The following is a 71387-nucleotide window of genomic DNA, read 5'->3' on the forward strand; positions in this document are numbered from 1 at the left end:
AAAACGGGACAGATGAAGACGTGGCTCTCAGATGTATCCAAAAGGATGACAAGGGATCAGATACCAGAGACGCCAATTTATTAAAACATCTCAGGGAGCTGAACAGAACAACCTGATTAAGTTAATCGATCACTTTGAATATAATGACAGCTTCTGTTTAGTGTTTGAAGCATATTACATGAATATATTTGGTTTATTTCAAATGAGAGAGGGGGAACCACTAGATGTCAGTCAAGTCCAGGTGGTTTGCCCACGACCTGCTGGTGGATCTGAGTGAACTCAAAAAAGGGAAGAGGACAAATCAAAATACACCTGATTTCATTGTTACACAGACTTTGGATACAGAGGTTGATTCTGATGAGGAAACTTCAAACTTAGCATTCAAAGATAGAAAGCATTCAATAAAACTGCCTTTAGTTTGAGGATGTCACCATCTGTCAAGGCTGGGGAAAGAGTAGTAAGACATAATTAGGATGCAGTTTAAGTTTTAATAACTTTTATTTCTATCTAATACATTTCTATATTTCATGTTTTCTACGTTTTGTTTGCAATATACCTTCTAAAATATAAAGCTGATAAATGTTTGTGGCGCTCCAAAAAATAAATGCTTTGATAAAATACATAATTAGTGTAATAATAAACATACATTATTGGTCAAAAATATCTGTAGAAATGAGAAAAGGATCGTTTGGCGTCCAGTCCGGCGAGTAACCACTCGTGATGACTACCAGCGCTGAGCTGTTGGCGCCAATTCAGAGCTACGTAAATTACGTGACCATGTGGTGCTTTGTTTGGCTGTTTAGCTAATCAGGCAGCGTCACGTGCGTCTTCAGCGTTTGTGAGATCATACAGGTGACTCCAGTTCCTTTACAAACCTTAAGGAATCACGTGGTAATCTCAGATTGTTTCATGGATTATTTTTTACCTTAAACAACGGAATGACTGCTGGTTCCATGTACACGTTACTATAGAGCATTATTACCTTGTAGATTATTAGAATAAACAAAATAAATTTAGCTTTTTATATTAGATCTTATAACTTCCTCGTGAGCATAAAGTGGGTGTAAAAATCAAAGCGGGTTGTTTAGGCTAATAAAATGTGCATTTGTTTATTCAACATAAGCCTGACAAAGCAGGTATGAAAATGTCAGTTATTGTTATTTTAATTATTCTGATTTTGTTAACAAGTCCCTTGGTCAGACATTTATTTACTGTAGAGTTTACTACTGATAACCTCAAATAGGCCCGGAGTGGCTAATCGGGGTCTGGACCGCAAGGCCCGGTGTTGTTTTTGTTTGTTTGTGTGTTTGTTTGTTTGTTTGTTTGTTTTGGACCGGTGCTCAGTCATCATGTCACTGGACTGATCCCTAAGACTGCCTACCTGCTGAAAGGGCCTCTCATGTCAGGTACAAAAACAAAAACATATTTTTTATAACTCGTCAGTTCTTGTCTTCTTCTCTTTTTCTGTTGGGGTTAGGGTTCAGTCATGGCTTTGATCAGACCGCGCTGTCCCCGGGCTGCCTCTGCCTTTTTTCTGCAGGCGCTTCCAGACGGAACACTTCAGGTGACTCTGGGTGGGAGAAGCAGGACTCAGGAGGAAAACTCTAGAAACAGACGCCACTAAATGTGCAAAACGGGCATTTTTCACTAAAACGTGCTATTTCCGGAGTCAGCAGCAAGACCCAGCAGCATCAGCAGGTAGGATCACTCACTCACTGAGGGAATATTATGAGAATGAATAATGGAGAGGATGACAAAGACCTGCTCTATTAAAGCGGTCCAGATGTTGGCTCTGCCCGGTTCGGTCCGGACCTCACGGTAAAGCCAGGGGTGCAGACTCTCCCACCAGATCCACGGTGCAATTCAACCTGACAATAGTTATCTTTATTTTCATTTACATGAATGATCATGAGGAATCATCTGGACAAATGTGAAAGAAAAAAATCTGTAGAGAAGGAAAATGGAAAGTGTAGGAGTAAACGAGGATGTACTTCTTTAGTAAATGCTCACTGATGAGTTTTCGTGTTTGGGAAATTACAAGTGAGGTCACTCACAAGTTGTGTTTTCATAAAATAGTGTTTCCATCTGAAAATAAGTCAGGGTTTTATTTTAACTTTATTTCTCAGTGTTGCAGCTGGATGCTCTTCTGCGCACCTCTAACAGGCTGCCAGACATTTGAGATTATTTTCTAGTTATTCAATTAAATGATGATTGTATAATGAATATTTTTCTAAAGCAAAGTTTTAATAAGTTATTAAATCAGACACATCAATGCCATAGACACAATCTCTGTCACACCGCTGCATCTTTCGGATCATTACTTCATCCATTTCAGCACGACTCTACAAGGGAGGTCCACTGCTTCCTCCCCAATGGTCTCATTCCGCCACAACCTCCGCAATCTGGCACCCAACTACTTCTCCTCTCTTGTTGCCTCCACTCTTCCATCTCCCAGCACATTCTCTGCTTATGAAATGAATGAAGCCACCTAGTCACTCTGCTCCACACTCTGCTCTTGTCTTAACAACTTGTGCCCTTTAGCCACTAGACCTGCTAGATCCTCTCAGTCGCACTCTTGGCTAAATGATACCCTCCGTTCTCTACGCACCAATCTTAGAGCTGCGGAACGGAAATGGCGCAAAACAAAAGATCCTGGTCATCAATTGAAATTTCAGGAATTATTGTCCTCATTCTCTGCCAGCATCACTAATGCAAAGAAAGCTTTCTACACTGACAAAATTCTCAGCTCTACTGACTCAGAAAATTTTTCAACAATCAAAACTCTGCTCAACCCTCCATCTCCACCTCCTACCAACATTCTATCAGCTGACACCGTTGCCTCATTCTTCACTGACAAAGTGGCAGCTATAAGCAAACAGTTTACTCAACTGGACACTCCTGAACATTCGCAACCACAAACTCCTTCTAGCCCAACCATCTCAGGCCCTACTGCTTCATTTTCCTTTTTCCCCTCTCACTGAGAACTGTAAGTCCAAGCTTCTCACGTGCAGCCGCCCTACTACATGCCCAATTGACCCCATTCCGACTAAGCTGCTCCAAGCTATTGCTCCTACAGTAGCCGCAGCAGTCACACATGTGATCAATGCATCACTGACATCCGGTACATTTCCCACCTCTCTCAAGCATGCTCAGGTTAAACCGCTGCTAAAAAAACATCTCTTCCTCCAAATCATGTGGAGAACTACCAACCTATCTCTCTCCTCCCTTTTCTGTCCAAAATCATTGAAAGGGTGGCTTTCAAGCAGATCACAGAATACCTCTCACAAAACTGTCTGCTTGACCCTTACCAGTCTGGGTTCAAACAGGGCCACTCCACTGAAACCGCTCTGTTAGCAGTGACTGAATCCTTAAAAGAAGCTAGAGGGACAGGTAAATCCTCAGTGCTTTTCCTGCTCGACTTATTGGCTGCATTTGACACTGTCAACCATGGCTTCCTTTTGTCCACACTCTCTAGCATGGGCATCACAGAGTAAGCACACGCCTGGTTTGAATCGTACCTCACATGACGATCATTCAGTGTATCTTGGCTTGGACAATCCTCTACCATGCACCATCTTGCCACAGGAGCCCCCCAGAGCTCTGTACTAGGACCTCTTCTCTTTGCCACATACACCACCTCACTGGGTGAGATCATTCGATCACATGGCTTCTCCTACCACTGCTATGCAGATGACACCCAGGTCTATCTGTCTTTTCCACCTGACGACCACACTGTCTCTGCATGAGTATCAAACTGTCTCTCTGACATAACAAAATGGATGAAATCCCACCATCTCCAACTCAACCTCTCTAAAACTGAACTACTTGTCATCCCAGCAAAACCATCCATACAGCATAATATCGCATCCAAAATGACTTCCTATTAGAGCCCTGCATGGGCCTAAAATCTGAGCCCGTGTACGGCCCGGCCCGAGGGGGTGGAGCCCCAGCCCAACCCGGCCCGAGAAGGTTTTCAGGATTCTCTGGGCCGACCCGAGCCCGACTTTTTTTAACCAACTAAATGAAAACAAAGTGCGTCAATCCTGACCTTTGTGTTTAAAGACGTGCAGGATCCAATCAATTTGTTTTTCCCTCATTTACCGTCACAGAGATGATGGCGCACTGGCTCTGGTGGTAATCAAGTTAAATTTGATCTCTTTCCAACAATTTTCACAAGAAAACAAAACAGTTAAAAGCAGGGCTTGTGTTGTGTTGACCGGACAGTTCCCGTATTTGACCATTTATTTTGACGGAGAAAGAATAGGAAGAATTACCCCGACGCATGCAGACGAACTGACATTTCATTCTACGCACATCGCAGATGTTGCTAAATCACCCAAGAAAAGATTCCCATCTGAACATCTGAGCTGGACACTGCTCAGCGCAGCTCGCTGTCAGCGCATATGTGCACAGCGAGCTGAAGTTGTGGAGATTGTCTTGGCGCGCGTCGCAGAACCAGAGCGCATGCGGGAATGTTCCTCCCACTGAAGCGAGTATTTTCCAAACCCTGTCTCTCAGAGAGACTTGTCACTTAGAAAATGTTCCCTGATTATGAAACTTTGGCTGAATAGTGCTTGTTCCTGTCTCCAATGTGGCGACGCATCCAGGAGCCGTCTGAGGAGAAGCCCAGAATCTCACATCCTCTTCAGCTCAGGAAGCGCCTCTGACTACGCACAAGCGTGACCCATCAACCCGGTCTCACAGTAAGACTGGGTTGGGCCTGTTCAGGTTTACGCAGACAATCTTTACATAGAATTGACTTACAGATATAAAATTAATTCAGTAAAATATAAAGCATTTATTTAAATATCCATTCATTATTTTACAAGCACAGAGAGCCGCATCAGATTCAGATCAGCGGGAAGATTCCTCCGACTGAATTCAGTCGGAGGAATCTTCCCGCATGCGCTCTGGTTCTGCGACATGCTCCAATCCCCTCTCCATATCTTCAGCTCGCTGTATACCTTATGTAGTACATGCTGACAGCGAGCTGCGCTGAGCAGTGTCCAGCTCAGATGTTCAGATGGGAATCTTTTCTTGAGCGATTTAGCTACATCTGCGATGTGCGTAGAATAAAATGTCAGTTCGTCTGCATGCGTCGGGGTAATTTTTTCTATTCTTTCTCCGTCAAAATAAACGGTCAAATATGGGAACTGTCCGGTCAACACAAGCCCTGCTTTTACCTGTTCTGTTTTCTTGTGAAAATAGATAAAATTAAACTTGATTAACACCAGAGCCAGGTGCACTGCGCCGTTATCTCCATTACTGTAAATGAGGGAAAAACGAATTGATCGGATCCTTTTCTGACCTTCCCCACCTACAAAGTTTAATTACAACAATCAAACGTGACAGAGCCTGGATTTGTATTCTGAACAGTCTAAACATGTTTTAAAAAGAATCGTATGACAAAAGTGGCACCTGCTCAGTAAAACCACCAACAGGGTGAAAATATCAAAAAATTGAAGGCAGAGACGGGCTACAGCTTCTGGATCCACTTTATATAAATCGTTTTATTGATTATCTTCTTATGAAAGATAACTTTGACGCACACGAGCGACCGGTACCGGCTGCTGTCACCTGTTGTGAGCAGCGCTCTGCTGTCTGAGGGTAGGCCCCACCCACAACGCCGCGGCTGCTGTGGCTTCCAGTGTTTTCTTTACTGAGGGAAATGGGTAATAATGGCTCTTTGATGGGAACAGGTTGCCGACCCCTGGTTTAAGTGTTTCAATTTTTTTGAATTGGATTAAAAATAAAGGCGCCCGGCCCGGCCCGTGTCCGAGGTAATCACGCAGTTGTTGGCCCGAAGCCCGGCCCGACGGCCCTCGGGCCGGGCCGACCCAAGGGCCTAGGGCTTCAGTGCAGGGCTCTACTTCCTATCTCTGGCTCCTTCAAAAGCAGTTCGAAATCTGGGTGTTGTGATTGATGAACACCTGACCTTTAAAGATCATGTTGCCTCTATTGCTCGTACATGCCGCTTTGCGCTGTATAATATATGGAAGATCAGACCATACCTAACACAACATGCCACCCAGCTCCTGGTGCAATCTACTGTCATCTCCCGCCTCGATTATTGCAATGCTCTTCTAACTGGTCTTCCAGGCTGTACTGTGAGACCTCTTCAAATGGTCCAGAACGCAGTGGCGCGTCTGGTCTTCAATCAGCCAAAAAGAGCACACGTCACCCCTCTGTTCATTGAGCTCCACTGGCTGCCGCTAGCAGCACGCATCAAATTCAAATTGCTAACACTAGCATACAAAGTCCGAGATGGTACGGCTCCCATCTACCTGAATCCTCTTGCAAAGGCTTACGTCTCGGCCCGGCCGCTCCGGTCATCAAAAGATCGTCGGCTAGCAGTGCCTACACCACACTCAGGACAATCCAGACTCTTCTCATGCATCGTTCCACAAATGTGGAATGACCTACCAAGCTCTACCAGAACAGGAGCTTCCTTTTCAATTTTCAAGAAACTCCTGAAGACTCTGCTCTTCAGAGAGTATCTAACTAGCACCTTGCCTGCACCCGTCCCCCCTCTCTACCATCCACTAGTTCCCTCCTCTCCATGACTGATGTCAATGTTGTTGTTGTTATTATTGTTGTTAGCCTCAAGGGCAATATGCCGATTATCACTTGTAAGTCGCTTTGGACCAAAGCGTCTGCTTAATACATAAACATAAACAAACATAAACATCAACAGGTGGTCATATAATAATCAGACTGTTACCAGTCAGTCATTTTTACCTAAAGCTTTTCTGTTTTATTTATAAACAAATCCCAATTCTTCTGTTTAAAGTAGTATTTTCTTTATTTTTGGAGTAAAATATTCATTTCATTTCTCAAAAATTAACATTTAGAGGTAAAATCTGTTCTTATGGTTTAAGATTACCCCACATGGCTTCCAGTATCAAATTTAATGCAATGGGGTTTAAGGTCCACAGGATGGTGTTAAATCACTTTCAACTGAACCATGATCAAATCCTAAATAATCTATTTTACCTGGCCTCCATAAATAACATTTGCAGATCTTCTGACTGAACACATTTGCTCTAATGCCATTTGAAATAACTTACTGGCTAACAGATTAAGCTAAATTAGCAATTTGTGACATTTGCAAACAATGAAAAAGAGAAGATCTGAACAGGCTTGAGTTTCAGGTGAGTTCCCCCTGGCAGCCATAGCTAAGAGACGATTCAGATCATCTTAAAGCTGAGTCTTACTGCTGAAAATGATGTGTCAGCTCGAGTCCACATGTTGGATTTAGTTCAGGGTTACTGTTTTCAAATGATATTACCTGCAAACATGATGCCTCAACTTCAGTTTTAATCCACAGAGTTTCAGCCTTGCAAACACAAAATTAGTGAATCGTGTGTTTTATAATAGATTATATTCGTGGGATGTCTTTGAGAACCAGAGAAGTCCTTGAAAGGCCTCTAACAGTTTTGAAAAGACTCTGATTCAAGGCCACAGTTTCACTCAGCCTCCAGCTGGGTATTGTGTGGCTTTTAGGCATAATTGCTCCACAATTTGAGCTCGTTTTTGGTCCTTTAACAATTGTTTCTGTGTGATTTTGATAATTTTTCAGCTTATTTTGAACTAAGTTGGGTTCATTTAGTGACAACTTTTTTGATTTATGCATATCTGCGTGCATCTGTGTCCCATATTTAGTCTGTTTTGTCATTTATCATCTGTTTTAAAAAAAGATAATCACAATTTATTGTTTCCCTATGATTCTGCATGCAGCATTTGCTAATTTAGGCTATGCAACATAATTGTTTTATATTTTCAAACGTTTTAATTTATTTTATGTCTCATCATGAATAATTGTTGCACCTCTTTGGATGCAGACTTCTTTTTATGTTGAGGCCTTTGTCTCACATTTATGGTTTGTATTTCTTCAGAATTGTCTCATTTTGGTCATCTACACTCTCCAGATAAGTCACACCAACGCTTTTTATGCCGACTTCAGACTGGTCCATAATAGCAGTAAGCTATTAGTGTCCCTATTAACATTTGGACTGTCTCATTTTTCTAACCAAACGTATTCGCTCTGGTCCTGCATTTTGCAAAAATAATAAAAAGCAGAGGTGGAAAGTAACGAATTAGCAGGGGGGTACACTTTAGATAATGAGGACAAACAGCCATTTTTACTGCAGTTTTGCTCAAACATCAGTTCAGTCCCTGTGATCCACTCGCTCTTTACCTCCTGTCTCCCTCCTCTCCTGTGGGTTGGAACCCGCACCTTCGCGCATCGGTGTGACGTCATCAGAATTCTGCTCAGTTCGGTAACCAGACTCGGTTCCGTGTTTGAAATGTTTTTCCCTACCATTCCGCACAGCAAGGGCAAAATAACGTTTAGCGCTCACAGGACTGGACTGGGACAAATATTCAGCCCGGGCATTTTGACTGGAGACCGGCCCATCACCTGGTTTTTTTTTGTTTTGAAAACGGATGTAGCCACCTAGCTTCAACCCAACCGGAGCTAACTGTGGAACACCCATTGACCTGAACCTCACACAAAGTTTAGGTGGAGGTTTTCGGTACTTTTTCGTGAAAAGTACCTTGATTAAAAAAGTATTAAATCGGTAAGTTTATAATTTATTTCCGTAATGAAAACATATTTTGCTTTGAGCAAGTTTTCAGTACCGTATTTTCCGGGCTATAAGTCGCTCCTGAGTCGCACCAGCCATTAAATGTATAATGAAGAAGAAAAAATATATTAAAGTCGTATTTTGGGGGGACATTTTATTATTTTTCTTACAAAATCTGAGACCAAGCGTTTCACATTGCAAGACAAGCACTGAATGAACAATGCGGGCGCAGCAGCGCGCCATGGTCTCCAGCAGAGGAGAGGATGGCGGTGTTTCAAACCCTCCCGGCGGGCGAGGAGAGCTCATTCCTGGGCTGGAGCCGGTGTTGTGTCAGAACAGCATACCTGTCAGAGGAGCATACTTGCAGATAATGCGCATGTGCGCGCATGCGCATTACTCGACAACTCCGGTACGTTCTACAGAGGCGTCAGATGAGCATACGGACTAGAAAAGATCGGCGAAAAAGTGAAACTACGACTAAAATGTAAGTAATTCATTTATATTCTTTAATGTTAACACATTATTTGATATATTTTGTACTTTAGTCACAGTTTTCAGTGTGCAGTGAATTTTTTTGACTGCCAATTTCTGCACGTAATTTAATCGCTGATGAAACAACTAAGCTTTGATGCCTGAACGTCATGTAACGGCTATGAAACATATTAATAGTAACAAGAAGTAAAAAAAAAAAACAATACAAGACCAACAATTATACAGTCCGTGAGGAAATTAAAGTCAGCATTTTAAAGACGAAAGGGGCTATTTTAATAGATTCATATAATATGAACATGTTTCTAATTCCGTGTTCCTCCTGAAAAAGTTTTGTTTTTGACTAGAAATATGATTAAATAACATGTCTGACTACTATGTTAGTGAGTTTTTTATACTTTATTTCTGCTTGCTTAAACTATTTTGCTACTTGTTTAAAAACGCAGGAATGTGATTCAAAACTACAAACCAGGAAGCAGAAAAATATCTAGATATAAACCAACACATAAAAAGATTTGTCTCTGTTAAAGTGAAACATGTTAAAAACCATATTTCTTTTATGTATCTACCCGTAAATCATAATTTTGTAAGGAAGCACACAGATAAGAATGGTATAAGTATGGAAATACCTCACAGACAGAGAGGAAAGCTCTACAAAGAGTCATAAAGTCTGCAGAGAGGATCATAGGAATAACACTTCCTTCCATGGACTATGTGCACATACAACACTGAATTCCAATGTGCAGGGACTGTTGATCCGTGTGCAAATGGCAAATAAATATCTTCAGTCTTGAGATAAGAAACATTTTAGAAGTAAAAAATTGTTTGAATGCTGCCTCGTCATATTTATAATAATTTACTTCCTCAACATGCGGTTGTTTTCAGTGTATATGAACATAATTGACTGTATAATTATTTTTTTAAATCAGAAGTTTTAATTTTCAAATTACTTCCTTGTTTTCATTTTTTACAGTAAAATGGAAGGCAGATGGGATGAGATATTTAATCTCCTTACCAAGGGTTCCTATCCGCTGCACTACACCAAAGGACAAAGGCAAAGCCTAAGGAAATATGCCTCTAAATTCAGCATTCATGGTAAGTTGTTAAGATTTAAGCATACATCACATTTTCTGATAATACGCCATATGACTAATGTGTAAATTCTTTCAATAAAGCTGGGGGTCTATTCTTTGGACCCTTGCCTAGGCGAAAAGCCATTAAATCAAAAGAGGAGGCTTGGACCAACTTTAGGGAAATCCATTCTTCAAAAATGGGAGGACACAGTGGCATTGTGAAAACTCGCAAATCATTGTGTTCGAAATTTTATTGGCATGGTATGACTGCAGACATTGAGAAATGGTATGTTACCTCATTGTTAGCAATCTCTAATATACAATATTTATAAATTTCATAAAACAAAATACATTTTCTAGCTGTCTGAATGTGACCATTGCCAAAGAGTTGGACCTCCACTGAAGGTAGTCGAAACACTGGATTGCATCAAGGTGACTGTCCATTGTAATTCTGTTACTTTATTACTTCTATGTTACTTCTGTTCATAAACATTTAATCTATCACCAACAGGTATCTGGTGTGTGGGAGCTGGTCGGAATGGATCTGACAGGTCCGCTTCCCCAGACCCCTTCTGGCTACAAGTACATATTGACAGCCACGGATTATTTTTCAAAGTGAGTGGAGGCTTTCCCTCTGAAAACCAAGTCTGCAGAGGAAGTCTCCCAAAATTTATGCACGATTTTTTATCGGCATGGCTGTCCTCTGCGCATTCTTACAGACCAAGGGCGAGAGTTTGTGAATCAAGTAAGTTATGTTTAATATAAATTTTTAATTGGCCTAACAGTCAAATCTGTAAAATAACTAATTATAATGTGCCTCATTGTTTTTTTTTAGATCAACAGCAAACTATGTGAGCTCCTTTCAGTTGAGAGGAGTGTGACAGCAGCATATCACCCGCAGACTAATGGATTGGATGAAAAAACAAATGACAACATTAAACGGTGAGAAAACAATTACAGCAGTGTCTTGTTTTAACTTCTTTTGACAATTGCTTTGAAGCAAGGTTGAGAAACGAGGGCCCGGGCGGTATTCGATCCCGAGTCTCCCGGGTGAGAGTCATGCATGCTAACCAGTCAGCCAAACGGATCTCCCTTTGGCTGACTGGTTAGCATGCATGACTCTCACCCGGGAGACTCGGGATCGAATCCCGCCCGGGCCCTTGTTTCACCACCTTGCCACAGCTTAACATGTCCTGTATTTGTACTTTGTAAAGTTAGGTCTCAGACTTCACTGAGTTAAAATAATTTGCATGTATTCATTCATCTATGGCTTTGTGACTAGAAAATGAGAATAAATATTTTAAAGATGTATTGAAATTCAAGTATTTCTTATTGAAGCATGAAACTCTTTTTTTCTAGGGCCCTCAGAAAAGTTGTTAATGAAAGGCAGGATGATTGGGATCTGTATCTAGATGCCACTTTGTTTTCACTGAGGTCCAAAATGCACACCACAACAAAATTCTCACCATTCTACCTAATGTATGGAAGAGAGGCAAGGTTCCCATGTGAACTTCCTGTTGAAATGCCGGTAAGAGTCTGCCTGTCATGAGTTATGTTGGAATCTTCCTTTGTACTAACATATTAATATACATGCTGATTTTGTAAATACTTGTAATCGTTTTCAGACATAGAATCTTTTAACAGTAATGTTTTTATAACAGTGTCTAAATGCGTAACATTTGTATTGCAAAAACATGATCTGTTTTTGCAATGTAGCTGTCATCTATTATCCTTCCAATGGAATACAGCGAATATGTAAATGAGTAAGAAAAAGTACAAAAGGACCGAGATGAGAAGGTAAAAGAAAATGTGGAAGTGGCTCAACAGAAAATGAAGGAAGCATATGCAAATAGGGCAAACAAAAAATACAAACATTTTACATTCAAAGAAGGGGATGAGGTGCTGTTGTACAATGTAAGAAAAAGAAGTAGAAAAGGAGCCAGGATGGAGCGTGACTATTCTGGCCCATACACAATCCAGCAACTCTTGGGCAAGACTGCTATGCTGACAACTATGACAGGGAAACACTTGAAAACAAAGCACAGCATCACTCACCTAAAGCCCTACAAAAGAGGCAATGTGAGACACAAGGAAGCTGGGCCAGATGAACCACCAACAAAAATTCAAAAACTTGAATCAAGTGAGAATCAAGAGAGGGAGTCAGTTATTAAGTACGTGGGCAAAACACATCTGGTGGGGAAAACTCAAAATCAGCACTCCGACAAGGTGATTCCTCCCTTTTCCAAGTTGTCTCCCTCGCCCCCTCCCAAGACATCTCCCTCACCCCCTCTGAGCATGTCTCCCTCGCCCCCTCCTGAGACATCACCCTCACCCCCTTTAAACATGTCTCCCTCGTTCTCTCCCTGGAGGGTTCCTTCACCCCCTCCCGTGACATCTCCCTCACCCCCTCTGAGCATGTCTCCCTCGCCCCCTCCCAGGATGTCTCCCTCATACCCTTACACAATATCTCCCTCGCCCCCTCCTGAGCCATCACCCTCACCCCCTTCAAACATGTCTCCCTCGTTCTCTCCCTGGAGGGTTCCTTCACCCCCTCCCGTGACATCTCCCTCACCCCCTCTGAGCATGTCTCCCTCGCCCCCTCCCAGGATGTCTCCCTCACACCCTTACACAATATCTCCCTCGCCCCCTCCTGAGCCATCACCCTCACCCCCTTCAAACATGTCTCCCTCGTTCTCTCCCTGGAGGGTTCCTTCACCCCCTCCCAAGACATCTCCCTCACCCCCTCTGAGCATGTCTCCCTCGCCCCCTCCCAGGATGTCTCCCTCACACCCTCACATAATATCTCCCTCGCCCCCTCCTGAGACATCACCCTCACCCCCTTCAAACATGTCTCCCTCGTTCTCTCCCTGGAGGGTTCCTTCACCCCCTCCCAAGACATCTCCCTCACCCCCTCTGAGCATGTCTCCCTCGCCCCATTCCAAGACAACTCCCTCACCACCTCTTTGCACATCTCCCTCACCCCGTCCCAAGACTCCGCCCTCACTCCCTTTCAAGACATCTCCTTCGCCCCCTCCCATGATGTCCCAGAAAACATTGCAGCGGCAAGGTGCAGTAGTACCGCAAACCAAAAAAAGTTTTTGGCCCTGTTGGCCATTGGTTCAGACCGGTTGGTCAGTTATTTGCATGTTCGTTCACTGCATGTTTGTTTACTGCCTGCTACTGCTCACAAATTCCCTTTGTTCCTAAAAAATGTGTGTGTGAATGTATATATATATATATGTATGTATATATATACATATATATATATATATATATATATATACGTACATATACATACATATATATATATATATTTACCTTTTTTTTTTTTTTTGCAGTACTTAAACTTTGGTCTTTGAAAGACTCTGGCCAAATAGAAGCCCTGGTTGGTCCATACAAACTGTATGATACATCTTTTCGTACACTATGTGGACATGGGTGGCTGTCAGATGAAGTAAGACTACTTTCTCTTGGAAATACACATTTTTCCAATGCTGTGGATCTAGAAAATAATTTAAAGCTGCTATTTTTTTAAAAGATCCTAGATGCTTATCTCCACCTCATTGTGGAAAAAGGCAAGGTATAGATATTTTGTTCATAAAATATATATCCATTATTTGCATTTTGTAATGATTAAATCATACACAATTATGTTTTATTTCAGATACCAATATACCGCATGGATGCAGTAATTGGATCATCTTTATTTCATCTAGGGCAGCACAGGGTTTTTCAAAAAGTAAGTATTTGCTATGCTATACTCCTGTCTAAGTAAAAATTAATCAAAACTAACAATGTTTTTTGTCATTTATAAAGATGGCGTTCCCAGAAGCCTCGATTTGGTTGTGCCCTGTAAATGTCGGTGGTCATTGGATTTTAGTGGTATGTTATCTTTGTTCCCAGAACTACATCAATCAATATTCATGTGGATACTTTTAAAAAGTAACAGATGTCATACTTAATGAACAGCTTGTCAGGATGGATCACAAGGAGGTTATTGTGATTGACCCCCTTGGCCATGAGAGGATTTACCAAAGAAGAATTCTCCGTAATTGGAGGTAGTGTGAATCGGGTCACCATAAGTCGGTTCCTAAGTTGCTTTTATTGTGCTAACAATGTCACTAATTCAAGTTTTTATGCTACTACATAGGAATTTCTTGAGAGCCAAAGATGCCAGACAGGGCAACTGGAAGGTCAAAACTCTGCCGCATGGCCTGCAGCCCGATGCCAGCAGTTGCGGGGTCTTGATTTTGAGGGTACCAAGAATACAAATGCAATAATTTTTGTAAATAAGATTTGAAATTTAAGATACAATTTTTGTGTAGTTTGCAGAAAGCTTCTTGCAGGTGGGAGATCTGCAGTCTGTTAGCACTGCACCTGCTCAAATGTTCCAGGACAGGATGGACATTGCAACAAAACTGCTGCAATGCAAAGGTGAAAAATACATATAGCATACATTTTCTGTCATTTACACATTCTTATTTTTTAATATTGTCTCTTTAACCCTCTGGGATTAAGCTAAGATGTTTGGACATGGTGTATGGCAGACAAGACTTAGTTTGTGCATGCACAAAGGATACATTTTGAGATGTAATAGAATATTGTATTACAGGTATGGTATATGGATGTGTTAAATGAGGACATGGTAAGTGTCACGATTACTACACATTATTCAAAACGAGCAATTTTTTTAGTTAAAATTCAAGCTAGACAGTTGGGTTGAAGCAGAACAGTTTGGCACTTTTAAATCATGAAGCCCTGGTAATGGGGGGAAAACCCTAGCCTACCAGAGGCATGAACAACTTGCCCTTCATGTAGTCAGTGAAAACAGACATGAAGACTCAGCACAGTCATGGGTGACCTGGAAGCAGTGGCAGCAAGAAGGAGCATGTGCCAAGGGGCAAACACAATACCCTTTGCTGATAATTAGACAATTCATTGAAATCAGGTGTGGGTGAGACCATCCTGCTACATTTACCTAGCTATATTTAGTCTGATTGTGTTCAAAGAAATTCTCATTTGTCTATCTTTATATTACAGATAAGGTGGAAGACTACTGTGTTTCATGCAACATGTTGCACTATGACACATGCAAGGACGTCATTGAAATGGTAAAAACACAGCCATAGAATTTTATACTTCCAATGCTTTAAACATGAACTTATAACTAATTTTTTTCCATTCTGCCTCATAGATACAGTGCGACTTCTGTCCAAGATGGACTCACAAAGAGTGTGCCACCCATTTTGTTGACCTTTTCAAATGTAAAAAGTGTGAATTGCAATAAGTGTGTGTGTGTGTGTGTGTGTGTGTGTGTGTGTTTTACTTGGAAATAAAGTTTGTATTCCCTTTCTTATAACTTAAGTTCTTCATGTTCAGTTTTTTATTCAAATGGAGACTGCTCTTTATAACAGGAATCAGTGAATCAACTATTCTGCTTTCTTTTGCCATTGCACCAACTTGGTGAGCTTCATTGGAAAAAAAATGTACTGATGAATGTGTATCGCAAATTTATTTTCACCTAATTCTAAAAAAAATGCATTGAGCATCGAGGATGTCATACTGTTGTCAAAAACAAAAGGTATGACATCTGACTGAACAACCCACCCATCAGGGTGCCATACCGTTGTCAAAAACAGAAAGTATGACGATCCGACTGTTAAACCACCCATCAGGATGTCATACCGTTGTCAAAAACAGAAAGTATGACGATCTGACAGGTAAAACCACCCATCAGGATGTCATACCGTTGTCAAAAACAGAAAGTATGACGATCCGACTGTTAAACCACCCATCAGGATGCCATACCTTTGTCAAAAACAGAAAGTATGACGATCTGACAGGTAAAACCACCCATCAGGATGCCATACCTTTGTCAAAAACAGAAAGTATGACGATCTGACAGGTAAAACCACCCATCAGGATGTCATACCGTTGTCAAAAACAGAAAGTATGACGATCTGACAGGTAAAACCACCCATCAGGATGTCATACCGTTGTCAAAAACAGAAAGTATGACGATCTGACAGGTAAAACCACCCATCAGGATGTCATACCGTTGTCAAAAACAGAAAGTATGACGATCTGACAGGTAAAACCACCCATCAGGATGTCATACCTTTGTCAAAAACAGAAAGTATGACGATCTGACTGTTAAACCACCCATCAGGATGCCATACCGTTGTCAAAAACAGAAAGTATGACGATCTGACAGGTAAAACCACCCATCAGGATGTCATACCGTTGTCAAAAACAGAAAGTATGACGATCCGACTGTTAAACCACCCATCAGGATGCCATACCGTTGTCAAAAACAGAAAGTATGACGATCTGACAGGTAAAACCACCCATCAGGATGTCATACCAATGTTAAAAAAAAAAGGTATGACGATCTGACAGGTAAAACCACCCATCAGGATGTCATACCGTTGTCAAAAACAGAAAGTATGATGATCCGACGAGTAAAACCACCCATCAGGATGTCATACCGTTGTAAAAAAAAAAAAGGTATGACGATCTGACAGGTAAAACCACCCATCAGGATGTCATACCGTTGTAAAAAAAAAAAAGGTATGACGATCTGACAGGTAAAATCCACCCATCAGGATGTCATACCGTTGTAAAAAAAAAAAAGGTATGACGATCTGACAGGTAAAACCACCCATCAGGATGTCATACCGTTGTAAAAAAAAAAAAGGTATGACGATCTGACAGGTAAAACCACCCATCAGGATGTCATACCGTTGTAAAAAAAAAAAGGTATGACGATCTGACAGGTAAAACCACCCATCAGGATGTCATACCGTTGTCAAAAAAAAAAAAAGGTATGACGATCTGACAGAGTATGCCTGTCTGACTGACAACATCTGTCAGACAGGCATACTGTGTAATCCGGGTATGCCAGTCTGACAAGGTATGGCGACTGGACAGAACACCGGCCCTCAGCACCCCGCCACAGGCTCCAGCAGATGCTGGCGGTGTTTGAAACCCTCCCAGCGGGACAGGGGAACTCATTCTTGGTCGGAGTTGGCCCGCAGCAGCGCGGTGTAGCCTACATATTTTGTTATATAAGTCGCTCCGGAAGTAGCAGGACCGGCCAGACTATGAAAAAAAGTGCGATTTATAGTCCGGAAAATACGGTAGTTATTAGTATTTGAGATAAGTTAGCAGGCTAAATACATTTCATATATTTCCAAAACGTAATACTTGTTTGTTTCTTGTACAGCCAAGTAGCCTTTATTCTGGACTCAGTACAATTCACCAAAAGTAAAGAGACATTATACAGATGAAGTAAGCACAAGATAACTTACTGGAAGACATGGAATTATTATCATGAGAACCAGAACAAGACAGCCTGATAACAGTCATGTGAAAATAACAGTTAAAAAGTATGTATGTGTAATAGAAATAAAAATATATTAGAATCAGTGTAACTCACTGTGATCCAAACAATAAAACAGCCATAGCTGATTAGCAATCATGATATGAGGTCTGGGAGCTTTTAAGTTTCATTCTTTTATTACATTTTTTTCTTAGATCTGTTAAAAGGTCACCATGGCAGCCTGTGTCTCCAACATCAGCTACACAACGCAGCAAGTGGACTGAGGTGGAAAGACCTTCTCCCCTTCTTTTTCAACTCCATACATGGAAGAGCAGCTCCTGATCTGCAGTGTGAATCTGGTGAACATGAAGAAGGACCTGCACCGGCTTCACCTTCTACACCCTCATATCACACTGTTGAGAACTGTTCTTCCTTCACAACCCAATGTTCCACTCACTCTGCAGCTCTCTGGCCCCTTTTATTATTTTAAGTATTTTTTAAATGTCCCGACACTTTGTGTCCTGTTATTTTATAAAATGTGATGTAAAAAAATAAATGTTTTTGCTCAATTACTGGAATTTCTTTGGTTAAGACAAAAAAGGAAGAATCATTTATGCCAAGTTGTTTCTACAACAGGCCTGTTTTAAGTCCAGTTTCTTAGCAGCCAATAGAAATGTGTTCTTTACCAACTTTACTTGGTTTAAAAATCTTACTAAAATAAACAGAGTGCCGTATTGCAAAACCAAATCATACATACAACACCTCAACCATTACACTTAAACACACACAACACAGGATACAGATGTTACCCTGCAGCTCCACAAGTCAAATTTAATCTGCACTGGTTACTTCATTTTAATGTTACTACTCACTTTTTAGATATATTTATATTTAGTCATCTATACTTACTTATCTATTTAGTAAGCTTTTACTTTTAGCATGACTCTAATATTTTGCTTTTACTATATTATACATTCTTCTTTTTTCTATTGTATTATGCTGCTGAGAGACCGCTGCTCGTCAAACACATTTCATTGCAATGTTGACCCTGTGCTAGCTTGCATATGACAAATAAAACTAAACTTTACTTGTAAATATTAGCTTTGTAGATACTTTTTACAGATAGATATCTTAGATAGGTTTCTTCAGGGTTGGCCGGATAACTGCTGCTTTCAAAGCAGCTGGGACCACACCTGTGCTGAGGCTCCCATTGATAATCTGACCAAGTGATGGGCCAAGGCACGGAAAGGCAGCCTTCCAGAGACGAGGCGGCAGAACGTCAAGTGGAGAGCCAGATGGCTTCTGCCTCGCAAAAAGCTTATTCAGCTCAGAGTATGAAACAGTATTGAGGGAGCTCAGGGTGGGTGGTGATGGAGGAGATGGAACAGGGTCAACAGAGTTACCAGAAATAGCTGCTCTATGCCTGACACTTTATCAACAAAGAATCTATGAAAAGCTTCAGAGTTTCCAGCAGCTGTAGGAGACATTAAGCTAGGCTCCTGATACACCAGAACAGAGTTTAGTGTTTTGTAGAGGATCTTAGGATTATTGGAGTTTGTTTCAATGATGTCTGCAAAATAGGCCGTTCTGGCAGCCCTCACAGCATCCTGATAAGCAACCAGAGATGCTCTGAACAACTCACATGAGACCTGTAGGCCATCCTTTTTCCACTTTCTCTCAGAGGATCTACACGCCCGCCTGCAAGCCCGTGTGACATCAGAGAGCCAAGGCTCCCTCCTCGGCTGAGACTTGCAAAGTTTGAGAGGGGCAACCACGTCCAGGACCTGATTACAAAGTAAATCAAAGTGTTGTGAATAGTGTTCAGTGTTAGATGGATCAGGGTTAAAGGTCTCTAACCGTACAGACATACAGTCCACAAACTTTGAAATAGTTTCAGACTTTATTACTTTTAGACTTTTATATTAACAGACTTAAGAGCCTTGGTGTTTTTTGATGAGGAGATCGTCCTTATATATTGTTCAAGTTCCATTTTTAATACAAGAAGTTCAGGTTTTCTGCCAAGGACTTTGCTTTTGTTAATGTGAAATATAGCCAAAAATAAAAACCTATTTACGAAGAAGAAAGCATCGTTGTCCTTCTTATTAAAATTATGAATACCAAAAATAACATCTTTGTAGTATAGTTGAAAGTTAGGGAGAACAGAGTCATTAATAAACTTGTGGAAGTCCTTCCAGAATTTACTTGTAAATTTACATGACCAGAACAAATGAGAAGCTGTTTCAAGTTGCTCTTGACAAAAGGTACAATTTACATTTATATCAGCTATAAATTTAGACAAATATTGTTTGGTAGGGTAAAACTTGTGAATCAATTAAATGTAAACTCTTTAACTTTGTTCGTTAAAAGAAATTTTTGTGGTAAGGTCCAAACTTTTTTCCATTCAATATCTGTTACAAAATTAGCCCAATAAGATATGGTTGATGGAACAGAAATCATTGTATCCTGAAAGAGAGTTCTTATTTTGTTATTCACCGACTTATGCGAGGAAAAACAAACGTTGCCAAGAGAAGAATGTAACACATCCGGGCGACTGACTGATGGTGGAGCGCTGTGTGAGCATCTGAACAACATGGACAGACCAGATGGGATGGCATCAAACACTATTGAGAGTTCTCTAGGCGTTATTGGTATATTGTATTTCCTAAGGAATTCAGAGTAATTGTATAAAAGCCCTTTTTCATCAAATAACTGGCCAACCAAGATGATTCCATTATTAAACCAGTTATTTAAAAAATAGTTTTATTTTTATAAATAATATTGCAGTTATTCCAAATAAAACAGTTTTGCGGGGAGAAGTTGTGTTTGTAAATCAGTGCCCATGCCAAAAGAATTTGTTGATGGAAGTGAGAAAGTTTTAGTGGTATTTTGGGAATACTGTAATTGCAGAGCAGTAGGAAGTTAAGGCCACCTAAATTAGAAGATATATGATGTGAGATAAAATTCCAGATAGAAGTGGGATTTTTTAAATACTTTTAAATCCAGTTTATTTTAAAGGTGTTGTTAAGAGCACCGAAATCAATAAAGTTTAAACCTCCTTATCATATGGATTTACGTAAGTAGTGGGTTTTATTTTTTCATAAGACATTGTATAACAATTTGTTAATTAATTTACAAGTTGTATTGTCAAAGTGTAGTGACTGTGCAGCATAGGTTAGACGGGAGATACCCTCAGCTTTTGAAAGCAGAACCCTTCCTTTTAACGATAGGTCCCGTTGAAGCCAACAGTTAAAGATTTTTTAGGTTTTGTCTATAATAGGAGTAAAGTTCTTGGAGCATCTGGATTGCTCATTTTTTATTATTTGAATTCCAAGGTATCTTACAGAGTTTTTTACAGGTATTCCATGGATTGAAGTTGCAGAACAATTTTTGACTGGTAGCAGTTCACATTTATGTAAGTTGAGTGAAAGTCCGGAGGCTTTAGAGAATGACTGTATAATGTCGATGACCACTGAAACTTGCGAGACATCTCTTAGAAAGAGAGCTGTATCATCTGCTAACTGACTTATTAGTATTTCTTTATTAGCTATGATCAGACCTTTTAAAGAACTGAGTTTAATGTGTGAATTAAGGAGTTGCACAGAAAGAAGGAATAAATACACAGAGAGGGGGCAGCCCTGCCTCACTCCACGCTTTAGAGAGAATCTTGGGGAAGTACCGGTGGGAAGCTTTATGGAGCTGTTACTATTAGAATACAGAGTACGAACAGCATTACAGAAGGATTGGCCAAACCCAAATTTGCTCAGGGCAGTAAAAATAAACTCGTGCTCTAAGGAATCGAACGCCTTGTAAAAATCTAAAAAAAGAATAAGACTATCATCCTGTACAAGTTCTGGGTAATCCATAATGTCTAAAATGAACCTTATGTTGTTGGAGATATGACGATTCTGCATGAATCCAGACTTACTCTCGTCGATAACTTTATTTAACACAGGCTTTACTCTATTAGCCAGAACTTGTGCTAGTATCTTATAATCGTTATTTAGTAAAGAGATTGGTCGCCAGTTGTCTAAGAACAAAGGATCCTTCCTCGGTTTGGGAATAAGCGTGATCAATCTTTGACATAAAGTGGGAGGGAGTGCACCTCTGTCCATGCTTTCCTTAAAGGCTCCTAAAAGAAACGGGGCTAAACTGTCAGAGAACTGTTTGTAAAACTCTGCAGTAAGACCATCAGTTCCCGGTGATTTGTTCACCTTTAGATGTTTTATAGCCTCTGCAACCTCCATCAAAGAAATTGATCTGTCACAAAGCTGACTTTCCTCCTTACTCAGCTGAGTAGTAATACCAATGGAATTTTAAAAAGTAAGAGTAGCTTGAGGGCAATAACTAGAGGAATAAAGTTTGCAATAAAAATTTGAACAATATTTTGCTATTGCATCCTTATCATTTGAAATTGTTCCATTAATATTCAGTTGTAGGACAGAGTTGGTGTTGGACTGATGTTTTTCAAGTCGGAAAAAATAGGCCGAATTCTGGTCTCCTTCTTCGAGCCACTTTCTGCGAGACCGAATAAACGCTCCTTCAGCTTTGCATTTGTAAATCTCGTCCAATCTATGCTGCAGGTCAACCAGTTCTATCTTATCAGATTCATTCAGTGCGTCTGTTGGTTTGGAAGTAAGGCATGTAATCTTCTGTATTACTTGTGCCTCATCAAATCTTCTTTTTTTTGACAACTCACTGCTGTATTTTCTAAAGAATTTTCCAATTTCATATTTCAAAAGTTCCCAGTTGCTACAAAATGTATGATCTGTGAGAGCTTTATCCCAATAAAGTTTAATTAATCTATGAACTTCGTAAATTACTTCTTTATGCTCCAGGATAGTACTGTTTAGCTTCCAGTATGAAGTATTAGTGGCAAGGGAGGATGACAATGGGATTGATAAACTAACAATTTTGTGGTCTGAGAGTGGTGTAGGATAAATATCAGTTTTAACTTTTTCTAAATGTTTTGTAACAAGCCAATAATCAATGCGTGAGCTCCTGGTTTGAGTCTTGTTACATAATGTATAAGCTATTTGGGATGGATGTGAATCCCTCCAAGAATCCACTAAGTTAAATCTTTGTGCAAACATTCTTATAAATGAGTCAGTCTGAACTTCTAAGGGCCACCGATCCAAACTATTGCTAAACACTGTGTTAAAGTATCCACCAAGAATTATAAAAGAATTGGGATATTTAGATAACCAGCGTAGTAAGTGCTCCTCCAGCCTGTCAAAATATAGTTTGTTCTCCCTCTGACAGTTAAAACCATACACATTGATTAAAATATAGATAGAATTTGCAGCCTCAATTATTAGAAAAATGTAGTGACCATTTTTATCAATATCAGAATTCAGAATTTTACCATTAAATCTTCCTTTAAGTATACAAACACCAGCAGCCCGTTCTGTACCATGGGACATCCACAGATCATCTCCCCATTGTGATCTCCAAAATGTTTTTTCTGGTTCTGTTGAATGAGACTCTTGTATAAAACAGAAATCTGAGTTGAACTGCTTGCAAAACAAAAAGATAGCCTTACGTTTAACACTGTTTCTTAGACCTCTTGCATTTAAAGAAATAACAGACAAAGACATAAGGACAATAACAAAAAATAAGAGTGACAAATAAGATAAGGCTTAGACCAAGTAAGTGAAGAAAAGTTGAACTGGAAACCTGGTCACTTAAGAGAGTCCTATATAAGATGAGAACTGTAACCTTTGAATAAGTAAATTGTGAACTTGAGTAATAACAATAGGAATACAATAGCCTAAGAAAACAGAACCAATGTAGTAGACAGAGAATGCTTCACATATGAGCACTTAAGGAGGAATCATATTAGTGATTATCTTGCTCCATTCAAAAAACTAATTATTTGAAAACGGATAAAATAAAAAAGAATCTTGTTCAGCTTGCTCATAACAGTTACCGTAGAAATGTTGCAGCAAAACTCAATACCAATCAATCTAAAACATATGAAAGGTATCGGTTTAACCCTGATCGTTTTATAAATTCTATAAGAAAAGAGAATAGCAAAGAAACCAAGTTAACCTTCTGTTTTTTTTTTTGTTTTTGTTTTTGTTTTTTATCTCAAATACCTTAGGTCAAATTATAGGGGTGGAAAGATCTCTTTTCCCTCCACAAACGCACGTCCTCCAACGAAGAACGCCAGCTTGTTTGCTTTGCGCGCGGCTTCAACAGCTGGCCAAAGTTTGTTTCTCCGAGCACGATCGTCAGGAGACAGATCTTCAGCTAGCTTCAGGTTATTATTTTTCAGGAAGGCAGACTTCTTGGCAGCGCGCCAGACAGCATCGCGGTAGATCCTGGATGTAAACTGGATGATGACTCCTCTGGGTTGGTTGTTATTGTTGGATTTCTTGGGGCCGATGCGGTGGACGGTATCAACGACGTCGGGGAATTTCACTTGCTCCTCCGGCAGGACTGTTCTGCAGACTTTGATGACCTCCTGTCGGACGTCCTGCTTCTCTCTCTCGGGCAGACTGTAGAGCTTCAAATTCCAGCGGCGTGAGTAGTTCTCCAGGTGGGAGATGCGCTTTTCCTGTGTTTCCGCATTTGCTTTATATTGTTCAAGCTGTGATTCGACATCAGCAATTCTGCCCTCCATATCATTTAGCTCAACGCAGACAGCATCAAACGACTCCTTCACCGCCGTGATGTGTTTGGTGTTCTCTTGGACAGCTTTTTTCATCTCGGAGATGACTACAGAGTTGCCACTCACCATTTTTTCAAGAGTGTCCGACCTCGAGTTAATCAGCATGATGAGTGATGAGAGCTGGGAGAGAACCGTAGGTGTCTCCATATCCGCAACATTTCTTAGCTTACCAGCGGGAAAGGCACATGGAGTGATAGGAAGAGGGGGAAACTTCCTCCATCCGGTTAGGTTGAAGAGGATCGGAAACTGCCTCCAAATAATCATGCATTGAGTCGATGAGAGTATTTTTAGTGTCGGCGGGCTTCTCAAAAGTAAGAAGAGGCTGGGTAGCTTGGCTAACATTAGCGGATTTGCTAACGGAACTGCTGTTAGCTAGCAGCTTTTTAGTTTCGGTCTTTCTCTTCTCAGGTTTACTCATTTTGGTTGAAAAAATACTTAAACTCGGAGTAAAGTATGATTATTGCATAGGCGCAACAAAAGTCTTTGTCCACCTGGGACTTAATTTTGGGGGGGGGACGGGTGGGACATGTCCCCCCCACTTTTTCAAAAGGCAGTTTCGGTCCCCTTCACTTTTTTCCGTCCAAAAACAATGTTACGCTCCATTAAATGGATTTGGTTGAGCACTAGGACCGAAACGGAAACCGGTTTCCTATTAGACCCACCCACAAGCTAATCTATTGGCTCTGCTGATACTTGCTAACGTATTATTGGCTGTTGCTGCTGTCACTCCAAGTAGTAAACAGAACGTGCTCACGTTGTTTTGCTAGTTTGGAGCCGCTAGGGAACACCGGTACTGAGTCACATCGTCAACTAGACGCTGTGTAATATCAGAGCTCAGCTCAGCTTCCATTACACAACATTTGAATAAGTGTTCATTTGTGAGTGTTTGGTAGTTATGCACAGCCAGGCGGCAGCATGTCAAGAAACAAAAGTGGATATAAGAGACTTCTTTCAAAGTCAAAACGTAAGTTGGAACATGTGACACCCCTGCATTAAGCTCAGACTCACCTCCTCCTTCACAAACATACTCAAAACTAACTTTTACAAACTCATCTCCTCCACATAACTGACTCCTCAGACACAATTTATTCGTATTATTATAATTATTATGTTTTTATTATTACTATTATCATCATAATTATTATTACTAGTAGTAGTAGTAGTAGAAGTGTAACTTCAAAACTTTTATCATTTAACTTTATTGTAAACTTATCTATTGCAATGCATATTTTCACATTAAAAAGCTCTGAAAAATGAACAGTATCATCGTCAACAGATTTTTTTAAGCTTAATGTCAAAGATGTACACTTTTCATTAGATTTATCTTATTTTTTCCATTTATTTTTTGTGTGTTGAAATGCAACAACTGTTTAAACACTTTTAAGGGAAAAAACATATTTAATATGTTTTTATACACTCAAATTGGTAATGAATAATTTACACATTATATTAATAATAATTGTGAATCATACTAGAACCATCCTGTAAATATTTCTGTTTGTTCCATTCCAAAATCTCCCACTGTTTATAGTTCATGCATCTTTTTTTCAGGTGACCGACAGAGATGCAGGAGGAGAGACCGGTGAAGGTACAGCAGGAGAGGCTGTAGGAGATGGAGGACGAGAGCCTGGAGGAGATGGAGCAGAGGCTGGAGGCTCACAGGTGAGGTTGAAATAATGAAGATACGATAGACATAAAATTGATCATTGTGACAAATGTTAGGGTGATGATCATGTGTAAAACATTAGTTCAGCATGTCCTCTAACACAGCAAATGAAATAATGGCCAGATCTCAGGAGGGACCGTTTATGTATAAATACTTTTTATACTTTTGACTAGGCCTGGGAAAGTAACAAATTTTGCTGGATGATATTTTGTCCAAAAAAATTGTTGATGATAAACGATATCATTGTCAACATTATCTAGACCAAAATAACCACTAATATAATGTTAATATATCATAATAATGCAAGTACACCCTTTAAAATGCAACAAATAAACCTTCATTTAACATTGAAATGTCCAGAACCAGAACTTCTAAATGAATAAAAATAACAAACAAAAATTAAATAAAAAAAAGAATCTCACTCCCTGTTAGAAAATGTTGCACCAAAAACAATAAAAAAAGACCCAAAACAATAAATACAATGGCCTATCCATTGTCAACAGCCAAAACTGCACTTCAATAATGATAATAAATATTAATGATAATAGAGTTGTACATTTTTTAACTTTGATATATATATATATATATATATATATATATATATATATATATATATATATATATATATAGAGGATGGAAAAATTATTGAGATGGGCATGTGACGTGTCAAAGGGTCTTTACATAACACCCCCACCCCAAATCCGCACAAGCCTGGTGTGTCCCCCCCACTTCTGAAATCAAAATTTCGTCCCTGTTGTCCACTGTGTGTAATATATTAAAGTAAAGCTAGGTTCGCAGAGCTCAACGATAAGTGACTGCTCAGAGCGCCATCTTGGCAACCGTCGCTCAAAAACAGGCAGATTCCACCTCTATTTACAAACTCCTGGGGATGCAACAAGTGGGCGTGGTGCGTCGACTACCGGATCTGACGTTGACGAATTTTTAGAATCGAGCCGTCGACGTCATCGATGGGTCGCCACAGCTCTACTAAAAAGTTACTTAGTAAAAAGTAAAAAAGACCACTTGATAAAGGTAACACCCCAACAATTTCTAACACTTGGTAGAAGCCTGACATTAAAACAGAGAGAACTATTAATCTATAATGAATATTAATATAAAAAAGACAGTTATGGAAATTTTCATTAACTGTTTTATTACCACACCAACTAGGAAATATTTTTACAATACATTTAAAAAAGAAAGGAGACAGAGAAAGGTGAGATAAAATAACTTAATTGACCATTTGAGGTCTTTTTAGAGATCGTACTGGTGCAGTATCTAGAAAATGTGGGGAAAATGCTGACATCATATACAGTATTTACTTCTGTAACTATTTGTTATATGTTAATACGAGTTGCAGTATTTATAGCTATCCTGTTAGGGTGTGTAATTGTTGGACGGAATCTTTAACAAAACAAAAAAATAATAATTTTTTTGTGATTGTGTGCATTTAGAATATCTATATGAAAGTCTCCACAAACACTAACTTGTGATTATTTGTATTTAATTCTACTGTACATTTCTGAAAAATTTGTTCTGAAAAATAATTCATTATTAATAATTAATTATGAAATATTTTGTTTACAAATTAAATTCTTACCTTCTTAACTAAATATTTAACATCCAAACTAAATATTTAACTTTTTAACTAAATACTTTGATTACAAACTAAATATTTACCTTCTTAAATATATATTTAGCATCCAAAAGAAATATTTAACTATTTAACTAAATATTTTGTTTACAAACCAAAAATGTATCTTCTTACCAAAATATTTCACTTTTTAACTAAATATTTCACTTGCAAACTAAGTATACATGTTTTTATAAATGTTAAATGTTTTACCAAATAGTTTGAAGATGAAACATTTCTTAATCAATAAACAATTACTTTGAAATATTAATTCCCTTTTAATTTCTCATATGACAGGCTAAATAACCAACATTATTGTTAATTTTAACTGTGTAACTTTACAAACAGCATCTCATGGAGGACAATATAAATAGAACTTTGAAGTTCTATGTATGTCCAATTTATAGTCAAGTCAAATAAGTGTTTATTTGAATAGTCGTAAATCACATCATTGGGAGAATATTTTCACAATTATTTCATTTTAAGTAGTACTGCTAAAATGCAGAGACATATTTATTACTATTTTACTAGTCTATTAATAGTTTTTTCAGTACTTTCTGCATAACCGGCCCTTTAAGAGCATTCATGATCTTTATGTGGCCAAAAATGAAAATGAATTTGACATCCCTGATTTAAGTTCTACACATTTAAAATGAAAATAAGAAATAAAAGTATTTCTGTCTCCCCCCTCTGCCTTATACCTGCCCCCAGGCAAAACTGTTAGAGCCTCCCCTGCACAGTCACCAGCCTTCTATCAGCTACGTATAAAAGAATCCTGGTGACATTTGTTCATAACTTTTCTTCAAGTCATTCATGTAATCTAAAATGTGAACAGTTTCTCCAGTAACTGTTCAGCTGCTCGGATGATTGAGTCTGGACATCTCCTTTTTCTTCTCGATGTTTCTTTCTCATCAGATCCAAACTGACATCATGACCAGCAGCTTTTACAGCAAACATCGGCTAATAAACGGATCCACTGATGATCAAATGCACCTGAGTGTAGATGTCACCCGCTGCCTTTGTTGCCAATAAAACAAAAAGAAGAAAAACATGGTGGGGAATGAGGAGACGGCCGGCCGAGCAGCATAAATAAAGACACCACAGCGTTGTCTCTTTTTTGTTTCAGTCTAGCTAAACTACAGGACAAATCACGTTCTGTTTCAACTCATACGGACGGTTCGGTTTTTTTACGGGAAGGTTGGCAACCCTAAAAATTAACTGTCAGTAACATCATAGCACCCGGCCAACAGTAGAAACTCCGTATAATAAACAGTAAGATGAGTTATTGTAACTGACTTTAAAAAGTTAGCAAGCAGGACGATGACAATAAACTACACCAGAACTTGGTTTATATTTGACCCAGATAACTTCTTACCTGAAATTCGGTTCTGCCACTTGGACAGGCAGCCGGCTCGGGTTTCTCCTCCTCCTCCCTCTTTTCTTCTCCAACTTGTCGCTGGGCTGAGGCTCCATCACTTCCTAAATTGATTTTACTTGAACCTTCACTACCAAACATCTGTGAGATTTTAACACATTTGCCAGCATCAGCCTGAAGGGCCAGTTTCTTTTTTAGTCAAATTTTCTCCGCTCCTCCTTTCTGTTTTTTGTTCTCCATTTTGTTAAGCTCGTCTGTCTGTTTACTGAGATTCACAAACATTTGGTGGGTGCATCAGACCTCTGGCTATTGGTCCAGCCCAGAGTGTATTATGACCAGTTGGCATATCCACCAACATTTACAAGGCGCCGCGTGCCACGGACAAGTTGTCCGCAACAACTAGAGGCCAGAAAAAGAAAAAAAAACAGACACCGGCCCATAAAAGATGAAAGGGTCCTGGGATCCTGGTTTCCTCAGCGGGAGCAGCCCGTGTGGCGCTCAGCCAACTGTATCCACAGGTGGGTGGGAGGTCATGGGAAAGCACAGAGCACATTGAGATCTTGCATTTTGATGACCTCGCTATGCAGAGACCACAATCTGAAGGCGGGGGGGGGGGGGGGGGGGGGTTCACAGCATCTGTCTGCATTCCTTCCATCATGGGGGTTTATGTTTATGTATTTAGCAGACGCTTTTGTCCAAAGCGACTTACAAGTGATGGGGTTGTAGCATACAGCTCCAAGGCTGCTTTGGCGTCAGATTGGATAACAGGACTTTGTTTGGGTCAGGCAGAGATAATTTTCCACTCCGCCTTAAAGTCTGTATTGATCATTCAAGTCCTCCAGTGAAGCCAATTCAGGTATTAAACATCTCCACACCGTCCAGTGACCCTCTCCGAGATGACATCCATGTTGCGCACTAATACCGGCAACGCAGCAAGGACATTGTCCAGCTTACGGTTCACCTCGAGTAACGTCCCAGTCTGTGAGGCATCCGCCTGGACGGTGCTTGCCATGGGTGCGGGTCGCACTCCAATCGCTCCCGACTTCCCAAATTTCCAGAAAACCAGATATCCTCCCACTCCAATCAGAAGAAATCCAGTAATCATCAGGCCAAATATCAACATATCTTCGACGTCCTCAATGGACAGCTGAGAGAGACAAACGATCCTCCAGACCTTCCAGGAATCGAGCGCATATCCCGCTGCGTGTGTCCCTTGAGGGCAGGTGGGAGTCCCCTCCTCCATTCTCATCGTGGAAAAGATCTTATCAATCGCGTTGAATGACCAATTGATTAAATCCATTTCCAAAAAATAGGGATTCCCAGAAGAAATGCAGAGAAGCGCTGTGTAGGCAGACGGGACAAAGAGCCTTGGGGAAAAAGATAAGGGAGCAAAAAGGCAAGCGACTGTACTCTGCGAGTGCCAGAAGAGAAATGATACCAATTATTCTTGGTGACCTCAATAATCATGTCGACTGCAAATAAAAACTAGGAAATAACACAAAGGACTTGCAGGAGCCAATTTAGACTTGGGACTACATTTCGACAAAGCACCACTGTAACCACTGCTGAAGGGCGCATGGATATAACACAGCGGTCAAGAATTACGTGTGATTTGCACAGTATTCCTTTTCGTAGTTTATTATACAGGTGTAATACAAGAAAAAGCCTTATTTATGTAGCAAAGGGATGTGAAAACAAGCCAAAGACATAGAGCTGCAGCATATTTCACGTTATTCCCACAGATGTTTGTTTACGGAAGCCGGAGGTTTTTTGAACCACTGTGTTATATCCATACGCCATGCAGCGGCGGTTTACAGTGGTGCTTTGTCGTAATGTAGTTCCAAGTCTAAATCGGCTCCTGCAAATCCTTTATGTTACTTTTTACTTGATATTTTCCGTCGGCACGATTATTGAGCTCACCAAGAACGATTTGTATTGACTATTTTTAATCACTTTTGCACACAAAATGCTAGTATCTGCCCTTCACTGTTTATGCTAAGCCAAAGCAGACGTACTGCTGCCAGATCAGGAGAATTTCTGTGCTGGTTACTAAATGCTTTTTCTCACTTTTCTAACTGTGGGGAAAATGGAAGTAGACCAAATTTCACTTAGGGGTGGAATATCCCTTTTAAAAGCATGATAATTTCTCCAAAATACAGTACATTCAGAAAATATTCAGAGAACATCACTTTTCTCTCATTTTGTTATTTTACAGCCTTATACCAAAATAGACTAAATTCCACACACAACACCCATAATGATGATTTGAATATATTTTTATTTATTAAAAATAAAGATCACTGAGAAATAGGGGTTGTACGAACTAGTCGACTAGTCGACTTCACGGCTCTGTAGTGACTTTTTATGCCTGTCATCAACTAGTCGCTGTCACGTGATAATGACTGACAAGATGCAGTCCTCGGAAAAGACAGCGGGTGATGAGCCCCTGCGCGTCTGGATCGAGGCGGAGGCGACGCGCTGTGCGGTACTGACACCGGCGGTAAAACGGACATTTAACCAAACTGTGACCTTTTCCCTCTTGCAATTTAACCTTCCCCTCACCCCCATCCTAATCTTAACCAGTTTGTGCATGCAAAGCTCTGATCACTGACGTGCGCTCCAGACATTGCGTCCTGAGCACCGCCAAATCAGGTGTCACCACCTCAAAAACAAATTAAACACGCGATCGTTCATGTCGGCTCATTTCCTTTCATGTTTTCTGTCTGTTATTTGTGCCTGATGCATTTCGCTGCTGCGGAGCGAGGCGCATCACCTGTTGTCCTCCGGTGACGCACCCCCAAGATTCCACTATCTCCACTCCGCTCCGCTCCGCTCCGGCATGAACTCTGCAGCAAAAACGGTCCCGTTGTAGTCGGCCGGCGGGCAGCGGCACTCCGCTGTTTTTGTGGTCGGTAGATCTTTTAGAACTGCAGTTCAAAGGTAACTCATAAGGTGAATATATATGAAGGCAGGTTGCAGTTTTTCTATAGGACTGAGAGGAGATGCAGGAAGATAATAAACAGGCAGGACAGAAAAATAGTCAAATAAAAACAAGCTAGTTTTTGTACCTGGTGGTTGCAACAAACAGACACCACTGAAGGTAATCAGAAGTGAGGAACAGAAAATGAAATAATTATTTTAATGTTTAGAGCAGCAGGAAAGGCTGCAGGCGCATCAGTGAGTTTGCGGCTGCTGCGCAGGGGGAGGAGGGAGAGGACTGAAGTAGGATGCAGAAACTACCGTTGTTAAAAGAGATGTGTTAACTTAGAAAATGTGGGCGCAATTTTAATTGTCAAAAACTCCAGCGAACCTACCGACCGAACCCCCCCCCACCCCCACCCCCACCCCGCCGCTTCCGGCGTATGACGTCATCAACGACTAGTCGAAGTCGACTCGACTTTCATTACTTGACTGTCGACTTTAAAAAAAAAAGTCGTGCAGGCCCTACTGAGAAATAACATGTACATTAATATTCACAGCCTTTGCCATCAAGCTCTATATGTTGCCTAGTTGCATCCTGTCTGCCACTCAGACTCCCATCACCCTCTGTGGCCAAAATACTGCACTTGCAACTTTAGAGTGTTGGGCCACTCCCCGCTGGACTTAGAAAAAGGAGCTGACATACCTGGCGCTGCAGTCTGCTTCCAGCTTCTTGCATGTTTTAGATCATGAACACAGCTGATTTGTTTTATTTAGTGATGAATCACTCCTGTAGACACTAATGAAAAGACTTTTCAGCTGTTAGATTAAGGTGTTAAAATAAAAATACGAACGCACAGCGAGGAGATAAGTTTTACTTTTGGTTTCACTAACGGACAGTAAGGGGTGCTAAAACAAGCCTAAACTACCAAGTGTTCCTTCAACTGGAGTCATCCTGTGGTAAATTCAGTTGATTGTGTCACACCCTGTCCTGTCTCCCCTTATGGTTTAGTCTTGTGTCTCTGTTAATTGCTCCCACCTGCCTCTCGTTTTCCAATCACCCAAGTTCCCAACCCTCTTGTATTTAACCCCCTTCAGTTCTTTGTCTAGTGTTGAATCATTGTTTCTAGTGATGGGTCCAGCAACACCGACACACCGGCGCATGTGTCAAGCTCATGGAGCGAAACCTGTGTCGATCAGTGTCGATGCGTGTGTTGCTTTAAGAAAAAGTCACGTGACCAACACTGCTGCTGTGTCGCTCATTGCCGAGGCGCCAAACTGTGTTTATAAGGTGTCGACTCTGCATCTGTCAACGGGATGAGTCGCCGCGAAAAAATTACCATTTCAAAGATAAAACAAGACATCCCTCTTTACATCAAGAAAATGGAGCCAGAGAGGAAAAGAAAAGTTTCTGCTGTGTGGGATCATTTTTATCTTTTAACAGCAAATAAGGTACGTGTTTGTCTTTCCTTGTTTCTGCGCATCTGTCAGAGTTGAAAACAGCAATGTGACTGACTCTCAGTGTAAATTATTTATTTAATTTAATTAGGTTAAATGTCGGATCTGCTCAGCCGAGTTGTCTTATACAAATAAGAGCACTTCCTCAATGCTGAGACATTACAGAGTCAAGCATGAAAACGAAGAGGAAGCAAATACACCAAGAACGAACACAGGTAGACCTATATAGACACTGGGCATGCTTTGTCACAGTTGTTTTACTAATATATGTTTTATTATTTTGAAATCTAGAATCTAGGAAGATTGCTCTGGACCAAGCAGTCCTGAATTTTATTATAAAGGACTGCCAACCCCTGAGTATTGAGGAGAGTGAGGGGTTCAGGGGGTTGATTCAGGCCCTTGATCCATCTTACGTTTTGCCAACCAGAAAGGTTTGTATACACAATGTCTCAGATAGCTGCTGTTACTCATGTAATATATACAGTGCTTAACAAATGTATTAGACCATCGTCTGATTTAAGGTTTATGACACAGCAAACAAAAATAAACACTTGTGATTCAAATATCATGCATGCTTGAATAATTTCTGTCCGGTGTGTCAGCTCACATTTGGGTATAAAACTGGATTCAGTTTTAAATTCCTACCTTCTATTCAACAGGGCAAAACACAGAGAACTTCATAGCTGGATGTTTTTCTTGCTTTAATGACAGGTGGTCTAATTAATGTGTTAAGTACTAGACTAATTTGATTTTGATTCATTTTCAGACGGTTAAGGAAATGATGGCCAAAAAGCATGCGGAGGAACTCGAACGAGTAAAAAGGGAAGTACAGCAAGCTGTGGCAGTGAGTATAACAGCTGACATGTGGACCTCCTTGAACATGGAGGCTTACTTAGCTCTTACCTGTCACTACATCAATGATAATATGCAGTTGTGTACATCTGTGTTGGGAGTCAAACACTTTCCACAAAGTCACACTGCTGACAATCTGGCCCAAGTCAAAAGGGGCATGATGGACGACTGGGCCATAACAAATAAGGTAAGGTGTCTTGTGACCGACGCAGCACCAAACATGATAGCAGCAACAGGAACTCTTCAAATTCGACATTCAATCTGCATTGCACACAAACTAAATTTAATAGTCAAAAAATCCTGTGATCAGATCCCTGAACTTTCATCCATAAGACACAAATCTAGGCAAATTGTATCATTCTTCAGATCCAGCACCACAGCAAAAGAGAAGCTAGCTCAAGTGCAGCAACAGATGGGACGGCCCACCTTGAAACTTGTCACTGAGGTACCAACACGTTGGAACAGCACATATCAGATGCTGTCACGGCTACATGATGAGAAAGAAGCAGTGTGGGTATCTCTTGCCTCTCTCCAAACAGATTTAACTCCACTCACAGCTGATGAGTTCAACATCTTAAGGGAAGCACTTCTTGTGCTGGCCCCTTTCCATCAGGCCACAGTGGAGTTGTCTGAGGAGAGGAGAGTTTCAGGATCAAAGGTCATCCCGATGATGAAAATGCTAAATTGTGCACTTGAGCGGAACTCTTTACATCTACACACACAAGCAGCCACACATCTCCATGACCAACTTAGACGTTGCGTCACAGACACTGCTTCCAATCTGGAGTCATTAAGTGTGTTGACCCTATCAACACTTTTAGACCCCAGATTTAAAACACTTGGATTTCGTAGTTCCTCCAAGTGTAGTGAGGCTGTCAATCGCCTGAAAATGGAGTGTGCTGCAGTAATTGGTCACACAACATCTGAGCCACAGCCTGGACCTTCATTAGAGCAGTTACCCACTTCAGGCAAGTTGTTCAGTATTATCAGTTTATTTTCACATTTGTTTTTTTGCTAACAAAAACTAAAACTTCTATGTATTTTTTATTATTTCAGATAATCTGTGGCAGCAGCTTGATCAAGAGGTTGGCAGACAAACCACCAATGCAACAGCTGACTCGATCATTGAGGTCCAGCGCTACTTAGCAGAGGGAAACATTTCAAGACAAGAAGATCCATTAACATACTGGGGGAACCGGAAGACATCCTACCCACACCTTTTCCACCTGGCTTTACAGTTTTTGTGTACCCCAGCTTCTTCTGTGCCCTGTGAACGTGTGTTTTCGAAAGCTGGTGAAATAGTGTCCAAAAAACGTAATAGACTAAATGCCAACACATTGGATAAACTTATTTTTCTTAATAAAAATTTATAAAAATAAAAAAAACTTGAGTCAATGACACTGAAATGGGTAATATCACATTCACAGCACTGTCACTTTAATTGTCACTTGGTATCATTCACAGAATATTTTGAGGTGTATAGATTTTAAATTTAGAAGTTTAAAATAATAACTTATGAAGTAGGCCTACAATAGCTCACAGTGTATACAAGTATGATTAGGTCATTGAATCAGCGTCTGTTGTGTCTCCAGTATGTTGCCTGCAATGATATTTAAAGTCCAGTAGGTGTCATTATAGAGCAAAACAGCAGCACTGTGTCGACACAGTTTCAATACTATTTGGGGAATGTGCTGAAAGGCTTCATGAGGCTTCATCTACCCATCACTAATTGTTTCTGTCAGACGCGTGCCGGTGAGTGAAGCGGAGGCAGGATCCACACGCGGGTGCAAAGGCAGGCAGGCAGACAAGCAGGAATGGTTTAAAGGCTTTAATACGAAGCACGCTGACACAGAAACAATGATCCAACACGAGACAAAGAACTGAAGGGGTTTAAATACAAGAGGGTTGGGAACTTGGGTGATTGGAAAACGAGAGGCAGGTGGGAGCAATCAACAGAGACACAAGACTAAACCATAAGGGGAGACAGGACAGGGTGTGACAGATTTGACATGACGATCCTTGACAGTACATGTCAGAGCATAAAACAATCAAAAACTCTAATAAATACGGCCATGTTTGCCGTTACTAGGTTGGTAGCAGGTGCTTTGATTATTAAAGAGGTTAGAAACACTTATAAATACTTTTATGGAGACGCAGAAAAAGAGGATTTATCCTCTTTAGAACAACCGGAGTCTGATTTTAATAGCCTTGGACCCGGAAAATCAACATGTCTTTATCTTGATCCACTGATTTCCCTCTTTTCCTGTTCACTCTCTTTCTTAACATTTTTTTAATCACAATTGCCTGTTTTTACTCATTTTAAATGTGTATTTTAAACATTTTCTAAATGCTTTTTTTATATTTTTACATTATTTGCTTTTGTGAAGCGCCTCATGATTTTTATCTTGAGAGGCACTATAGAAATGATACTTTCTTCTTCTTCTTCTTTACAGAGACATCGACCCATCGGTTACAGACGATGAAGGGACGAATCGTCTCTCTCTGAAAGCAGACAGAACTGATGTTGAACATTCTTACGGAGAAACAGAAGACAGTTTATCCACTTTGCGAAAACCAAAATATGAAAGCAGCAATGGTTTTGGCCTGGAGATAGCAACTAGTCTACTCAGAGACGTTGAACAATCGGTTTTCCATGAAGAGGATTCTGGATCCCAAACAAGTCTCTCTGTGGCCCATGAAGACGCAGAACCACTGACTGAAAAATCTTTTTTTTCTTTTTTCTTTTGCCGTGTCCTGCTGGCTGTGAAGCAAACAGAATTGATGTCTGAATGCTGCTAACAAGCCTTACAGATTTACTCTCAGGTGGAGCATCTTTCTGATTTTATGTCACATGAAGTAACTACGTCAGATTTGGATGTGTTTGACTCAATGGGGGGAGGACGCTGGTCTGTCTCTGACTACAGAGAGGAATATTTGGGAGAATCAGGCTGGTCTTTCCACAATTATGGAGGAGAACTTTGGGGAGAATGATGAAATATCACTTTCTTTAGAAGAAAAGGAGGAAGTGTCTCCTATTGATGAAGAATTAGAGGAAATAGACAGTGACACATCTGTTTTTTCAGAGGAAGAACTGAGTCAGGGTGACACATGTGCGCTCCAGAGGGCCCTCAGTCGACGCGCAGGTGCGGTCATAGAGAACGGGGTCGGCCGGTGGTGGTGCAGGGGGCGTTCGGCCCCCCCGTCGGTGGGTGACTCGCCGGCCTCGGCTGGGGGTCACCGGCACCGGCTGTAGTGGAGTGGGGTCGGTGATGTCGTCGGCCCCCCCTTCGGCGGGTGGCATCTTCACCGCAAGGTACTGGGCTTCGGCTGGAGTCTCAGCGCCACCATCAACTCCCCCTTCGGCAGGTGGTGTTCCCACTCCAGGGTGCGGAGTCTCAAGCCTGATTCATGCTTCTCCGTCAGCTCCGCAAGGGACAGACGCGCACGGATTGACGGAAGCATTTTGCCCTCATACTTCTTCGTCTCCTGGAGAGTGTTGCAAAGCAATTGCCCGGCAGGACAACAGAGGGCGTAGCGCTGTTCTGTGGTATCCTGTCATGTATCCGGTCCAAGATAGTGTGTTTATATTGTGTTTTTTTTGTATATAAGAGACTTTTTAAAACAGACAAATTTGTCTCTCATCCTCCACCACCTCTTCATGCGCTCACCACCTCTAAACCCACGTTTCCTGTCATTTCCGTCCACAAATAAAACGCTTGCTGCATATCTTTTCACTCCTCCAGTCACGGGGGAATTAAACGTTCATGTTTTTAGTTTTTTCGCGCGGTATTCTTTAAGCTTCTCCGTGTCTGCCGCTAGTTATCCTCGGCTCTGTTTATGTTTTTGAGGGCGCAATGGCGGCAGTGTAGACGGCAGCGGCGTCCTGACCAATCACAAGCTTGCGTTGTCCGTCTCGACTGACGGATGTTTAGAAAAGAGAGCTCGACTCCATCCGTCCTTGCGGAGCTCTCCGGCAGGCCCGCAAGGACGTTGCGTGTCTCCGCACTGACGCAGACGGAGAAGCATGAATCAGGCTTCAGGTGCAGTGCCACTGCAACTGTCAACCTCCCCTAGGGCAGGTGGTTTTCCCACCCCCGGGTGAAATAATCCTGCTGCAGAGACGACACAGACTCTGTGGGTGTCATTGACCTTGGAGGTACTGGACAGACTGGTCACCCTGGCGCCGCCGTTGTAGTTAACTAACACCCAAAGAGGGAATGACATGCAGCAACAGGCCACGCGTGCATGGCTCAGTCTACTCGAAAGGCACATCCTCAGACTGAGCAGCAGCAACAGTCCATGCACGACCTGAAGGTCGCATTAGGCTCAGCTCCTTGCCTGGCACTTCCTGATTGTGACAACGAGTTCCACCTTGAGGTTGGGTTCTCATCTAACTGCTTCAGTGCCGGTCTTTATCAAGTATATGACTGTGACAGGCGTGTCGTAGCATATGCTACTGTGCTGTGGTCTATCGTCCACCTGGTCCAAACAGTTCTTTCCTTCAGGAGTTTAGTAACTTTCTATCCTCCACTGTGAAGCTGTCCAGACTGGTGATTGTTGGTGACTTTAACATCCACGTTGATGATCCCTCTGATCGCTTTGCCATGAATTTCTCCAGCATTATGGACTCCTTCAGCTTTACCCAGCATGTTTCTGGCCCCACACACACCAGGGGGCACACTCTGGACCTTGTTTTTACTTCTGATCACCATTGTATTTTCTTTAACTTGTCAGTTTCTGCGTCCCCACCTCCTGCTTGCTGTATGGTTAGTTCTCGTTTTCTTAATGAGAGCATAGCTAGAAATTTTTCTGCTGCTTTTGATCCACCCTGTTCCTCTGATAACGACCCAGATTCCTTAACTTCTCAGTTCAACGAGCACTGCCTCTCCATTCTGAACAACATCTGTCCTGTCAGAACCGGATCAGTTCCTGCAGTGAACCCTACTCCCTGGTTTAATGACAGCCTAAAGCGCCAATGCAGAAAAACTGAGCGCTTGTGGAAGAAAACCCATCTCCACGTCCATCTGCTGCCCCTAAAGGATCTTCTGACATCCTTTAACTCTGCAGTCAGAGATGCTAGGGTTTCCTATTTTTCCAACCTGGTGTCCCAGAGCAAAGGGAACCCCAAGGTGCTGTTTAACACCATCAGCAGCATCGTCTCTCCTGCCTCTCCTACAGCCTCCATCCACTCTGTTACAGACTGTGAGAACTTTCTGTCTTTCTTTGTGGACAAAGTCAATAAGGTTAGTTCTAGCATCTCTCCTTCAGCCTTATCGCTTCCTCTCCCGACTCCAACCAGGCCCATCATCCTAGATAGCTATGCTCCTGTTTCTTTGCCTGAGTTAACCAAACTAGTTAACTCTATGAAGACCTCTGCATTCCCCCTCGACATCTTATCCTCATCTTTGTTTAAAAATGCTTTTCATTCCATCGGTCCCAGCGTGCTGTATAATTAATGCTTCTCTGGTTTCTGGTCAGGTCCCTGCTTACTTTAAGAACGCTGTAATCCACCCGCTTCTTAAAAAACCGAGTCTTGACCCCTCTCTCCATAGCAGCTTCAGACCCATCTCTAAACTTCCGTTCATCTCCAAGATCTTGGAAAAGGTTGTGGCTAAACAACTCACAGCTGCTCTTGATGAACAGAACATCTATGATAGTTTCCAGTCAGGTTTTCGTAGAGCTCATTCTACTGAAACAGCTCTTCTTAGGGTCTCTAATGACCTTCTGACTCAGTGATGCAGGGGACTGTTCTGTTCTGGTCCTGCTGGACCTGACTGCAGCTTTTGACACTGTTAACCATCACCTGCTATTGGAGAGGCTGAGACTGGGCAGTTCTATCAGGAACTGCTCTGGAGTGGTTCTCCTCCTATCTTTCTGAGCGTTCCTTTTCTATGGCCGTCTCCAAGTTTAGGTCCTCCACCACCTCTCTTACCTTCTTGGAAAATTAACGGGTTCTTAACATCTAACCGGAAGCCTGTTAAACATCAAGACCTCTTCATGGCTTGTGATAACCCTAGCGACATCACATGACATGCAGATCTATTGGCGTGAAGTCAAAGGTCTTTCTCGTGCACCCGGAACTGATAAGGATCTGATTGCAGACTCTCTTACCAAACAAGGTGCAGCTGTTGGTACCCCATGGTCCTTTAACCCCTTGTGGCTTCCTGACAGTGTGTCTTCTCTGTCAAACCCACCCCGTGTGTGTGTCGTGACTTGAGCTCAGGCCGCTAACGCGTCCACCTCTCGACCATCCGATAGTTTTGAGTCTGTTCATCCTGTCTTTTCTGAAAACAACCTTGTCAGTCTTCAGTCCCAGGACTCTGATACCAGCAGGATGATCCTGTACCTTTCTGATCCGACAGCTCATCTGCCTTCTCCTGTCAAGCTTGACTCCGTTCCTGAGCTATGGGCTCTCTTTCGTGTTCGTGTCATTCCCTCTCTAGGTGTTGTTAACTACAACGGCGCTGTCAGAGTGACCAGTCGATCCACAGCCTCCAAGGTCAGTGACACCCACAGAGTCTGTGTCGTCTCTGCAGCAAGATTGCTTCACTCGGGGGTGGGAAAACCACCTAAAGCTTGGTTTATGCTTGACGCATTCACTTTCGCGCTTCACTACTTGCAGCATTTATAGGTTCATGCGGCTTGTCTCTGCGGTGAGCCAATATTCTCCCAAACTGTAGGGGGCAGCATGGAGCTCTACGGCATGCATCCAACACTACACCATAGTAGAAGTAAAAATTACTGTTTACAACATGGCATTCCAGCATTTTTTAACAGCGTCCACATCTTTTCCGACAGTGCGAGCTATTTCTCTCCAAGAATTATTAACATGTTGATCACGGTGATCTTTGAGAGCTGAATCATACAAATGTCTGTATTTACGAACCTCTGCCATACTAGTTCTTGCCAGTCCGCCATGTTTTTCCGCGTCCGACCGTCCGCGTGGTTAGAAAATTTCCTAGGTGCGCGGTGCGGAAATTTTGGGCCGTGCAGAGGCGCGGTGGAGGGGCGTGGTTGTTAAAATGACGCAACCTCGCGGACGCGTCAAGCATAAACCAACCTTAACCTAGGGGAGGTTGCAGTGGCACTGCACCTGAGACTCCGCACCCTGGAGTTGGAACACCACCTGCCGAAGGGGGAGTTGATGGTGGCGCTGAGCCTGAAGCCCAGTACCTTGCGGTGGGGACGCCACCTGCCGAAGGGGGGGGGGGGGGGGGCTGACAGCATCACTGACCCTACTCCTACAGCTGGTGCTAGTGACCTCTAGACCTGAGGTTGGTGACTCGCCTGCCACAGGGGGAAGGTTGAATGTCGCCCTGTACCACTACTGGCTGACCCTGATCTCTCTGACTGCACCTGCGCGTCGACCGAGGGCCCTCCAGAGCGCACACCTGCACCAGACACGTTCTGAGACATTGCATTCACCCGCAAACAAACACTTCATATTAGATTCATCCAAACACAGGGTTGCTTTTTTAATACCAAAGTCTTTTATAAATTGTCATGTTTTATAATTGTTTAGTTTAAATTTCTTAACCTTCTTAAACTTGACTCTTTCTTGAAATAAACACAGAGTGGGTGTGCATTGATCACTGAAGAGGCAACGATCTTTAGATCTTCTGAATTAACAAATAATCTTTGCTATTAAATTAAATCTTTAAAAATAAATATTATAATCTGTAAAGGTGAATGTAAAGGTGAACTATTTCTTTATGTTTAACAACGGCAAAGGTATACGGGCTTTTATTTTGACAGCATCATAGCAACCGTAGCCAAGTAGGGAGGCGCAACGGGTGCAACACAGAAGAAGCAAACGTAAATCTATTAGAAGTAAAGACGGAGCAAAGGATAGGCTATTAACGGTTCACGGAGAAGAAGACAAAGAAAGTTTGAAAAATACTTCTGTCTAGCTTCAGTTGATAAGGGGAACAAGGTTTGTAACTATAATTCATGATGTTGTTATGAAAAAGGAAGGTGTATGGGTACCTATGTGATTGTATTAGTTGTGAAAAAGGCTACCAATGTAATCAGTTATGCATTATGGTTTATTTTATGATTTATTTATTTTTTGTTTATGCCTAGCTCTTACGTTGGTTGGTTGATGATACGGACGGCTCAGTAAATCATCATTCACCATCAGATCTGGCCTTCTCAATATTGACTGAATGCTACATAATCTTTTGATTAAACATAGGCCAAGCAAGTTGGTGTATGAATTTATATCTATTATATTTATATATCCATATATAATCTCATTCGTCAATTTGTTTGATCTTCTTAGGAATTAAAATATAAGATGATAGCAACAGCCTTTAATTCCTATGTTTAGGTCAGTAACCCTACAGTAACATTGAATCATCTCTGGTTTCAAAGGTAAGTTCAGGTGAGTACGAAGATGGAAAATCTTCATATGAGAAGTCAAGTGTGGATGAAGCTCATCCAAGCACGCCCTCTAGGTTCTCGTACGACCCACCCTTGCATCATCAGTGGAAAAATAAGGGATTAAAGATAAATTATCAGTGACTGCAGAAAATAATTCAGGAGTAAATAAAAGTGGAAGCTCGGTCACAGGAGCCAAAACTTTGAGTTCTCTGGTTTCTGGCAGAGATACAGAATCCTCACAAGCAACTAACTCTGAAGCGTCAGTCACATCTGGAAAATACCTGAAGGCAATGAACAAGGGGGGGGGGGGGGGGGGGGGGGTGTTTTAGAAGAAAATGAACTTTTTTTCACTTAGGAAGTAAAAACAATCAAATCTCTAGTAGAAGGTAGATGTACACATACTCTATATGTCTATAAGTTTAGGCCCACTTGGTGACTTAGAATCGAGAAGCTGTTTAGATTTCACAAGCAAGTAGAAAAAATAGAAGCAAGAACAACAACAAAATATTTTTGTAAAATTTATGTTTTTCTATCAAATAAAATGAAATAGAATACAAATATATATATAAAACACACACACAAAAAAAAAAATAAAATAAATAAATAAAATGACACAAAAAAAGCCACAAAAAAAAAAAAACCAAAAACCCATCCCTCCCGCAGAATCGCCACCTTATCGTGGTGGGAGGGTTTGAGGACCTTCATCGTCCTGGAAGCTGTGTAGTCTGGTTCATTAGCCCCTGTTAGGGTCTCCATGGCAACATGGTCTCGGGTAGGCGGTCGGACTAAGCACGATTCCAACACCTGAAGATTAGACCTCCTCTATGTGGATGGTGAGATCGAGGTCTTCCATGTAGAGGAGGTGCTATCCATGGCCAGTCTTGTTGATTATCTGGTGTACGGGGATCGGACCTCTGCAGAACAGCAGTGGGGACAGGGCATCTCCTTGGTATTAGCCAAGTCAGTCAGCCATTCAGAGTGAGTCCCATCCTTTAGCAGCTGCTTCATTTGTGCTGCCAGGCACTCATGGAGTGCAGTGAGCTTCTTACGCCAGTAGGCGTGGATCATGTTAGGTCCTGGAGCTGTCCAGTTCTTCAGACCTGAGGCTCTTTGTTGGATGTCTGCCACAGTGATGGATACTGGGTTCTGCTCAGGGAGGTGGCTGTGGTCTTCTCTAGAGAGACTAGCCCCTTTGCATCACTGTTCAGTCTCCAGCCTTAGTGAACACAAACGGTCAGAACGCACACACACACACACACACACACACACACACACACACACACACACACACACACACACACACACACACTGTAATCTTTCCAGTTCCTATTTTAAAGCGGGTTACATCTTTCTTCAGAGGCCAACAACAAAAATAAAAAACAGTAATTCTCTTAAATGAAAATATAAAATCTCACCTATTAACTTTCATGCTTTGGAGCAGAAAAAGTGCATAAAACCCACAATATTTCAGGCTCAGTGTGCTCCACTCTGATTTACTGTGATGCTCACCTGTTCAAACCAGACACCTGCATCTCTGGGGTTGGGAGGAGGGTCCTTCAAGACTGTTGGAAACCCATTTCAGGTGACTGCCTCTAGAAACTCATCAAGAGAATGCCAAGAGCGTGCAAAGCAGTAATCAGAGCAAAGGGTGACTTTTCTGAAGAAAATGGAAAATAAAACACATTTTCAGTTATTTCACCTTTAAACTCCACATCATAGGTTTGATGCCTTCAGTGAGAATCTCCCAATGTAAACGGTCAAGATAATAAAGACAGCACATTGAATAAGAAGGCATGTTCAAACCTTTTGCTTGTACTGAATAAAACAAAGTTTACAAAATAAATATTTGTATTTTTCATTTAACAGATAAAAGAGAAGCAGCAATTCCAGCCAATCTGACATTAATCAGATGTATTTGTTAAATAAGCAGCAATAACATATAATTTTTTCTTATTCTGTCAGTATAATAATAACAGTAACAGATGTTTTAAGAGGCGGTTCTACTTGTTTTTGTTGGCATCGAGCCGCTCTGAACATAAACCAGCCACCAGTATGGTGCCGTTTCCTCGTGTAAAACTGGGTTTCTCATCTTGGGTTCTGAGGTTCTGATCGGAATCTTTGATCCAGTTGACTTCCTGATCACCGGTTCCTCTGTGTTTCTGGTCCTGTTTTAACATCAGGTCGTGTCCTCTGCAGGAGCAGCAGGGGGCTGTGTCCATTTCTGACGTTTAACTACGTAGAACCCAATCAGAACCACAGAAACCACCAAAGTCACAGCGACCACGACCCAGATTCAGAGCAAAACGCCCTCCGGCACCGTGGAGACATTCAGTGTTCCGTTCTTAGAAACCTGTTCGGCTGCTGGAGTCATGCTGGAGTCGTGTTTGAGGTCAGGGCCGGAGTGGGACTTATTTTCAGCTCTGGAGTTTCAGGGTTCAGACCGGTGTTCTCCGTCTGAGAGGAGGGCCAAGATAGCAGCGTGACGAGGCGGATTCTTGCGAGCTCTCAACACTAGATGATAATAAGTCATATCTTCAGTGCCTTTTTGACGTTTATCCTGCTTCCAAGCTTCTTTGAAGATTAGTGTGGTTAGTGTGCAAGGCGCTATAAGGAACAAGAACATGTCAAAATCTGTTCAGGAGAGGTTACGCACCTCGAGCTAACAACTAGTGGCTAGCGTGCTAGCTAGCAACCAAACTATCTGAAAACAAAAACGGACAAACAGCAGATGGCAGAGGACTTTCTTCCACTACCAATAACACCATCCAAACCTAGCCTACCCTAACCCTACCTACTACATCACTAAAGTCAGTCGATTGCAAGTTTTTAGGAACCATGACTCGATCTGGACTGGGGCAACCTACATAAACCCTAAATAAATGCATGAGAGGACTTAAGAACGAAGCTCATTTTCCTCTGAACACAAGTTATGGAAGTGCTTGTCCATCATTTGTGTTAGAGGCGCCATTCCCTCTCGGCTGCCTGATTGCAGGGGCGGGCCCCTCCCAAGCCTTGGCCGGGGGCTCACTGCCCTGAAGCTCCACCCCTGACGTGAAGAAGGAAAGTCTGCCTACTTTGTTGACAGTCGAGATTTTGTGAACGGAGCCGAAATTCACATATAAACTTTAAATCACACCAATAATCTCAAGTCTTCTCAAACCCTCTAGACAGTATTCTTTGTTTTCCTACAAGATTTACAGACAAAAAATAAAGAAGTAAAATATACGTATGCAAAAAAGAGGGAATGGAGAAGAGGAAGAAAGGATGAAGGGTAGTAAAGAAAGGAAGAAAAAACAGAAAGATAGCTAAAGGTTCATTATTGTTGTTTTCTGATACACATTACTGCTAGCTTCACAAATTTATCTCTGTTGTTAACTAAATGTTTATTGTTAGATAGATAAAGATTTGTTTTGAAATACACTCTAGTCAAGGGCGTGGTTCAGTTTATGGTGGTTTGGCGCCATCATGTGGACAGTTAATGACATTGCGGCTATTTTATAATTATTTATTGCTTTATTTTGCAGTTTACTTGCAAAATCTAAACAATTAAGAGGTAAGAAATTTTTTATTGACTGTTTACCTACTTTATATGTCTTAATGCATGTTTTTTTGTGTGTTTTGTTTAGAAACTAACCTTATATCTGACTCCTAACAAATTTATCCTTGCAAAAAACCCACAATTCCAGAAATCATCAACAGTAATAAAACAACCCAGTGTGACTTATCTGGAGAGTGTAGACGACCAAAATGAGACAATTCTGAAGAAATACAAACCATAAATGTGAGACAACACACACACAACACGGGCCTCAACATAAAAAGAAGTCTGCATCCAAAGAGGTGCAACAATTATTCATGATTAGACATAAAATAAATTAAAACGTCTGAAAATATAAGACAATTATGATGCATAGCCTAAATTAGCAAATACTGCATGCAGAATCGTAGGGAAACAATAAATTGTGATGATCTTTTTTAAAACAGATGAAAAATGACAAAACAGACTAAATATGGGACACAGATGCACGCAGACATGCATAAATCAAAAAAGTTGTCACTAAATGAACCCAACTTAGTTCAAAATAAGCTGAAAAATGATCATAATCACACAGAAACAATTGTTAAAGGACCAAAAACGAGCTCAAATTGTGGAGCAGTTATGCCTAAAAGCCACACAATACCCAGCTGGAGGCTGAGTGAAACTGTGGCCTTGAATCAGAGTCTTTTCAAAACTGTTAGAGGCCTTTCAAGGACTTCTCTGGTTCTCAAAGACGTCCCACGAATATAATCTATTATAAAACACACGATTCACTAATTTTGTGTTTGCAAGGCTGAAACTCTGTGGATTAAAACTGAAGTTGAGACATCATGTTTGCAGGTAATATCATTTGAAAACAGTAACCCTGAACTAAATCCAACATGTGGACTCGAGCTGACACGTCATTTTCAGCAGTAAGAGTCAGCTTTAAGATGATCTGAATCGTCTCTTAGCTATGGCTGCCAGGGGGAACTCACCTGAAACTCAAGCCTGTTCAGATCTTCTCTTTTTCATTGTTTGCAAATGTCACAAATTGCTAATTTAGCTTAATCTGTTAGCCAGTAAGTTATTTCAAATGGCATTAGAGCAAATGTGTTCAGTCAGAAGATCTGCAAATGTTATTTATGGAGGCCAGGTAAAAAAGATTAATCTTAAACCATAAGACCAGTTTTTACCTCTAAATGTTAATTTTTGAGAAATGAAATGAATATTTTACTCCAAAAATAAAGAAAATACTAATTTAAACAGAAGAATTGGAATTTGTTTATAAATAAAACAGAAAAGCTTTAGGTAAAAATGACTGACTGGTAACAGTCTGATTATTATATGACCACCTGTTGATGTTTATGTTTGTTTATGTTTATGTATTAAGCAGACGCTTTGGTCCAAAGCGACTAACAAGTGATAATCGGCATATTGCCCTTGAGGCTAACAACAAAAATAACAACAACAACATTGACATCAGTCATGGAGAGGAGGGAACTAAGGAGTGGATGGTAGAGAGGGGGGACGGGTGCAGGCAAGGTGCTAGTTAGATACTCTCTGAAGAGCAGGGTCCTCAGGAGTTTCTTGAAAATTGAAAAGAAAGCTCCTGTTCTAGTAGAGCTTGGAAGGTCATTCCACATTTGTGAAACGATGCATGAGAAGAGTCTGGATTGTCCTGAGCGTGGTGTAGGCACTGCTAGCCGACGATCCTGTGATGACCGGAGCGGCCGGGCCAAGACGTAAGCCTTTGCAAGAGGATTCAGGTAGATGGGAGCCGTACCATCTCGGACTTTGTATGCTAGTGTTAGTGATTTGAATTTGATGCGTGCTGCTAGCGGCAGCCAGTGGAGCTTAATGAACAGAGGGTTGACGTGTGCTCTTTTTGGCTGATTGAAGACCAGACGCACCGCTGCGTTCTGGACCATTTGAAGAGGTCTCACAGTACTGGCTGGAAGACCAGTTAGAAGGGCATTGCAATAATCGAGGCGGGAGATGACAGTAGATTGCACCAGGAGCTGGGTGGCATGTTGTGTTAGGTATGGTCTGATCTTTCATATGTTATACAGCGCAAAGCGGCATGAACGAGCAACAGAGGCAACATGATCTTTAAAGGTCAGGTGTTCATCAATCACAACACCCAGATTTCGAACTGCCTTTGAAGGAGCCAGAGATAGGAAGTAGAGCCCTGCACTGAAGCCCTAGGCCCTCGGGCCCTCGGGCCGGGCTTCGGGCCAACGACTGTGTGATTACCTCGGACACGGGCCGGGCCGGGCCGGATGCCTTTATTTTTAATCAAATTCATTAAAAAAATTGAAACACTTAAACCAGGGGTCGGCAACCTGTTCCTATCAAAGAGCCATTATTACCTGTTTCCCACAGTAAAGAAAAAACTGGGAGCCACAGCAGCCGCGGCGTTGTGGGCGGGGCCTACCCTCAGACAGCAGAGCGCTGCTCACAACAGGTGACAGCAGCCAGTACCGGTCGCTCGTGTTCGTCAAAGTTATCTTTCATAAGACGATAATCAATAAAACAATTTATATAAAATGGATCCAGAAGCTGTAGCCCGTCTCTGCCTACAATATTTTGATATTTTTCACCCTGTTAGTGGTTGTACTGAGCAGGTGCCACTTTTGTCATACGTTTCTTTTTAAAACATGTTTAGACTGTTCAGAATACAAATCCAGACTCTGTCACGTTTGATTGTTGTAATTAAACTTTGTAGGTGGGGAAGGTCAGAAAAGGATCCGATCAATTTGTTTTTCCCTCATTTACAGTGACTGAGATAACGGTGCAGTGCGCCTGGCTCTGGTGTTAATCAAGTTTAATTTTATCTATTCTCACAAGAAAACAGAACAGGTAAAAGCAGGGCTTGTGTTGACCGGACAGTTCCCATATTTGACCGTTTATTTTGACGGAGAAAGAATAGAAAGAATTACCCCGACGCATGCAGACGAACTGACATTTTATTCTACGCACATCGCAGATGTAGCTAAATCGCTCAAGAAAAGATTCCCATCTGAACATCTGAGCTGGACACTGCTCAGCGCAGCTCACTGTCAGCGTGTACTACATAAGGTATACAGCGAGCTGAAGATGTGGAGAGGGGCTTGGAGCATGTCACAGAACCAGAGAGCATGCGGGAAGATTCCTCCGACTGAATTCAGTCGGAGGAATCTTCCCGCTGATCTGAATCTGATGCGGCTCTCTGTGCTAGTAAAATAATGAATGGATATTTAAATAAAATGCTTTATATTTTACTGAATTAATTTTATATCTGTAAGTCAATTCTATGTAAAGATTGTCTGCGTAAACCTGAACAGGCCCAACCCAGTCTTACTGTGAGACCGGGTTGATGGGTCACGCGTGGGCAAAATCAGAGGCGCTTCCTGAGCTGAAGAGGATGTGAGATTCTGGGATTCTCCTCAGACGGCTCCTGGATGCGTCACCACATTGGAGACAGGAACAAGCACTATTCAGCCAAAGTTTCATAATCAGGGAACATTTTCTAAGTGACAAGTCTCTCTGAGAGACAGGGTTTGGAAAATACTCGCTTCAGTGGGAGGAACCTTCCCGCATGCGCTCTGGTTCTGCAACGCGCTCCAAGCCAATCTCCACAACTTCAGCTCGCTGTGCACATATGCGCTGACAGCGAGCTGCGCTGAGCGGTGTCCAGCTCAGATGTTCAGATGGGAATCTTTTCTTGGGTGATTTAGCAACATCTGCGATGTGCGTAGAATGAAATGTCAGTTTGTCTGCATGCGTCGGGGTAATTCTTCCTATTCTTTCTCCGTCAAAATAAACGATCAAATACGGGAACTATCTGGTCAACACAAGCCCTGCTTTTAACTGTTTTGTTTTCTTGTGAAAATTGTTGGAAAGAGATAAAATTTAACTTGATTACCACCAGAGCCAGTGCGCCATCATCTCCGTGACGGTAAATGAGGGAAAAACAAATTGATCGGATCCTGCACGTCTTTTAACACATTGGTCAGGATTGACGCACCTTGTTTTCATTTAGTTGGTTAAAAAAAAGTCAGGCTCAGGCTCGGGTCGGGCTAGAGAATCCTGAAAACCTTTTCGGGCCGGGTCGGCTGGGGCTCCACCCCCTCGGGCCGGGCCGGACACGGGCTCAGATTTTAGGCCCGTGCAGGGCTCTAATAGGAAGTCATTTTGGATGCGATATTATGCTGTATGGATGGTTTTGCTGGGATGACAAGTAGTTCAGTTTTAGAGAGGTTGAGTTGGAGATGGTGGGATTTCATCCATTTTGTTATGTCAGAGAGACAGTTTGATACTCATGCAGAGACAGTGTGGTCGTCCGGTGGAAATGACAGATAGACCTGGGTGTCGTCTGCATAGCAGTGGTAGGAGAAGCCATGTGATCGAATGATCTCACCCAGTGAGGTGGTGTATGTGGCAAAGAGAAGAGGTCCTAGTACAGAGCCCTGGGGGGCCCCTGTGGCAAGATGGTAGATGGTAGAGGATTGTCCAAGCCAAGATACACTGAATGATCGTCCTGTGAGGTACGATTCAAACCAGGTGTGTGCTTACTCTGTGATGCCCATGCTAGAGAGTGTGGACAAAAGGAAGCCATGGTTGACAGTGTCAAATGCAGCCGATAAGTCGAGCAGGATAAGCACTGAGGATTTGCCTGTCACTCTAGCTTCTTTTAAGGATTCAGTCACTGCTATTAGAGCGGTTTCAGTGGAGTGGCCCTGTTTGAACCCAGACTGGTAAGGGTCAAGCAGACAGTTTTGTGAGAGGTATTCTGTGATCTGCTTGAAAGCCACCCTTTCAATGATTTTGGACAGAAAAGGGAGGAGAGAGATAGGTCGGTAGTTCTCCACGTGATTTGGAGGAAGAGATGTTTTTTTTGGCAGCGGTTTAACCTGAGCATGCTTGAGAGAGGTGGGAAATATACCGGATGTCAGTGAAGTGTTGATCACGTGTGACTGCTGCGGCTACTGTAGGAGCAATAGCTTGGAGCAGCTTAGTCGGAATGGGGTCAAGTGGGCATGTAGTAGGGCGGCTGCACGTGAGAAGCTTGGACACAGTTCTCAGTGAGAGGGGCAAAAGAGGAGAATGAAGCAGTAGGGCCTGAGATGGTTGGGCTAGAAGAAGTTTGTGGTTGCGAATGTTCAGGAGTGTCCAGTTGAGTAAACTGTTTGCTTATAGCTGCCACTTTGTCAGTGAAGAATGAGGCAACGATGTCAGCTGATAGAATGTTGGTAGGAGGTGGAGATGGAGGGTTGAGCAGAGTTTTGAATGTTGAAAAAAGTTTCTGAGTCAGTAGAGCTGAGAATTTTGTCAGTGTAGAAAGCTTTCTTTGCATCAGTGATGCTGGCAGAGAATGAGGACAGTAATTCCTGAAATTTCAATTGATGACCAGGATCTTTTGTTTTGCGCAATTTCCGTTCCGCAGCTCTAAGATTGGTGCGTAGAGACCGGAGGGTATCATTTAGCCAAGAGTGCGACTGAGAGGATCTAGCAGGTCTAGTGGCTAAAGGGCACAAGTTGTTAAGACAAGAGCAGAGTGACTAGGTGGCTTCATTCATTTCATAAGCAGAGAATGTGCTGGGAGATGGAAGAGTGGAGGCAACAAGAGAGGAGAAGTAGTTGGGTGCCAGATTGCGGAGGTTGCGGCGGAATGAGACCATTGGGGAGGAAGCAGTGGACCTCCCTTGTAGAGTCGTGCTGAAATGGATGAAGTAATGATCCGAAAGATGCAGCGGTGTGACAGAGATTGTGTCTATGGCATTGATGTGTCTGATTTAATAACTTATTAAAACTTTGCTTTAGAAAAATATTCATTATACAATTATAATTTAATTGAATAACTAGAAAATAATCTCAAATGTCTGGCAACCTGTTAGAGGTGCGCAGAAGAGCATCCAGCTGCAACACTGAGAAATAAAGTTAAAATAAAACCCTGACTTATTTTCAGATGGAAACACTATTTTATGAAAACACAACTTGTGAGTGACCTCACTTGTAATTTCCCAAACACGAAAACTCATCAGTGAACATTTACTAAATAAGTACATCCTCGTTTACTCCTACACTTTCCATTTTCCTTCTCTACAGATTTTTTTCTTTCACATTTGTCCAGATGATTCCTCATGATCATTCATGTAAATGAAAATAAAGATAACTGTTGTCAGGTTGAATTGCACCGTGGATCTGGTGGGAGAGTCTGCACCCCTGGCTTTACCGTGAGGTCCGGACCGAACCGGACAGAGCCAACATCTGGACCTCTTTAATAGAGCAGGTCTTTGTCATCCTTTCCATTATTCATTCTCATAATATTCCCTCAGTGAGTGAGTGATCCTACCTGCTGATGCTGCTGGGTCTTGCTGCTGACTCCGGAAATAGCACGTTTTAGTGAAAAATGCCCATTTTGCACATTTAGTGGCGTCTGTTTCTAGAGTTTTCCTCCTGAGTCCTGCTTCTCCCACCCAGAGCCACCTGAAGTGTTCCGTCTGGAAGCGCCTGCAGAAAAAAGGCAGAGGCAGCCCGGGGACAGCGCGGTCTGATCAAAGCCATGACTGAACCCTAACCCCAACAGAAAAAGAGAAGAAGACAAGAACTGACGGGTTATAAAAAATGTTTTTGTTTTTGTACCTGACATGAGAGGCCCTTTCAGCAGGTAGGCAGTCTTAGGGATCAGCCCAGTGACATGATGACTGAGCACCGGTCCAAAACAAACAAACAAACAAACACACAAACAAACAAAAACAACACCGGGCCTTGCGGTCCAGACCCCGATTAACCACTCCGGGCCTATTTGAGGTTATCAGTAGTAAACTCTACAGTAAATAAATGGCCGACCAAGGGACTTGTTAACAAAATCAGAATATTTAAAATAACAATAACTGACATTTTCATACCTGCTTTGTCAGGCTTATGTTGAATAAACAAATGCACATTTTATTAGCCTAAACAACCCGCTTTAATTTTTACACCCACTTTATGCTCACGAGGAAGTTATAAGATCTAATTAAAAAAGCAAAATTAATTTTGTTTATTCTAATAATCTACAAGGTAATAATGCTCTATAGTAACGTGTACATGGAACCAGCAGTCATTCCGTTGTTTAAGGTAAAAAAATCCATGAAACAATCTGAGATTACCACGTGATTCCTTAAGGTTTGTAAAGGAATTGGAGTCACCTGTATGATCTCACAAACGCTGAAGACGCACGTGATGCTGCCTGATTAGCTTGTTGTCTGCGTTTGCGCCTTCATGAACTCCCTCAGCGAACGTTCCGTCGCCTAGCAACCGTGGAACCGCTTGGCAGAAGGAACTTTAAACGATGGAGCTCGACGTTTTATTTAGCTTTTTAACTCCCAGAAACCCAAATTTAGAAAACAACTGCAAAATCTTTTTTTAACCTTTCACATGTTGTTCTAGGAGGCCAGATAAACGGGCCTATTTACACATTTTAACAGTCAATAGCGTTGCAGAACCGAACAATAAGACCTATTAGCAATGTAAATGTAGTTTTAAAAACAAAAAAATGGGGAAGGTTTATTCTTGTAGACTTAAATCTGATGTTGTAATATTACAACCGTGGGTCTCTGGGGGTTAATCATTTCATTGACTGTTGGAGAGCTAATTCGGAGAAAATACTTTCGACAAGCTGAGCCTGAGCAAAGATGTGATAATAGTTTTTAATACTTTCTAAGGGTCTTAATTTGACCAAAACCGATTTATCACCTTTCAAGACTTTTCAAGACCCAGCGGATACCCTGTAATATTAAACAATTCTCATTTGTAAACAAAAATAAAATTCAAGAGTTTAATGCAGAACTGATTTTATTTAGATATTTCTTTTATATGTACATGTTTAATCTTTATTAACCATTTTTTTCTAGCAAAGTAAAAAGCTGTCAAAGTTCTCCCTTCTCTCCTGTGCCCTCTGCTGCTCTGCCTCCATCTGCAGCTTCATGTCTGATCAGATCAGGAAGCTGGTCATCGCTGGCACCTTCCCCTGGATGCCCATTTTCTCCAGAATAGTCTTAACAAACATGTAAGAAAAGAAACAGGAAGAGAAAAGAGGACAACGGGTTATTCCTTTCATGTTTTCGCAGAAAAAATAAACTCAAACGAGTTTTTAAAATATGAGATGTTATTGTACCTCCATGCCACAGCCGCCGAATACTTTGCTCCGGTGATCATGTGGTCCATCTCCGCCCTAAGCTTAATAAATTACCTGGTTTTCTCTTTTGTTCCTAAAATACAAACTCCTATTAAAATCAGGGGGAAACGTAGCGGGAGAAGTACGTCACCGAGTGGCCGAACATACGAGCCGAGACCGCAATACAAGCACTTTTACTGTAACATTTCTAACTAAAATAACGTCCATGTATCACAAAAACTCCTTAACCTAACAGTTTTCAAGTTTATACTGACATTTATATGCGCAATCCTCTCCGACAGCTCCCGCTTCGCTGTCCGCCATTGTTTTTAAGTTTTTCTGCTGGCCGGCCCGCAATGCATCTTGGGAAATGCTACCTATTGAAGGATACACCCGACCCATCCTTCATTCAGGCGAAAAGAAGGCCGCATTCGTCGACCGCATTTGAAGGAGTCTTCGAATTGGGACAGGCCTGCAAAATGGCGGAGCGGGTGCATCACAAATTCTGAACGCGATCTATTTGTCCCAGTTATTCAACAACCTGACCATCCAGCTATATTCACCAGATATTTCAAGCTTTATATCATTGTGAAATTCACTTTTAAGAAAGAGTTAAGCCATGGAACCGTCTTCAAACCGTGACACGGCCGCTACCCACCACAACTACGCAGCAAAGATGGAAACTTCGGCTGAGAGCCTCAAAAGGAAAGACCCTTTCTCTCCGGCAAAGAACAAAACAACCTCCAAAATGAAGGACCAGACTACAGATGAAGGTACGAAGGCCATCCTTGAAGCGATAAAAAAGCTCACAGATAAAGTGGAGGGCCTCGGCACGCAAATTAGTCACAACTCCAATATGCTAGCTAGCATGGCTAAAGCAGTGGAGTTCAACGCAGCGGAGATCAAAGACTGTAAAACGCGGCTACAAACCATGGAGCGAGAGGTATCAGTCAATAAAAAAGATAACACCATGCTAATGGAAAGTGTCCTGGAGTTAGAGAGGTACAAACGCCGATGGAACCTCAGAGTCAAAGGATTAAAGGAACGTGAAGGAGAAGACACGCGAGATATGATAGCAAACTTGCTGAAAAAAATCTCACCTGAATGGGCTCCGAACATCAACCATATCGTGGATTCTGCTCATCGGCTGGGGAAAAGAGAGGAGAAAAGAACCAGGCATGTCCTCGTCCAGTTCACACAAAGATTACACCGTGACGCGCTGTGGAAGATGACCAAGGATTCCTCCATTTGCAAAGAACTGGGGATCGGATTCATTGAAGACCTCTGCAAAGCTGACAGGGAGGCTCGAATGGCGCTGTGGCCTAAAATTCAACAAGCACGGGCGGCTGGAAAACGAGCGTACTACAGAGGAGGAGACGGTTACATCGATGGTCACAAAATCACGGTCTGAAGGGAAGACTTAAATACGGTCCGGATGGTCCAATAATTCAAAATATTGAAGGGACATTAACATATCCTTTTGTGCCTTTTTGAGCCTTATGTCCTTTTTTTTCGCAGACTTTTCCAAAAGTCGGTTGAAGTTATTGTTCTCTAGCAGTTGCTAGTTAGTTTAGTTAGTTTAATAATGAATGTTAATCTGTTTTGCATCTCTTTGAATGCTAGGGGCTTAAGAAACATTAATAAGAGAAAATCTATTTTTTTGTTTTGTAAGGGAGAGAAAGCTAACATTATTTTATTACAAGAAACACACTCACAACAGGAGGACGAAAAATTCTGGATTAATCAATGGGGGGATAAAATTCTTTTTGACCACGGCTCCACCAAATCAGCAGGAGTGGCCATTCTATTTTGTAATTCTCCTTGGAAATTAGTAGCTTCTAAATCTAGCAGCAATGGTCACTGGCTAATCTGTGTTTTAAATAGTGATGACCAGTATTGTATTGTGGCTAATATTTATGGTTTTAACAACCCAAATCAAAATAAACTCTTGCTTACAGAACTTTCTAACAATATCACTAATCTAAAACTAACCTACCCAAGTGCAAGTATTATTGTTGGAGGTGATTTTAACATGGTTTATGATGAGCATTTGGATAGATACCCTTCTAGGTGTCAACATAGTTCTCATAATTCCACCTTATCTAATTTCTGTGGCAATCACAGCTTAGTAGATCCCTGGCGCCTGGCAAATCCTAATTTTAAACAATACTCCTGGTTCAAACCAAATAATAACCTAAAATCTAGGATTGACTTCTGGTTAATTTCTGCTTCAGTTACATCTCATGTCTCAGACTGCTGCATGTCAGCAGCTCCTCTGTCTGATCACTCAGTTATAAAGTTGAAATTTGCGCCTCCTGGCGGTGGACTCAGAAATAAAGGCTACTGGAAATTCAATTCTGCATTACTAACTTCTCATGAATACTGTGATGGTATTAAATCTCTAATCACTGAAGTGATGGCTGATAACACTATAGGGTCTTATGTGTCAAAGTGGGAGTTTCTAAAATTCAAATTTCGAGAATTCTCCATCCATTTTGGGAAATCATTTCACAAAAACAATAAACTAGCAGAACTTAATCTAATTAAAGAAATTAATACGTATTGTAATAAGGCATCACCAAATGAAAGTGACAAACAAAAATTATTAACTCTACAAGGTAAGCTTGATGAAATGTATCTAAAAAAAGCAGAAGGAGCCTACATAAGATCCAGAGCTAAATGGATTGAAGATGGTGAAAAAAGCACAGCTTATTTTTGTCAACTAGAAAGAAGAAGGCAAGAAAGAAATTCAATTAAAACATTATTAATTCAAAATCAAATATGTACAGATCCAACTTTAATTACAAAAGAATTGACCTCTTTCTACAGCAAATTATACTCAGCGGCCTTCTCTGAGACTGATTCAAACTTTTTCTTCGATCACATTAAGAAATTTATCCCGAGTATAGATGATGATTTTGCAGAGTTATGCGATGCTGATATTACTATGCTTGAACTAGACAACGCAGTTAAAAACTTAGCCATAAATAAATCCCCCGGTTGTGACGGCCTAACGTCTAATTTCTATCGACACTTTTGGGATCTGTTAAAAAATCCATTTATTCTTATGTTAAATGAAGCAACTGATACTTTATATTTTCCTCCCACTATGAAACAAGGCCTAATTACTCTGATACCAAAACCCGGTAAAGACTCTAAAATTATAGATAACCTTAGACCCATAACATTATTGAATACTGATTATAAAATTGTAACCTTAGCCTATGCCAATAGATTAAAAAGCAAATTAAACTCAATTATAAGTGATTCCCAATCTGGCTTTATGAAAGGTAGATCTATTCACAATAACATTCGTTTGGTGATGGATCTCCTAGACTATAGTCACTTAATTGATGATGACGGTTTTATCTTATTTCTTGATTTTTATAAAGCCTTTGATTCTATTGAACACCCCTTTATCTTTCAATGTTTAAAACAGTTAGGCTTTAGAAACAAATTCTGTGCTACCATTGAATCTCTGTATGATAATGCAACTAGCTCTATTTCATTACCAAATGGAACGTCACCACGATTTGATATTAAAAGAGGGGTTAAACAAGGGTGTCCTATCTCTCCCTTTCTCTTTATAATTGCTACAGAAATGCTTTCTATCTTTATTAAAAATTCAGATATTGCTCCCTTAAATGTTATGGGATTACCTGTAATCATTAGCCAACTTGCAGACGACACAACTATTTTTATGAAACATCTTACAGAGACTCCTAAGATAATAGAAGTTCTTAAGGTGTTCTCCCAGGCCTCCAGACTTAGTCTTAACTTAAAAAAATGTGAGTTAATGCCAATTCATCAAAGTGATTTAACAGAAGCATATAACATTCCTATTAGGTCAACGGTAAAATACTTAGGAATACATATATCCAAAGACCCAACTGAAAGGGAAAACTTGAATATATGGAAAACAATAGCAGAGTGTCAAACTAAACTAAACTCCTGGTTGTTGAGAGACATCAGTTTACTTGGGCGTGTCTTTCTTACTAAAATGGAGAGCATATCTAGATGTATCTACCCCGCATATTCACTGACCATTCCTAACAGAGCCATTAAAAAGATCAACCAAATCAACTTTGATTATATATGGAGGAAAAAAATGCATTACATTAAGAGAGCAGAAATGACCAAAGAATATAAAGATGGTGGACTACAAGCTATAGACTTTGAGATCATGGATGGAACACTGAAAATTAACTGGTTAAAATCCTTCTTTAACAATAAAAGCTTCTGGTATCATATACCCAGGGAAATCTTCAAAAGGTTTGGAGGCATTGACCTTTTGTTAAAATGCAATTTCAATATTAAGAAACTTCCGATTAAATTATCCCAGTTCCACCAACAAGTCCTTTTATATTGGAAGCTTTTATACAACCATAATTTCACTCCACACAACACGCCAATTTGGAACAATAGATATATTACAATTAAAAACAAATCATTATATAAGAAGGACTGGATGGACAAAGGCATTTGGTCCCTAATTCATTTAACTGATAATGATGGGCGTGTGATGACCCATGAAAATTTCTGTCATAAATATAATATCACAGTTGATCAGAATTCATTCGCTTCCATAATAAGAGCCATCCCTATTCCTACATTAAATCTAATTCAAGAAATTGTTTCGAACTCTCATTCAGTCTCCCCTGCTCTTCCTCATCTAGTAGCTGGGAACTTCGACTTCAAGAGCGTTAAAACTCCTAATAAAACAATTAGAAAAATGCTTGATGATATTTCACACCCTTCACTGCCTTTCAGAAATTCCATTAAACAAATTTTCTCCATAGATATTATATACTCATTACGCTCTAAATACCTCAAATTTCCTATAACTCCAAAAGCCAAAGAAATCCATTATAGAGTTTTAAATGACGTATACCCATCTGGGGAATTCTTACGACAGAGATGTGGTTTTGAAACAAATAAGTGTGTATTTTGTGATGATATAGAAACCTCTGTTCATTTATTTTTTCAATGCATCTACTCTGAAGCTCTCTGGACTGATATACATGACTGGCTATACACAAAGATGCGTATTGAACCCTTGTCGGAGAACGATGTCATTTATGGAGCCATATTAGATAATACTGAGTGGGACTTTCTGGTAAATAACATAATCATTGTTGCTAAATTTTATATTCACAAATGTATATATGGAAAGATGAAACCTAGATTCTATGCATTTCATAACGAGTGTCTTTCTTTCTCCAAAGCCCTTAAATTTATGAAAAGTAAACATGCAATGAAACTCCTTAATCTTTTTGAAAAGTATGATTTGAAAACAAAGCCCTAGCTCTGTCTCTTTTTTTTGTTTGTTTAATTTATTTATTTATCTTTTGTTTGATTGTTTCCTTCACAAATATTCTTGCTCTCTACGCAAAATCTCTTTTGTTATCCTTTTTTGCACCTGATCCCGGGTAATGTAAAACAAAGGAATTTATGCCATGTTGTTTGTAAATGAAAAAGTTCAATAAAAAAAAAAAAAAAAAAATTGGGACAGGCCTAGTCGCGGCGCTGTGACGTAACCGGCCGACGAATCCGGCCGACGTAGGATGCAGACCCTGAATTGAGACCAAGCCCCCACAATGCCGCTCAGAAAATGGCAAGAGCATCTGGCTGCAGACATCAGCTGGCGTCTTTGCCGTGACAGGAAATGACGTATCCGGAAAAACAAGTGTCATTACCTTCGCCGGAAGTCATTACCTTTGCCGGAAGTAGTTTTTTTCGGGTCATTACCTTTGCCGGAAGTAGTTTTTTTTTCTTGAATACGCTTTATTGACAAAGCACAAAAGTAGTTTGGATTTGTCAAAACCATACCGTGTCGTTTTTCTCTTCGATTTGTACACATTTAAGAGAAAAATTACACGGTGGGTCATTACCTTAACCAGAAGTCTTTACTTTCACTGGAAGTAGTTTTTTAAAAAACAAAACTTACCGGAAAAAGCTTTTTATTTCGGATTTTTTTTTCTCTTCAGATCTGGACTGGCAAACTTAAGTAACGTTGTTACCTGCGTTGCATGAAAATTGAATATTAAATCCCTTTGTTCTTCAGACAGGGAATTTTTATGACAGTAGCACATACATACATACATATAAATTATATATATATATATATATATATATATATATATATATATATATATATACACACACACACACATATATGTATATATACACACACACAATAAAAGGCTGTAAAGTGAATTAAAAAAACATATGGATAAAATGAGAACACGTTAAACTAAGACTTTTCAAAATGTGCAAACAAAATAGTACTGGCTAAATATTCAGTTTTATTGTTAAGCCCAAGATGAACTTTTGACCTACACCAATTGCTAAAGTACAGGACTCCCAGAAGCAGTGAAAAACATTTCAGCAACACTCCTCTCTCACCAGCAACAAAAATTAGTTATTAAATATCCACAACACTGTCCTACTGTGTATCACAGCAGCTCATTGCAACAGAATTTAACTACTACAGCTGATAACTATTTAGCTAGTTGGTATTTATTTTGAGTGAAAGACAATAAAACCAAAGAAACACTTGATTTCACAACCATTTTATTTTGGGTACAAATGAATTTGCTGAAGCATGGCTTTCTCAGCTGCATATCGATTCATCCCCTCCCATTTTTCCAACACTTTTATTGTTACCTGAAAAACATGCAGGATTACTTCAACGTCGTCGTCTTCCTCCGCTTGTCCGGGTCCAGGTCGCGGGGGAAGCATCCCAACTAGGGAGCTCCAGACCGTCCTCTCCCCGGCCACCTCCACCAGATCCTCCGGCAGGACCCCAAGGCGTTCCCGGACCAGATTGGAGATGTAACCTCTCCAACGTGTCCTGGGTCGACCCGGGGGCCTCCTGCCGGCAGGACATGCCCGAAACACCTCCCCGGGGAGGCGTCCAGGAGGCATCCTGACCAGATGCCCAAGCCACCTCAACTGGCTCCTATCGATCCAGAGGAGCAGCGGTTCTACTCCGAGTCCCTTCCGGATGTCCGAGCTCCTCACCCTATCTCTAAGGCTGAGCCCGGCCACCCTAGGGAGGAAACTCATTTTGGCCGCTTGTATCCGCGATCTCGTTCTTTCGGTCATTACCCAAAGCTCATGACCATAGGTGAGGATTGGGACGTAGATCGACCGGTAAATCGAGAGCCTGGCTTTCTGGATCAGCTCCCCCTTCACCACGACAGATTGGTTCAGCGTCCGCATCACTGCAGACGCCGAACCAATCCACCTGTCGATCTCCCGATCCCTCCTACCGTCACTCGTGAACAAGACCCCGAGATACTTAAACTCCTCCACTTGAGGTAGGACCTCTCCCCCGACCCGGAGTTGGCAAGCCACCCTTTTCCGGTCGAGGACCATGGATTTCGAGGTGCTGACCCTCATCCCAGCCGCTTCACACTCGGCCGCGAACCTATCCAGCAAGAGCTGAAGGTCAGAGCTGGGTGAAGCTAGGAGGACCACATCATCCGCAAAAAGCAGAGACGAGATTCTCCTGCCACCAAACTCTGTTAAGGATTACTTCATACACTGTCAAATGTTTTGGAAAAGTAACTTTTATACCAATCACTGCTGAAGACTGCGTTGTACCTCTGGAACAAGGACATCAAACACCAAGTCCAGAAACTGGAACTCTCTCTTCTTTATTAGTTTATCTATTCCTGAGCATGAACCAATCCGCTCTGTCAGCTCGTCAACCTATAAAACACGTTAACATAAAAATGAACAAAACATTCCTCTCAGCATTAGACAACGGACCCAGGTGGCCCACTGACCACGCATCCACATAAATAAATCTGATGCAGCTTATTGTAAGTCAGTATACATTTACCTGTGCATCAGCAAAGTGGAACATCAGTGGCTTTAGTCTTTGCTTTAATTTAAGCGAGACACCTGGATTGTGCCACAGATACATGCGGCCAGACTTCACTCCACCGCTGCAGAGATCCTTATACAAAGTCTGAGACAAGAGTTAAAAATAAGCAACATTACCACAGATAACAAGAGATTGCATTATCCTATGTCCAATTTTAGAGTCTTAATTTATTATAATTAAACATTACCTTGATTTCACCATCTGAAATTACTGCCTGGGTTCCATTTTTCAAAGCCTCGATTGTCCTGTAATTTAGATAAAAATACATCTTATTAGCAAATGAAGAATACAAGCACATGTAAGGAGTTTTGTCAGTGTCACTTGAAGAAGTCCGATATTCATTTTAGATCTATATTTAAGGCCTGTAACTCCTGAATGATTTGCAGCTACATGTGCTTAAATCCGGTAATATTAATATAAACCAAACCCGATCAAAGCAGTCAGTCGACAAAAATATCTATTTTTTTATAAGGATAGGATTATTCTGAAACTGAATCAGAAGGAGGGCGGCATTAATTAGAGAAGCGGCTACTATTTCAAAGTTATTGTACCTGTTGCAGGACACCTGATTTGTGCAACCACAGTAGAATGACCAAGCACACCACACACAATAACTGAAAAATATTTAGAGATATTGAAAGCTAAGCTTGTCCAGAAAATACATTTTATTTCTGGGTGCACAGGACCAGTTCCAGTGTGGGCCAGATGCTGAAAAATAAATTCATAAATCTGTCTTTTTGAAGTTTCACAAATCAGAGGAAGGTTTCACAAATCACAAACTATGTTTTATGCATTCCTACGAGCCCAGAATAATCTAAAACAGGTTTGAAGAGTGTATGTATTGTAGGTTTTGAGCTAGAGCAGAATAAAAATGGTCAGAGTAGAGAAAAATTGGGTGTATTAGCCCTTTAGCCATTTCCCGAATCGGAAGCTAACTTTAGCCTCATATGAAAACTAGTGATTGAAACCACTTACAAATCTCTGAAAATCTACGCTTTTTAATTAAAAAAGGGTATTAATAACGTTTCAGTCAAGTCAGTATTAGAAATCGTGGTCTTTATATCATATCTAAATTATATATAAAGTTAATATTATTACTTTAACTGTTTTAACAAACAGGGAGACCAGAAAAATCAAATAGCTAAGTTAAAGCTAAGCTACAATTGCTGATAGCTTTATTTATGTAGCTTTTGTGTTAGCTAGCTTGTGATCTCCCTTCGTTTTAAGACTGCGTGTTAATATTGATACAATTAGCTATGAAACATGGTGCCTTTGCAATAATTCTCTGGTAAAGCTTTAAACGCTACAGTGCCTACATTTAAGAACTAAGAACGGTTGCAACAATTAGTTAATTTCATCCTTATCTTTCTTTCTTTATCTATCATCCTTATCCTTACCTTTCCTCAATTGAAACCCGCCGAGTATGGTTGAAACAAAAACAACGTAGCGGCCGCCAAAAAAAAGACCAACTTCCTGCCGAGGTCTTTCGCTCGTCGATTTTCCGGTAAAAGTAATGACGCGCCATCTTGCTCTCGACACACCAGCTGATGTCTGCAGCCAGGTCCTACTCGAAAATGGTCCCAACCCGGAAGTAAGAAAAATTGCAGTTCCACCCTCATCCGCTGGGGGCTGGTGCCAGAAGCGAGCAAATCCTCATTGACAACCATGTTGAAAATGCCGATTTCACAGCAGAAATAAACATGTTTACAGCCTGGTGCCAAAACATGTTTTTCGTCTAAATTATCTAGTTTATACTCATGACAACTCTGAGGGGGGTAAATTTTTTTCTCACTCTTCTGTTTAAGTGTATTGAAAGCCTAAAATTCTGTATAATTAATGAGCATCCGACACACGTGACCGCCGCCTCAGACCCACGTGACCACAGAGCTAGCTCCGTGGAAAGGCCTCAGTACAGCCTCGGCCCCTCCTGGAAGCTGTTTCGGGATTTTGAGTCTCTGTGCTTGTGAATTCTGTTTTGGATATTATTGGTGCAATTGTTGGACAAAATGACTTGCAGTATTAATTGCACTAATAGAGCGTCCAAGGAGTCTCCACTTCATTTTTTTCGGTAAGTTAAAATCTATATTCGTATTTTATGTCACTGCTGCCTTTAAACTAGCTGAGTTTACCGAAGTAGCTAGCTAACCATCAGTTTAACATGTAGCATTTACTGTTTAACCATGAAATTTAAATGTAAAATACGGTAAAATAATTAATAGGGCATATTTAGATGGGTAATATGGTAAAAGATCAAAATGGGTTGAAATATGACGGAGCGCTAAGAGGGAGACTTCTGTGTCCATTCTTCCACCCGGTAATCCCCAGCGGTCAGGCCGGGCAGCCTGACCGATCCGGCGCCTACTTGCTGCGCCTAGCTGCTGCGTGGTCTGACCGCTCGTGGAGTTTTTCATGTCTGACTTTAACCGCATCTAATACTGTATTATGGCGTGAGCGCAACAGCGACAACTTAATATCGATGTGTAAGCAGCCTGAGTGGTAGGGTGTTTTCATCTGAACCCTTAAAATCTCCAGCAGGCTTGGAGTGACACCTGTGTCCATTCTTCCATCCGGTAATCCCCAGCGGTCAGGCCAGGCAGCCTGACCGGTGCGGCGGCTAGTTTCTGCGCGGGCTGACCGCTCATGGAGCTCTCAGAGACAGATCTGACCGGAGAAATACTGCAGCTCGGTGAGAAGTCTATAGGGCATACAGCGTTTCCCTTAAATCCCACCGCCACGCCGACAAGATCCCAAGTTTCTTTGTTTTTGTTGGCGCTGTTTACCGAAGAAGCAGCGGGAACTAATATGTTGTCGCTTGTGATCACAGCCGGCGGGTAGCAAGTATGTACAGTCTATGATTTTACCTCTCCCTCCTGCAGTCTTCCCCTATTAAAATTTAAAATGTGTAACTTCATGTATTGGGATGAATGACTGATATTCATGTTAAACTCAAACGTTAGGCATTTAGGGGGAAAAAACAAAATAATAAACATTATACAGATGTCAAATAAATCAAACTGTAATTAAACAATATATTTTCAAAGTCTCGATTCTGGATAAAATCCAACAACATATGCTTTATAAATAAACACTACACATGGCTTTTACACACACACACACACACACACACACACACACACACACACACACACACACACACACACACACACACACACACACACACACACACACACACACACACACACGTTACATTGTGATTTCTTAGTAAATATTCTATTTGGCGAGAGATAAATTTTATTGTATTTATCCTAGTGAATCTATAATTAAACGGGTAAACTAGCAGTAGTACATCCAACATCAAAGAAAGTAAAATGTTATTATCAGGAGAGGGAGAATGATTAAGTGGTTAGCAGCAGTGTGCTAGATGATGGCCCCCTCCATGAGGCCACCACAGCTCAGCAGAACATCATTGTAGCTTCTTCTGGGGAGAAAAACACTTAGAGAAAAAATAAAGTTAACAGCTGAAATAGCAGGAAATAATACAGTTAAAGAGCAGATTGTAGAAGAAAGAAACCCCTGGGTTAAACTGGTCTGTCTACTGCATAATGCTGAACTCTAACATGTGTCCTCAGGGAAGGACCTGATTGGTGTCCAGAACCTGCTGAAGAAGCACCAGGCTCTGCAGGCTGAGATCACAGGTCATGAACCTCGCATCAAGGCTGTCACCCAGAAAGGAGAGACCATAATGGAGGAAGGTAGAGCAGGTCTGGTCCTGACATGTTTCTGAGGTGTCTGCAGGTTCTGGCTCACTTTGTTTGGGTCCAGGTCACTTCGCTGGTTCAGAACCCTCGGCCCGTCAGAACATTCTTATCCACCACGTTCTAACACCAGACCTGTTAACCCGACAGCAACAAGTGGCTCCAACTGACGATGAGACCGGGAAGGAGCTGGTTCTGGCTCTGTACGACTACCAGGAGAAGAGTCCTGGAGAGGTCACCATGAAGAAGGGCGACATCCTCACGCTGCTCAACAGCACCAACAAGGTTCGTGTGCCCTTCACAGCCGAGGAACGACCTCCAGCTCAGAGCGAACATCTCCACACCTGCTTTGTGTTTGTGTGACTTTAGGTTGTTTTACTTGAACTCGCGTCTTTAGCTGAATGAGGATGGAGAGACGGGTCGGACCTGGAGCAGGTCGAGGTCTTGCAGAAGAAGTTTGACGACTTCCAGAAGGTCGGACTTTTCCTCCTCTCCGTCTTCCAGCAGCAGCTGTCAGATCAGCTCAGGTGATAATCAGCTGTGCTTTTGTCCTGCAGGACCTGAAGGCCAACGAGTCCCGCCTGAGGGACATCAACAAGGTGGCATCTGAACTGGAGTCAGAAGGTCTGATGGCTGAGGAGGCTCCTATGGTTCAGGCTCAGGTGAGCGTCACCTGTCTGCAGCAGCTGGTCCCTCTCACTTCCTGGTTTGTTAACTCTGCTCGTCTCTGTTTGTAGCAACAAGAACATCTGGGTTCTGCTCCTGGAAAGGTGCGTGTTGTCCTCCGCCTCCACCAGAACCAGACGTGGTGTTTTTGTTACCACTCATTTGTTTGTTTACAGGATGAAGCCGTCTCTAACCCCGGCTTTCCACAGGAGCCGTCAGCAGCACGTTACTGCAGCAGCACGTCATAGCTGCTGATAGGAACCGCTGTGGTCAACAGAACCTTTTCCACTGGAGCCGTCAGCAGCGCGAGTCGGCCGCATCTCAGGAGCAGCATGTCGCGGCCTTTACGCGCCGGTTCTATTTTCTACGCGCGACGCCTCTGAAACGGGTCAAGTTCGACATTTTTGGGGAAGGAAAGACAGGAAATCGGACGTGGAAATTGAGAGAAGCTACCGAGATTTTCAGAATAAAGAACGTACTGCCTTCCGGTTGCTTTAATTTTAAAAACAGTTACTAACTGTGCGGCCCCGTGAGAAGTTATCACCTAGCTAGCGGTCTCCTTTGTTTTTCAGGTCCGTATTGGCGATTATAAAATGGACAGAACATAAAACACAAACCATGTTGTAGTTTTCTCCTGCTTGTTGTTGTGTTTACTGACGAAGTCACTCGTGTGACTTCGTGCTCGGTCGGTGACAGCTGCTCCCCTGCTGCTTCGCGTCTCGTGGGAAGGGCCAAGCAGCAGCTTACGCGAGCAAGACGTGCTGCTGCAGTAACGTGCTGCTGACGGCTCCCGTGGAAACCCGGGGTAAGACGGCGTCACCCTAGAAGGTGAGTTCATTCAGCTGATCAGAGGTCACCTCTGATGGCCGCAGTCACGGCCGACCGTGCTGACATCACACAGGAATTCAGGTGACCCGGCAGGCACCAGGTGCTGGTGAAAGTGGGGACATGTCAGCTGGTTGCCATGGCTATAGTTATCTTTATGCATCTGTATGACTGCTGACTGGTGTGTGTGTTTCCTGTGACCTTTGACCTCAGACCGTACGGTTGGGCGTTCAGACGACGGCTAACTTTAATTCCATCAAGGTAAGAGGAAGCTCTTCCCTTCCTGTCTGAGCGATCCGTCTCCAGGTTTCCTTGTCCGGCGTCCAGCCCGCTGGCGTCCACCTTCATCTCACTGGGTTTGGTTTCTCTCCAGGAGCTGAACAACTGCTGGCGCTCGCTGCAACAGCTGGCTGAAGACCGGAGCAACATGCTGGGCAGCGCCCATGAGGTGCAGCGCTTCCACAGGTACCCCGCACACTTATGCGCCGCTTACGGGTCAGTAGAGTTTGGACCCACACTCAGACGGAGTTCTGATGTCTTCTCAGAGATGCTGATGAGACCAAAGAGTGGATCGAGGAGAAGAACCAGGCCCTGAACACAGACAACTACGGCCACGACCTGGCCAGCGTTCAGGCTCTGCAGCGTGAACATGAAGGCTTTGAGCATGACCTGGCAGCTCTGGGTGATAAGGTCCGCTTCCTGATCGGTACCAGGACCCGGGTTGTCTCTGGAGACACGTTCTTCATGGTTCTGGTGACTCCACCCCAGCCGTTCCTGATCAGCAATCAGCGGGGTGCTTTCCTATTTAAGGTGGATGGAGGACACAAGTTGACGCCAGAAGATTGCCTCAGTTTTGGTAGTAACCAGCCACTCGTGTTACCTCTAGTGTTCCTAGGATTAATGTTATTTCGTAGTGTTTTTGCTCTTATATTGGATTTACCATTCTTCAGGATTCCTGTCGACCTCATTGGATACTGACCTCTACTCCAGGATTTGGATATTCAACACACGGACCTTATCACCAGCCTCCATAACCCACCTCTCATCTCACCCAGTGCCCCATCCACCAGGACGCCCCTCTTCTCTCCACCTCTGCTCCCTCTCCTGCGCTTCCTCTCTACCTCTCCCTCCTCCAGCCAACACATACACCCACCACAGTAAGTCTGCTGAACACCTCTGCCTGCCTACAATGGATTTTGAAACCAGAACCTAAGCTCACCTGTGTTCTCCCTCCTCCAGACGCTGAGCTGTTGTTGCAGTTCCAACCACAGACTTATCTGTGCACCTTAAGTTCCTCCTTATAAATAAATCATTTTTTCCATCAGTTTTTGGTCAGTGTTGTATTCTGCATGTCTTGGGTTAAGTACCTTCCTCCAAACATGACACTCCTCTTCAAAGAGCAAATCTGTTCAGCACATTCTGACAGACAGACCACCATTCTTCTGTCATGATGCTGTACAGGACATTTTTAGAGTTTTTCTTTTTAAAGATAAATAGGATTACATTTAAATAGCAATACTTTCACATTATCATTTTCCCACACTTCTGTATAACTGTATTTTGTTGTTTTTCAATAAAGAATGACAAATTATTTAAGTTTGGATTTGTTGCACACAAATATAGATCTGTAAAAAATATCTACAAAGCTAATGTTTACATAAGTATGATTGGGTTTTGCAATACGCCACTATTTTAGTAAGATTTTTAAACCAAGTAAAGTTAGTAAAGAACACATTTCTATTGTCTGCTAAGAAACTGTTGGGATTTAAAATGGGCCTGTTGTACAAATAACTTGTAAATGATTATTCCTCACTTTTGTCTTAACCAAAGAAATTCCAGTAATTGAGCAAAAACATTTATTTTTAACACTACATTTTATAAAACAGGGCGCAAAGTGTCGGCACATGTATGTATGTATGTCGATGGTCCGCCCCAACCGAACCAGGAGACACAGACGTCAGGGAGGCCAAGGTTGTCTCTGCAGCTCTCTGGGCACCACGCCTCACTCAGCTGTCTCCAATGATCCAAATGGCTATGGAGAAAAAATAACAGGTTTGTCATAATTGTTTAAAGTACAAAACCATACATGAAGTGGTGAGACAGGTATGTGGAATTTACACTTGCTGCTTTGTGTAGCTGATGTTGGAGACACACAGGCTGCCATGGTGACCTTTTAACAGATCTAAGAAAAAAATGAAAATTAAAAACTCCAAGACCTCATGTCATATTTACTAATCAGCTATGGCTGATTTATTGTTTGGATCACAGTGAGTTACACTAATTCTAATATATTTTTATTTCTATTATACATACATACTTTTTAACTGTTATTTTCACACGACTGTTATCAGGCTCTCTTGTTCTGGTTCTGATGATAATTCCGTGTCTTCCAGTAAGTTATCTTGTGCTTACTTCATCTGTAGAATGTCTCTTTACTTTTGGTAAATTGTACTGAGTCCAGAATAAAGACTAGTTGGCTGTACAAGATACAAACAAGTATTACATTTTGGAAATATATGAAATGTATTTAGGCTGCTAATTTAGCTCGAATACTAATAACTGCCATATTTTCCGGACTATAACTCGCACTTTTTTACATATTCTGGCTGGTCCTGCTACTTCTACTCCAGAGCGACTTATATAACAAAATATGTAGGCTACACCGCGCTGCTGCGGGCCGACTCCGACCCACACAAGAATGAGTTCCCCTGTCCCGCTGGGAGGGTTTCAAACACCGCCAGCATCTGTTAGAGCCTGTGGCGGGGTGCTGAGGGCCGGCTCCAGCCCAGGAATGAGCTCTCCTCGCCGGCCGGGAGGGGTGGAAACACCGCCATCCTCTCCTCTGCTGGCTGTTGTTCATTCTGTTATGGTTACCGGTGCTTGTGTTGCAATGTGAAACGCTTGGTCTCAGATTTTGTAAGAAAGATAATAAAATGTCCCCCCAAAATACAACTTAAATATATGTTCTCTTCTTCATGATACATTTAATGGCTGGTGCGACTCAGGAGTGATAGCGCCGAAAAAAACTACTGAAAACTTGCTCAAAGCAAAATGTTTTCATTACGGAAATAAATTATAAACTTACCGATTTAAAACTTTTTTAATACTGGTACTTCTCACGAACAGGCGCAGAAAACCTCCACCTAAACTCCGTGTAAGGTTCAGGTCGATGGGTGTTCCAGTTAGCTCCGGTTGGGTTGAAGCTAGGTGGCTACATCCGTTAGCTCGGCTCCCACCTCCGCTTTAGCTTTGGGTTAGCCAGGGTTAGCTTCAGGTTAGCTCGTAGCTAGTTCGCCAGGGTGTCGTCACTCGAGCCCAGCCTTACAGCCACACCCTCAGCGCCTCCTCTCTTCCCTTTTATGGAATTGTCTGGGCTGGACGGAACCTGTGACACGGTCAAAATGGCGGTGGTGGCCACCTCCCATTATAGACAACAAACGTGTTATTGAAGCCAATGGAATCCGTTTGTCCAGTATATGTACAGTCTATGATTGAGACACAGCCCTCCTCTCACTCTACGTTTCGACGTTATTACGTCGCTTTGTGACGTCATCCTGCCAGCCTATAAATAGGGCTCTAGAACCCGCTTCGTCAGTCAGTCGAGCTAAGGTTAGCTGAAAGGGTGGGTGCATTCTGGTATCTCTTATCAACACTCAGAAATTTCTGTAAATTTATGGCAGAATTCCATCAGTAACATACCGTTTTTCCAAATTATGGTGGGATAATGTTAAATCTGATGTTTTTTTTTGTTGAATTATGATAGCCGGAAAATTATGGCCAAAAAACGGTCTAATACAGTATTTCTTTTGAAGCACATTTTTGAAGTTCTGTTCTTGAACAGTCAGCAGTCAGCTACGTTGAAGAAGAAGAAAAAGAAGACAATCACTGTTCATCCTCCAACTTGAAAGCTTCTAAAAGGTAAGTTTATCACTCTTAAGAATGTAAATTGTGGTTTTGGTTAGTGTTAAGTCAATCTATAGATCACCAGAAACCCACTTGTCAAAGTTTAGCTTACAAAACATGACACGAAATGAAACATCACTTGCACCATAGTAATTTTGGGAGTTTTATGGTGGAAAGTTAAATATTTATTTTTAATGACTGGAATTATAGATTTGTCATGTAGGACCACGTTTTTGTTTTTCAACTTTGTACATTCTTGCTAGTGTTAGCATCTGAACTGGAGGCTCTTTATTGCGATAT

The 71387-nt window shown here is 41.6% G+C and overlaps 4 protein-coding genes and 1 long non-coding RNA gene across 7 annotated transcripts; 4 read left to right on the forward strand and 1 right to left on the reverse strand.

Moving 5' to 3' along the window:
- The first annotated feature begins 8138 nt into the window (after positions 1-8138).
- LOC139071698 (uncharacterized) lies at positions 8139-13354 on the forward strand. Its single transcript, XM_070554568.1, has 7 exons — positions 8139-9069; positions 10048-10169; positions 10250-10433; positions 10508-10579; positions 10659-10892; positions 10983-11089; positions 11507-13354. Exon 7 carries the CDS (start codon positions 11978-11980, stop codon positions 13352-13354), a length of 1377 nt encoding a protein of 458 aa, XP_070410669.1. The 5' UTR covers positions 8139-9069; positions 10048-10169; positions 10250-10433; positions 10508-10579; positions 10659-10892; positions 10983-11089; positions 11507-11977.
- An 11457-nt stretch (positions 13355-24811) lies between these two features.
- On the forward strand, positions 24812-35545 carry LOC107380176 (E3 SUMO-protein ligase ZBED1). Of its 2 annotated transcripts, none has more exons than XM_070554487.1 (3): positions 24812-25102; positions 25690-25800; positions 33956-35541. In XM_070554487.1, the coding sequence occupies exons 1-3, from the start codon at positions 25034-25036 to the stop codon at positions 35057-35059; spliced, it is 1284 nt and encodes a 427-aa protein (XP_070410588.1). In that variant the 5' UTR covers positions 24812-25033; the 3' UTR covers positions 35060-35541. The 2 variants fall into 2 exon arrangements, with proteins under 2 accessions (XP_070410588.1, XP_070410587.1); XM_070554486.1 differs by lacking the exons at positions 24812-25102; positions 25690-25800 and adding exons at positions 33248-33404; positions 33481-33620 and having other exon boundaries at positions 33956-35545.
- Positions 35546-63903: 28358 nt separating this feature from the next.
- On the forward strand, positions 63904-66355 carry LOC139071760 (spectrin alpha chain, non-erythrocytic 1-like). Of its 2 annotated transcripts, XR_011521574.1 has the most exons (6): positions 63904-64045; positions 64510-64663; positions 65568-65690; positions 65761-65978; positions 66063-66167; positions 66251-66355. XR_011521574.1 is itself a non-coding variant. In XM_070554778.1 (5 exons), exons 2-5 carry the CDS (start codon positions 64618-64620, stop codon positions 66096-66098), a joined length of 423 nt encoding a protein of 140 aa, XP_070410879.1. In that variant the 5' UTR covers positions 63904-64045; positions 64510-64617; the 3' UTR covers positions 66099-66231. The 2 variants fall into 2 exon arrangements, 1 of the variants encoding a protein (XP_070410879.1); XM_070554778.1 differs by lacking the exon at positions 66251-66355 and having other exon boundaries at positions 66063-66231.
- On the forward strand, positions 66191-68508 carry LOC139071759 (uncharacterized). The gene is made up of 7 exons (XM_070554777.1): positions 66191-66355; positions 66431-66463; positions 67398-67445; positions 67558-67649; positions 67730-68040; positions 68135-68341; positions 68424-68508. The coding sequence occupies exons 1-7, from the start codon at positions 66323-66325 to the stop codon at positions 68486-68488; spliced, it is 789 nt and encodes a 262-aa protein (XP_070410878.1). The 5' UTR covers positions 66191-66322; the 3' UTR covers positions 68489-68508.
- A 518-nt stretch (positions 68509-69026) lies between these two features.
- LOC139071762 (uncharacterized) lies at positions 69027-70470 on the reverse strand. Its single transcript, XR_011521575.1, has 3 exons — positions 70270-70470; positions 69303-69366; positions 69027-69216 (listed from the first exon to the last, which is right to left on the reverse strand). It is a non-coding gene; the product is annotated as an uncharacterized lncRNA (long non-coding RNA).
- Positions 70471-71387: the final 917 nt, after the last annotated feature.

The sequence above is a fragment of the Nothobranchius furzeri genome, chromosome 9, assembly GCF_043380555.1.
Source record: "Nothobranchius furzeri strain GRZ-AD chromosome 9, NfurGRZ-RIMD1, whole genome shotgun sequence".
NCBI classification, from domain to species: Eukaryota; Metazoa; Chordata; class Actinopteri; order Cyprinodontiformes; family Nothobranchiidae; genus Nothobranchius; species Nothobranchius furzeri.

Coding starts and splice junctions, on each gene's coding strand:
- LOC139071698 (XM_070554568.1), top strand. CDS start 11,978: ATGAAGGAAGCATATGCAAATAGGGCAAACAAAAAATACAAACATTTT.
- LOC139071760 (XM_070554778.1), top strand. CDS start 64,618: ATGGAGCTCTCAGAGACAGATCTGACCGGAGAAATACTGCAGCTCG. Junction 64,664..65,567: donor CGGAGAAATACTGCAGCTCG/GTGAGAAGTCTA, acceptor ATGTGTCCTCAG/GGAAGGACCTGATTGGTGTC. Junction 65,979..66,062: donor TGCTCAACAGCACCAACAAG/GTTCGTGTGCCC, acceptor GTGTGACTTTAG/GTTGTTTTACTTGAACTCGC.
- LOC139071759 (XM_070554777.1), top strand. CDS start 66,323: ATGGCTGAGGAGGCTCCTATGGTTCAGGCTCAG. Junction 66,464..67,397: donor TGGGTTCTGCTCCTGGAAAG/GTGCGTGTTGTC, acceptor CTTTGACCTCAG/ACCGTACGGTTGGGCGTTCA. Junction 68,342..68,423: donor CAACACATACACCCACCACA/GTAAGTCTGCTG, acceptor TCCCTCCTCCAG/ACGCTGAGCTGTTGTTGCAG.
- LOC107380176 (XM_070554486.1), top strand. CDS start 33,338: ATGCTGAGACATTACAGAGTCAAGCATGAAAACGAAGAGGAAGCAAAT. Junction 33,405..33,480: donor TACACCAAGAACGAACACAG/GTAGACCTATAT, acceptor TTTGAAATCTAG/AATCTAGGAAGATTGCTCTG. Junction 33,621..33,955: donor ACGTTTTGCCAACCAGAAAG/GTTTGTATACAC, acceptor ATTCATTTTCAG/ACGGTTAAGGAAATGATGGC.